General features: G+C 42.8%; 5 protein-coding genes across 8 annotated transcripts in view; all 5 read left to right on the top strand.

Moving 5' to 3' along the window:
* The window catches only part of swap70b (switching B cell complex subunit SWAP70b), a 41486-nt gene extending 26516 nt beyond the window's left edge, over window positions 1-14970 (top strand). For both annotated transcript variants that reach the window (XM_020457122.2, XM_031801676.1), the window contains 5 exons: window positions 9607-9714; window positions 10558-10724; window positions 11175-11373; window positions 11747-11843; window positions 12031-14970. In XM_020457122.2, the coding sequence (XP_020312711.1) occupies window positions 9607-9714; window positions 10558-10724; window positions 11175-11373; window positions 11747-11843; window positions 12031-12149 (690 nt within the window). In that variant the 3' untranslated portion in view covers window positions 12150-14970. The remainder of the gene's footprint in view (window positions 1-9606; window positions 9715-10557; window positions 10725-11174; window positions 11374-11746; window positions 11844-12030) is intronic.
* A 34202-nt stretch (window positions 14971-49172) lies between these two features.
* LOC116356333 (ADM-like) lies at window positions 49173-50405 on the top strand. Its single transcript, XM_031801682.1, has 3 exons — window positions 49173-49282; window positions 49430-49552; window positions 49721-50405. Exons 1-3 carry the CDS (start codon window positions 49179-49181, stop codon window positions 50088-50090), a joined length of 597 nt encoding a protein of 198 aa, XP_031657542.1. The 5' UTR covers window positions 49173-49178; the 3' UTR covers window positions 50091-50405.
* Window positions 50406-56562: 6157 nt separating this feature from the next.
* Window positions 56563-64631, top strand: LOC109867818 (palmitoyltransferase ZDHHC7). Of its 3 annotated transcripts, none has more exons than XM_020457133.2 (8): window positions 56563-56843; window positions 57698-57807; window positions 57957-58262; window positions 58578-58702; window positions 58957-59053; window positions 59558-59639; window positions 61771-61901; window positions 62588-64631. In XM_020457133.2, the coding sequence occupies exons 3-8, from the start codon at window positions 57963-57965 to the stop codon at window positions 62765-62767; spliced, it is 915 nt and encodes a 304-aa protein (XP_020312722.1). In that variant the 5' UTR covers window positions 56563-56843; window positions 57698-57807; window positions 57957-57962; the 3' UTR covers window positions 62768-64631. The 3 variants fall into 3 exon arrangements, 2 of the variants coding, with proteins under 2 accessions (XP_020312722.1, XP_020312723.1); XM_020457134.2 differs by having other exon boundaries at window positions 56567-56843; window positions 57702-57807; XR_004204838.1 differs by having other exon boundaries at window positions 56630-56843; window positions 61771-62145; window positions 62588-62698.
* A 469-nt stretch (window positions 64632-65100) lies between these two features.
* On the top strand, window positions 65101-68114 carry LOC109867822 (transmembrane emp24 domain-containing protein 6). Its single transcript, XM_020457141.2, has 4 exons — window positions 65101-65459; window positions 65724-65850; window positions 65955-66121; window positions 67448-68114. Exons 1-4 carry the CDS (start codon window positions 65265-65267, stop codon window positions 67682-67684), a joined length of 726 nt encoding a protein of 241 aa, XP_020312730.1. The 5' UTR covers window positions 65101-65264; the 3' UTR covers window positions 67685-68114.
* Window positions 68115-68407: 293 nt separating this feature from the next.
* On the top strand, window positions 68408-71072 carry LOC109867648 (transmembrane emp24 domain-containing protein 6). Its single transcript, XM_020456903.2, has 4 exons — window positions 68408-68676; window positions 69415-69541; window positions 69615-69769; window positions 70077-71072. The coding sequence occupies exons 1-4, from the start codon at window positions 68455-68457 to the stop codon at window positions 70296-70298; spliced, it is 726 nt and encodes a 241-aa protein (XP_020312492.2). The 5' UTR covers window positions 68408-68454; the 3' UTR covers window positions 70299-71072.
* Window positions 71073-71388: the final 316 nt, after the last annotated feature.

The following is a 71388-nucleotide window of genomic DNA, read 5'->3' as shown; positions in this document are numbered from 1 at the left end:
CGTTACAGTATGTATGTATGTATATATATGTATGTGTGTGTGTGTGTGTGTGTATATATATATATATATATATATATATATATATATATATATATATATATATATATATATATATATATACATACATACATACATACATACATACATACATACATACATACATACATACATACATACATACATACATACATACATACATACATACATACATACATACATACATACATACATACATACATACATACATACATACATATATGTGTATATATATATATGTGTGTGTGTGTGTATATATATATATATATATATATGTATGTGTGTATGTATATATATATATATATCATCAGCAACAGCATTGGGGTAGGTGCATGTCTGATATCATTGTGTGAGCAATTACAATGATAATTTTACAGGGTCTATATACAGTGGGGCAAAAAAGTATTTAGTCAGCCCCCAAATGTGCAAGTTCTCCCTTAAAAAGATGAGAGGCCTGTAATTTTCATCATAGGTACACTTAAACTATGACAGACAAAATTAGAAAAAAAAATCCAGAAAATCACATTTTTAATGAATTTATTTGCAAATTATGGTGGAAAATAACAAAAGTTTATCTCAATACTTTGTTATATACCCTTTGTTGGCAATGACAGAGGTCAAACGTTTTCTGTAAGTCTTCACAAGGTTTTCACACACTGTTGCTGGTATTTTGACCCATTCCTCCATGCAGATCTCCTCTAGAGCAGTGATGTTTTGGGGCTGTTGCTGGGCAACACGGACTTTCAACTCCCTCCAAAGATTTTCTATGGGGTTGAGATCTGGAGACTGGCTAGGCCACTCCAGGACCTTGAAATGCTTCTTATGAAGCCACTCCTTCGTTGCCCGGGCGGTGTGTTTGGGATCATTGTCATGCTGAAAGACCCAGCCACGTTTCGTCTTCAATGCCCTTGCTGATGGAAGGAGGTTTTCACTCAAAATCTCACGATACATGGCCCCATTCATTCTTTCCTTTACACGAATCAGTCGTCCTGGTCCCTTTGCAGAAAAACAGCCCCAAAGCATGATGTTTCCACCCCCATGCTTCACAGTAGGTATTGTGTTCTTTGGATGCAACTCAGCATTCTTTGTCCTCCAAGAGTTTTTACCAAAAAGTTATATTTGGGTTTCATCTGACCATATGACATTCTCCCAATCTTCTTCTGGATCATCCAAATGCTCTCTAGCAAACTTCAGACAGGCCTGGAGATGTACTGGCTTAAGCAGGGGGACACGTCTGGCACTGGTGTAGTGTGTAGTGTAGCGGTGTAGTGTGTTACTGATGGTAGGCTTTGTTACTTTGGTCCCAGCTCTCTGCAGGTCATCCACTAGGTCCCCCCGTGTGGTTCTGGGATTTTTGCTCACCGTTCTTGTGATCATTTTGACCCCACGCGGTGAGTTCTTGCGTGGAACCCCAGATTGAGGGAGTTTATCAGTGGTCTTGTATGTCTTCCATTTCCTAATAATTGCTCCCACAGTTGATTTCTTCAAACCAAGCTGCCTGGTGCAGGTCTACAATTGTGTTTCTGGTATCATTTGACAGCTCTTTGGTCTTGGCCATAGTAGAGTTTGGAGTGTGACTGTTTGAGGTTGTGGACAGGTCTTTTATACTGATAACAAGTTCAAACAGGTGCCATTAATACAGGTAACGAGTGGAGGACAGAGGAACCTCTTAAAAAAGAAGTTACAGGTCTGTGAGAGCCAGAAATCTTGCTTGTTTGTAGGTGACCAAATACTGATTTTCCACCATAATTTGCAAATAAATTCATGAAAAATCCTACAATGTGATTTTCTGGATTTTTTTTGTTCTCATTTTGTCTGTCATAGTTGAAGTGTACCTATGATGAAAATTACAGGCCTCTCATCTTTTTAAGTGGGAGAACTTGCACAATTGGTGGCTGACTAAATACTTTTTTCCCCCACTGTATATATCATGAAGACTGGGATGAATGCAGGAGCAGATTTCAGGAGCAAGACAAGACGGATGACTGATAAGCCTATCACGTACATGCCCTTACTATCTGGCTTATATGGTCATAATGCTTCATGATGGTATCATAAAGTGTATATCTCTACAAGTTATTTAAAATATGAATAAAGATTTTTTTTTTTTTTTTTTTTAATGAAAAAGGATTTTAGAAACCAACTTTCAAACAAAAGGATACTTCTTGGTTAGGATTTTTATGGGGGGAATAAATGTGAGTTTTGACACTCTTGTGTAGGTGTCATAACCAGCCATAAAATAACACATCACAACTGGTGTAAATATATGGGCAATGACAGTGTTGTGACCATATCATGACAGGTTGTCATATTATGACATGGTTATGGGTGTCAAGTAAAGTGTTACCAAATGTAGTCATTAGAATCCGTTTCCACCTACTATCTCCACTGTTCTTAGTCTAGCCTGGAAGTCACGAGGGTAGTTGCTGGAACACGTTTAAAACAGTCGGGGGGAAAGTGGTTCATCACCGTCATCGCCTAAATGAAGAGAAGACCTCTGAAAGTGGAAAGACAGTGCTACTTCGGGATGTAGGTCACCTGATAGACTGTAACTTTACATGTGTGAAGTTCCTCCCACAGAAACCGTTGGTGGTAGATTCGTTGCCACATGTGCTTCTGAATGTTAACAATAGAATAGCCCCACTTTCTGGTTTCCTCAATGGTTTCGCAATGTGAGAGTGTGGATTGTGCTGTTCAGGGGAATGAAGTGTGTGTGTGTGTGTGTGTGTGTGTGTGTGTGTGCTTAGCTTTTTGTCACTTTCACTTTTCCCAGTCAACTCTCTTAATCCTGATTTGAAAGTTATTTTAGTCTGGCCTTTTGAGGCCGTTTATTCACAGTTGAAGCCCAATTATCACTGCTCAGTTGGGTCTTTTAATTACAGATGAAATGTCACTTAAATGAGATGTTTCCTCATTTCACTCACCAGCAGAAAACAACATGGACAGTTAAAATCAAATACACGATGGCAATATTCTCCTATACATGAAGAGGTGGAATGCAGGCCAATATTCTCCTATACATGAAGAGGTGGAATGCAGGCCAATATTCTCCTATACATGAAGAGGTGGAATGCAGGCCAATATTCTCCTATACATGAAGAGGTGGAATGCAGGCCAATATTCTCCTATACATGAAGAGGTGGAATGCAGGCCAATATTCTCCTATACATGCGGTGAAGAGGTTAATGGAATGCAGGCCATTGGTGACCATTCAAAAAATCGGATCTAAGAAAGTGGATATTCGTCATAATTTGTGTTCTAACAGGCCCACAATGTAGTTGTTTTCGCTGCATAATATTTAGAAGTTGTTCTTTTCGGGTTCAGACAAAATGTCTGCAAGATGCTAACTCCCATTCGTATAAGCTGGTTGCATAGCTAGCCATATAGAAATTGGCATTTGAAGACGTTTTTAAAAAATATAATTGATTTGCGACGACATCCATACTAGTATTATACTTTTTACATTATGTGAAATACACCGGGACTATTGTTTAAATTGTAGGCTGATTTTGATGCGCGGCAATGAGGAGATTCTCAATGTTTCCCCCTCGTGGCGTTTCCATTGTTTTGGTTGAATTCCATGGATCTCTTTAACACACATATTGAGCTGATTTTTATATTCACAAAGCAGTTCGGGTTATGAGTTTTTTCTGGAGCGATTGGTAAGGAAGAGGGCGCTCTAAGTTCCAGTACATACCAGTGCTTCTCTTCAATACCCATTGTAGCAGAGCTCTTATAGATGAGACACATGACTAGTCATCTGGACAAGCTCAAATGAGCCATACGACAATACCATAAAACATTATTGTCCATTGTAACACATGCAGTGTAGCTGTGGACAATCATTGGATTTATTGGGGTAACAATGTCCCTGTGTCTGAACGTTCATTGTGCCCCTAGTACTCAATGCATAATGAATGAACAACAATCTCCCATTGAGGTGCAACAAGTTCCCGTCTCTCATACTCGACAGGACAGGTCTGTGGTACACACAGGACTGGAGGGTGAGGGGTCGGCGCCCTTTATTAACCCTGGGTTCACTTGTACACGGTAGCCATTCTGTGATCGGTTGGTCACTTCACACTAACCTGCGGTAGGTAGTAACGAACGAGTTAGGTCAATTGACAAGTCACGGCTCCACGGAAAGAGTCAAATTAGGATTCATCGCCAGTTTTGAAGATGCCACCGTCGTGGATAGCAGCTGATTTACAGGGTCCTGAACAATTCTGCTGCTGTTATGTTGATTTCAACTTATTTTGTACGTCATGTCTCCGCCATTCATTTCCTATGCCCGGAAACGGCTTCTGGAGGTCAGAACAGCGATCACTAATCACTTCCATGAGATCAAAATGAACGCTTGAACCATGTTTTGAGGCTACACAGTGTTGGTTTACATGTTCATTGTTTACAAACCAGGTTGTGTTTTGGGTACCTGATTGGGTATGACAGTTGAACTAAGCGCATGAGGCATTTTATAAGTAAAGTGCCATCAGAAAGTATTCATACCCCTTGATTTGTTGCAGCCTGAATTAAAAATGGCTTCAATAGATGTTTTCTCTCACCCCATCTACACACAACACCTCATGACAAAGTGATGGGAATGTTTGCAAATTAATTTGAAAATGAAATGGAGAAATATCTAATTTACATAAAGGTTTAGACACACCTACTCAATCCAGGGATTTTCTAAAAATAAAATGTACTATTTTCTACATTGTAGAATAATAGTGAAGACATCAAAACTATGAAATAACACATATGGAATCATGTAGTAACCAAAAAAAGTGTTAAACAAATCAATCTATTTTATATTTGAGATTCTTCAAAGTAGCCACCCTTTGACTTGATGACAGCTTTGCACACTCTTGACATTCTCTCAACCAGCTTCATGAGGAGTTCCGATACATGGCCCCATTGAAGGAGTTATATGGCTGCTGATCCTTCACTCTGCAGTCCAACTCATCCCAAACATCTCAATTGGGTTGAGGTCGGGTGATTGTGGAGGCCAGGTCATGCAGCACTCATCACTCTCCTTCTTGGTCAAATAGACCTTACACAGCATAGAGGTGTGTTGGGTCATTGTCCTGCTGAAAAGCAAATGATAGTCCCACTAAACCCAAACCAGATGGGATGGCGTACTGCTGCAGAATGCTGTGGTAGCCATGCTGGTTAAGTGTGCCTTGAATTCAAAATAAATCCCAGACAGTGTCACCAGTGGGAATCACACATGCGGAGATCATCCATTCACCTACTCTGCGTCTCACAAAGACACGGCGCTTGGAACCAAGTCTCAAATTTGGACTCATCTGACCAAAGGACAGATTTCCACCGGTCTAATGTCCATTGCTCATGTTTCTTGGCCCAAGCAAGTCTCCTCTTCTTATTGGTGTCCTTAAGTAATGGTTTCTTTGCAGCAATTTGACCATGAATGCCTGACTCATGCAGTCTCCACTGAACAGTTGATATTGACGTGTCTGTTACTTAAATTATGTGAAGCATTTATTTGGTCTGCAATCTGAGGCTGGTAACTCTGATTAACTTATCCTCTGCAGCAGAGGTAACTCTGGGTCTTCCTTTCCTGTGGTGGTCCTCATGAGAGCCAGTTTCATCACAACGCTTGATGGTTTTTGTGGCTGCACTTGAAGAAACATTCAAAGTTCTTGACATTTTCCAGATTGACTGACCTTCATGTCTTATGATCAAATCAAATCAAATTTATTTGTCACATACACATGGTTAGCAGATGTTAATGCGAGTGTAGCGAAATGCTTGTGCTTCTAGTTCCGACAATGCAGTAATAACGAACAAGTAATCTAACTAACAATTCCAAAAAACTACTGTCTTATACACAGTGTAAGGGGATAAAGAATATGTACATAAGGATATATGAATGAGTGATGGTACAGAGCAGCATAGGCAAGATACAGTAGATGATATCGAGTACAGTATATACATATGAGATGAGTATGTAAACAAAGTGGCATAGTTAAAGTGGCTAGTGATACATGTATTACATAAGGATGCAGTCGATGATATAGAGTACAGTATATACGTATGCATATGAGATGAATAATGTAGGGTAAGTAACATTATATAAGGTAGCATTGTTTAAAGTGGCTAGTGATATATTTACATAATTTCCCATCAATTCCCATTATTAAAGTGGCTGGAGTTGAGTCAGTGTCATTGACAGTGTGTTGGCAGCAGCCACTCAATGTTAGTGGTGGCTGTTTAACAGACTGATGGCCTTGAGATAGAAGCTGTTTTTCAGTCTCTCGGTCCCAGCTTTGATGCACCTGTACTGACCTCGCCTTCTGGATGATAGCGGGGTAAACAGGCAGTGGCTCGGGTGGTTGATGTCCTTGATGATCTTTATGGCCTTCCTGTAGCATCGGGTGGTGTAGGTGTCCTGGAGGGCAGGTAGTTTGCCCCCTGGTGATACGTTGTGCAGACCTCACTACCCTCTGGAGAGCCTTACGGTTGAGGGCGGTGCAGTTGCCATACCAGGCGGTGATACAGCCCACCAGGATGCTCTCGATTGTGCATCTGTAGAAGTTTGTGAGTGCTTTTGGTGACAAGCCGAATTTCTTCAGCCTCCTGAGGTTGAAGAGGCGCTGCTGCGCCTTCTTCACGATGCTGTCTGTGTGAGTGGACCAATTCAGTTTGTCTGTGATGTGTATGCCGAGGAACTTAACTTGCTACCCTCTCCACTACTGTTCCATCGATGTGGATAGGGGGGTGTTCCCTCTGCTGTTTCCTGAAGTCCACAATCATCTCCTTAGTTTTGTTGACGTTGAGTGTGAGGTTATTTTCTTGACACCACACTCCGAGGGCCCTCACCTCCTCCCTGTAGGCCGTCTCGTCGTTGTTGGTAATCAAGCCTACCACTGTTGTGTCGTCCGCAAACTTGATGATTGAGTTGGAGGCGTGCGTGGCCACGCAGTCGTGGGTGAACAGGGAGTACAGGAGAGGGCTCAGAACGCACCCTTGTGGGGCCCCAGTGTTGAGGATCAGCGGGGAGGAGATGTTGTTGCCTACCCTCACCACCTGGGGTCGGCCCGACAGGAAGTCCAGTACCCAGTTGCACAGGGCGGGGTCGAGACCCAGGGTCTCGAGCTTGATGACGAGCTTGGAGGGTACTATGGTGTTGAATGCCGAGCTGTAGTCGATGAACAGCATTCTCACATAGGTATTCCTCTTGTCCAGATGGGTTAGGGCAGTGTGCAGTGTGGTTGAGATTGCATCGTCTGTGGACCTATTTGGGCGGTAAGCAAATTGGAGTGGGTCTAGGGTGTCAGGTAGGGTGGAGGTGATATGGTCCTTGACTAGTCTCTCAAAGCACTTCATGATGACGGATGTGAGTGCTACGGGGCGGTAGTCGTTTAGCTCAGTTACCTTAGCTTTCTTGGGAACAGGAACAATGGTGGCCCTCTTGAAGCATGTGGGAACAGCAGACTGGTATAGGGATTGATTGAATATGTCCGTAAACACACCGGCCAGCTGGTCTGCGCATGCTCTGAGGGCGCGGCTGGGGATGCCGTCTGGGCCTGCAGCCTTGCGAGGGTTAACACGTTTAAATGTCTTACTCACCTCGGCTGCAGTGAAGGAGAGACCGCATGTTTTCGTTGCAGGCCGTGTCAGTGGCACTGTATTGTCCTCAAAGCGGGCAAAAAAGTTATTTAGTCTGCCTGGGAGCAAGACATCCTGGTCCGTGACTGGGCTGGATTTCTTCCTGTAGTCCGTGATTGACTGTAGACCCTGCCACATGCCTCTTGTGTCTGAGCTGTTGAATTGAGATTCTACTTTGTCTCTGTACTGGCGCTTAGCTTGTTTGATAGCCTTGCGGAGGGAATAGCTGCACTGTTTGTATTCGGTCATGTTACCAGACACCTTGCCCTGATTAAAAGCAGTGGTTCGCGCTTTCAGTTTCACACGAATGCAGCCATCAATCCACGGTTTCTGGTTAGGGAATGTTTTAATCGTTGCTATGGGAACGACATCTTCAACGCACGTTCTAATGATCTCGCACACCGAATCAGCGTATTCGTCAATGTTGTTATCTGACGCAATACGAAACATCTCCCAGTCCACGTGATGGAAGCAGTCTTGGAGTGTGGAGTCAGCTTGGTCGGACCAGCGTTGGACAGACCTCAGCGTGGGAGCCTCTTGTTTTAGTTTCTGTCTGTAGGCAGGAATCAACAAAATGGAGTCGTGGTCAGCTTTTCCGAAAGGGGGGCGGGGCAGGGCCTTATATGCGTCGCGGAAGTTAGAGTAACAATGATCCAAGGTCTTTCCACCCCTGGTTGCGCAATCGATATGCTGATAAAATGTAGGGAGTCTTGTTTTCAGATTAGCCTTGTTAAAATCCCCAGCTACAATGAATGCAGCCTCCGGATAAATCGTTTCCAGTTTGCAGAGAGTTAAATAAAGTTCGTTCAGAGCCATCGATGTGTCTGCTTGGGGGGGGGGTATATACGGCTGTGATTATAATCGAAGAGAATTCTCTTGGTAGATAATGCGGTCTACATTTGATTGTGAGGAATTCTAAATCTGGTGAACAGAAGGATTTGAGTTCTTGTATGTTTCTTTCATCACACCATGTCACGTTGGCCATGAGGCATACGCCCCCGCCCCTCTTCTTACCAGAAAGATGTTTGTTTCTGTCGGCGCGATGCGTAGAGAAACCCGTTGGCTGCACCGCCTCGGATAGCGTCTCTCCAGTGAGCCATGTTTCCGTGAAGCAAAGGACGTTACAGTCTCTGATGTCCCTCTGGAATGCTACCCTTGCTCGGATTTCATCAACCTTGTTGTCAAGAGACTGGACATTGGCAAGAAGAATGCTAGGGAGTGGTGCACGGTGTGCCCGTCTCCGGAGTCTGACCAGAAGACCGCCTCGTTTCCCTCTCTTTCGGAGTCGTTTTTTTTTGGGGTCGCTGCATAGGATCCACTCCGTTGTCCTGTTTGTAAGGCAGAACACAGGATCCGCGTCGCGAAAAACATATTCTTGGTCGTACTGATGGTGAGTTGACGCTGATCTTATATTCAGTAGTTCTTCTCGACTGTATGTAATGAAACCTAAGATGACCTGGGGTACTAATGTAAGAAATAACACGTAAAAAAACAAAAAACTGCATAGTTTCCTAGGAATGCGAAGCGAGGCGGCCATCTCTGTCGGCGCCGGAAGTAGAATGAATAAGATGGACTGTCGTTTCTCTTTACTTATTTGAGCTGTTCTTGCCGTAACCCTATTTGGTAAATATTATCTTCTGAATACCACCCCAACCTGTCACAACACAACTGATTGGCTCAAACGCATTAAAAAGGAAAGAAATTCTACAAATGAACTTTTAAGAAGGCACACCTGTTAATTGAAATGCATTCCAGGTGACTACCTCATGAAGCTGGTTGAGAGAATGCCAAGCGTGTGCAAAGCTGTCGTCAAGGCAAAGGGTGGCTACTATATGCTATGTTTTACATATTGAAACCATAAAAAAAATGTTTTACCTTTATTTAACTAGAACAAATTCAGTCGTCAATTATGTAATGACTGTTCCCTCCGCTATTGGTCAGAAACTGGAGGAGGCGGCGGCCAACGCGGCAGAGGAGGAGAGGAGACTCTTGCAGACGCAGACTGAACAACAGGATCGCTACAGGGTGGACCTTGAGAGGGAGAAAATGGTACCTACCTATACACAATTTAGTGACCAAAAGAGATTGTTTAGACTGTAAGCTACACCAACAGCTGACTACTAACCCCTATGTGGCCAGCTAATTAATTGACGTCAACCAATTGGGCCGCACCCCTTTAGTTGGCTATTTCATTACGCTGGCTTTTCAGTGACCCACTGCACCCTGTGAGACTTCAAGGGGTAGGTACAAGTTGTCCCTAACCAGTGATACAGCTTTATCAGCTGATTCTCTTCATTTATTCACTCAATTCTTGGGTCCATGAAAAAGGATTTAAACTTTCTAGTTATTTTATCCCCCTGTTTATGCTCTTAAGCTCATAACCTTTGACATTTAGTCCAAACATCCTACTGGCAGACTTTATAAATGACATTTGTTTATAGGACCATCTATCAATGAGGTTTTCCATTTATTTTATTCTCTCAAGTCTATGTCTGCTCTGTTACAGGATGTACCCACAAGCGTTGCGTCCTTTTTCTTTCTTCCTGTTATTAAAAAAAAGAAAATGAACGTCATTTTTACAGATTGGCATTCGCAATGGCAAGTGTTTCCAATCATTAACTGCCTGAATGGTAGGGCTGAATGATAGGAAGTTAGTGGGCTTAAGATAGAAAAGGAAGCGAGTGGTACACAATGGGTTAAATGAGTGATTTTAAAGGGATAGTTCACCCAAAGTAGAGTTTTTAATACATTTTCAGTAAGTTAAATGAGTGCTACAGCCTACTAAGCGCTGACTCCTAGTGAATGGGTCGTCCGGTCCAAGAGCACCACTAGATTTAGTCTTGGATACCTGTAGTGCTCTTTTTTTACAATTGTCTTCTCACCGGTCCTCAGGTGCGACAGGAGATGGAGGAGCAGGTGGCTCAGAAGTCCACTGAGCTGGAGCAGTACCTGCAGCGCGTCCGTGAGCTGGAGGACATGTACCACCGCCTGGAGGACGCCCTGGAGGAGGAGAGAAGCGCCAGGCAGGACGAGGAGATGGTTCGCAGGCTCCAGGCCCGGTCAGTGCTCCACACACAGAAAAGCAGGCATATACGCATGCACTCTTAAGATGAATGTACGGTGATGGACTTCATTGTCTCTCTGGCTGAGTCACTGTAATTGTCTGACAAGTGGAGTTTGTCAGTGAGGAAGAGGGAAACGCGTGCACACACACACACACACACAAAGCCCCCATCAATGGATTCACGTGGGGGCTACATACACGCGGGCAACAGTCCCTCCAGTACAGAAACACTTCCTTCCTTCCTCTCTGCTGACACTTGTGCTTCTCTGGGCTCCAGCAATTTCTCCCATTGTGTTCTGAGTAGGGAATTTGTGCGGGTGCGCGTGTATACACTACGGGTGGATTTATGTTTGCAGCGTAATTGTGTTTTTCTTCTTCCCTTGTTTTGAATGTGACACACGCACTATCTGTTCCCTGGACTTTTCTGTCCGCGTCCTCTCTCCAGGTTACTGGAGGAGGAGGCGACCAAGAGGGCTGAGCTGGAGCAGATCCACCTCCACCAGCAGAGGGCCATCTCTGAGACGGAGGCGGAGAAGCAGGAGCTGGAGAAGGAGGGAACGGCCAAGGAGAATGCCCTGCAGGCCGCCATGCTGCAGCTGGAGCAGCTAGAGAGTGAGAGGCAGGGGGCACTGGAGCAATACCAGGTGAGGCATGCATTAGGGGTCGGTTTCCGGGATTGAAGATTCACGGCCTGCTTCTGGACTAAAATGTACTTTCAACAGAGGTTTTTCATTGAGCCTGCTTTTCAGTTCAGGAGTAGGGACTAAATTTGGGTCTGTTATAACTAGGGTGCTTGAGTTGTGGTGCTAGAACGATGCCTAATTAGATGTTTAGGGGGTGCTAGAGCGGTATCTTGGCAACTACTACCAGACGGCAATTGTAGGGGTCACTAGAGTTCTACAGGTGAGCCGTGGGTTGTCCTGTTTCAGTATTAAAAACCAACTTCCACTTAATTTGAAAATGGGATGACTTACTTGTACAAATCGACTGAGATCGTCTCTTCTTTGTTTGTCACAGGACGTAATGCAGAAACTGGAGGACGCAGCGAACAACACCAGGACCTGGAAACATAAAGTGGCCCACCATGAGGGATTGGTCCGCCTCATTCAACCAGGTAACACAACACTATATATTTCTGTACACTTTCCCACTCTCCTCCTTTTTTATCCATACTCTCTTCATTTAGTTATCTTCCCTCTCTGTCTGTTCTGGGCACATCTCAATAATCTAAAGTGGCTTCCTCATTTCCTTTCCTTTGTCTACAGTGATGTGAAAGACCTTTATGATTTTTGTTTTCTCAGGTTCAAAGGGGCCTCAGAAGATCACTAACTGGGGCCCAGCAGCCTTCACTGATGCAGAATTAAGCCTGAGGAAGAAAGATTGGCAGGAGAGGAAGAACCGACCCGCCCAGACCCAGTAGAGCCCCCATTCAACACACTCATGGTTGCTGAATCATTGATGGAACATTGATGCAACTTTTCCCTCAGTGTGCAATGTTGCGTCTTCAGCATTCATTAACTCAAAAGGGAACAGGGAAGGCAGGCTCACTTTTACAGATACCAGGGTTGTGTTCATTAGGCACCAAATGGAAGTCAACAAACTGAAACAGAGAAAGCCTACCTAGGCTTTTTGTCCAATAGGAAAGGCAAATTTTATTTTTCCGTTGCAAATCGATTTGAAACGTTTTCTGTTTCGTGCCCTAATGAACTCGACCCAGGTGCTGCACAGATCTTGATACTACCTGCATCGCCTGAGAGTAAAATGAACAGCCAGATTCAAATTGCTTTCATATGATGGACTGAAGGAGCTGCGCACTTGACACTAGTAATTCAATGTCTGAAGAAGGTGGAGTGTGGTCCTTTTATCAAAACGTTTTGGACCGTGTTTTGATGATACAGTTTTCACAATTGTTTGTGTCTTTTGTAAATGTAAAACTACAGCTTGCATAATTTTTATCAGTTTGTGGGTTACCGTTTTTGGTTCCATTGCCAAAGTGATAGCACTTAATAACCCAGTTTTGTATGAACAAAACTAACATCATCAAATTTCATTACTTATGAAAATAATAATAAAATAACTAGCCATCATAGTGTACTACTCCCATTTTATTAAATGTCATTTTTGCGTACACATACTGTGAGAAATGGGACATTTGCGGTGTTACACTTGAAACATTGCTGCTACACTGTAATGGAAAACTGTACAGCAATCGGAGGCATTATCAACATTCAAATAAACGATTTACGGCAACATACTGTACATTATGGCGCATTGTGGGAAAATGTTATGGGCTAGGAAAGAATTGCTGTATTTCAAATGTTACTGTAATTTCACCACATAGAATACAGTACCCTACCATATCTTTGGCACACCAAAACCCATTTATTTTTGCATTTTAAAAAAACCTTTAACTAGGCAAGTCAGTTAAGAACAAATTCTTATTTACCATGATGGCCTACTCCGGCCAAGCCTGACCCGGATGATGCTGGGCCAATTGTGCGTCGCCCTATGGGACTCCCAATCACGACCGGTTGTGATACAGCCTGGAATTGAACCAGGGTCTGTAGTGACGCCTCTAGCACTGACCTTCAGTGCCTTAGCCCACTGTGCCACTCGGCAGCCCTCGGCCACTAGTGGATGCATGGTATCGTTGTTTCTGGCTCATTCAAATATTTTGAGGAACGCCTTGTAAAGGCTGTATTTGTTGCACCTGGTGAGTAAGAGTGCCCTATCACTTTAACTCCTACGTGGTTATAGTTCCCCATCAATAGAACTCCCCATGTTGTAGTCCTAAAAACTGAAAATGATTTACTGCCATCCCTATGGGGGAAATGAATGGGGTTTTGGGATAAGGTCTGACGTTAACACAGGCTTCGGAGATCTTATGTTTTAATCTATGAGATATCAGTCAGGTACCATAACCTATGTGTTTTCATGCTTGTTTTGATTACAGAAATGCTTCAAAATCCACAGCGATGTTTCCCGATGAAGAATATCTCATAGAACAAAACGTGTAAGGTCGTAAACCTGTGTTTTGAAAATAAAAGAGAGCCGCACACTAAAAGCTCAGATGCAAAAATGTAATACCAACATTTCGACAGCCAAGCTGTCTTCAACCTGTGTTTACCACAGACTTTATTTTCAGCGTTTATCCAAAACCCCTACAAAAACCTGATTTCATTTCCAGAAAGACTTTGGCCAACGAGCCATGGCGGAGTTGGCGCCTACTAAAAGACACCATTACTATTGCTCTCTATTTAAATTCTATAGGGGACAGATTGGAGTGGCACAAAAATGGTTAAGCGTTGTATCTTCATGTGCTTTTGGTCTGTTTTGCCCTGTAGTTCCGGCCAGTTTAAAAGCCTTTGTTGGCCCCTAGACGTATGCGTGATAGAAGACACCCAAAAATTCATTAATATGCTGTAATGTGTAAACTTCACCTAGCAACCACCCACTTGCACCAATCCTTTGTAAATACCGTTAAGTAAATAGAAACCCCTCCCTTCAATCATCCATTCATTCCGATTACAGTAGCATTTATAGTACATTTTAAGGTATTGTACTCTGTCATTACACAGTACTTGATACCGTATTTATATTACTGTAGGTGTACTGGAAAATGAAATGCAGAATTTCTTTACCTGCCACTGAGCTGCCTGTAACTGTCAAATTCACAGTAACCCCTTTACAGTGTAGCAAATTACAGGGCTTTGTAGCACGGTGCCAGAACCACGCTCATGGTGGGGGATGGAGTTGTATACTGACAATTTCACAAATGACAACTTTTTGTGTTTTGTAGTCGTTGATGTGTTTAAATAGCTGAAGACTGTTGTCATGTTTTATTACAGGGTTCAATCTTAAACAATAAACAATAATTAAACAATAATATGCAGTTGTTGCAAGGATGCACACGTAAGTAGAGAACTGATTGTTGATATGTCATGTAATAATATTCACTATAGACACAAGACCCCAGTCTCTAATTGATATGATGCTGCCATTGAAACAAGAGGAATGGTATGGTACTTTCAAATTATGTACTCCAGGGGGCACTATAGTTTTAGAAAACGCAGGTTATCCTTCATTTGGTCATCTCCTAAACATAATTTACTTATGTCATGGATAATACAACATGTTATGCTGTTAACAGTGTGTGTTTGGGGTCCCTATTTCCATTACTTCACTGCATAAACCCTCCCCTTTCTAAAATAAAATATAATCTACAGTGAGATGTAAACCAAGATTATCTGCATTGTTTTGTATTTATCTGCCTAACAACTTTAACTTTCGTTCATATTGAAATAAATCGTTTTTATTGCTTTTTTGGCCAAATCCAGTGGTGAAAAGTACGTAAGTAAAAATACTTTAAAGTACTAAAGTATAAATACTTTAAAGTACTAAAGTATAAATACTTTAAAGTACTAAAGTATAAATACTTTAAAGTATGTAAGTAAAAATACTTTAAAGTACTAAAGTATAAATACTTTAAAGTACTAAAGTATAAATACTTTAAAGTACTAAAGTATAAATACTTTAAAGTACTAAAGTATAAATACTTTAAAGTACTAAAGTATTTTTTTGTGTATCTGTACTCTACTTATTATATTTTTGACAACTTGTACTTTTACTTATCTACATTCCTAAAGAAAATAATGTTATTTTTACCCAAAAGTACTCGTTACATTTTGAGTGCTTAGCAGGACAGGAAAATGGTTTAATTCATGCACTTATCAAGAGAACAAACCTGATCATGCCAACTGTTTTTGATCTGGCGGACTCACTTAACACATGGTTCCTTTATAATTAATGTCGGTATCCTCTGGCTTGCTTAATATAAGGAATTTCAATTCATTTATACTTTTGCCTTTGATACTTAAGTATAGTTTAACAATGACATTTACTTTCGGTACTTGAGTATATTTTAAACCAAATACTTTTAGACTTTTACTCAAGTAGTATTTTCCTGGGTGATTTCACTTTTACTCGGGTCATTTCTATTAAGTTGTCTTACTTATACTCAAATATGACAATTGGGTACTTTTTCCACCACAAGCCAAATCTCTGAACTAGAAGTTGATCTTTTCTAGTCCGTAGCTAGGTTTCCATCCAATTGGCAACATATTTTCATGGCAATATCAACAAGTCCGAATTAAAAACAATATTCGCTTTGTCCCACCAGCGACATGTTTATCAAATTGACCTGTTGTGGATAAAATGCTGTGCCGTTGTGATGTAGTGCACGTAAAAATATATTTTGCAGTTAAATTCCCATGTGCTAAATTTAAAAAAAAGCAAGTTAAATGGGTTTCCATCACATTTTAAACTCTACTGATGATGTGTTATACAGCGAGAGTTCCCACCCTAGTATTGGCACATGCGATCTAGCCAACAGATCGCAGATATGACCTGAGATTATTATGGACAAAAGAGCGGCAGCCAAGCATCGATAAAGTCACCAGAATAAGACCCTCGATATTTGTTTGGAAAGGTACATCAAGCTCATCCCTTTGAACTTTCACCACTGAGATTCATCGTAGCCTAATAAACTGCACGCTTTCCCCACGAGCCATGGTGAGAGGACCACACGTGATTGCGTGACTAGAACTTTACTTCGATATGATGGTTATCAGTGGTGGAAAAAGTACCCAATTGTCACATTTGAGTAAAAGTAAAGACACCTTAATTAACAGAAAAAGAAACTCCCAGGTATTGCAAATACCTGCAAATGTAAAAACGAAGGAATTTCAGGTATTTGCTGTGAAGGGGTACTCCAAGTTAAGGAGCCTTAAGTGTCTCTGGACATGCTGTTTGTTTTGAGTTTATAATACTCAACTAAAGGGGCTACGCCATAGTGTCCTTGGAGACAATGAACCTCTCAGGCATTGTTGGTTTAGTAAAAGTTGAGTGACCTTAACCAAGCATCTGGCGAGACACACAGTTTATCAGAGTATCTGTACATCATTAGTCTCGAAGGTAGGTATAGGTTAAAAGGTCTGCAGAGAATTTTTGTTCAGGTCAATGATTCATATGTCCTCATAAACGGAGATGAGTATCAATACAGCAAAATGTATCTTGGTACAAAATGTAAAATACCCTAAATGTACCAAAATATACTAAATGCAGTGCGTTACTGTTATCGTATTACGGTCATTGTAATGAAGGAATTAATAAATGACATTCATTGAGGGGAGATGGGGTTTGTATTTGACCATAAATCCATGGGATTGGTGCAAGCAGGTAGACTGCTAGGTGTTTATATGTTACAGCATATTATTAACACTTTGTTTTGGTTACTACATGATTTCATATGTGTTGTTTCATAGTTTTGATGTCTTCATTATTATTCTACAATGTAGAACATAGTAAAAAAAGAAAGAAAGAAAACCCTTGAATGAGTAGATGTGTCCAAACCTTTGTCTGGTAATACACAGTATTACACTGGTATTGTACTGGAGATGGGAAATGAGGTTGAAAAGTGGTGGAATTGTACTTTAAGGGTAATGAGTAGGTGTGTCCAAACCTTTGACTGGTGCTGTACATACACAGTATTACACTGGTATTGTGCTGGAGAATGGGAAATGAGGTTGAAAAGTGGTGGAATTGTACTTTAAGGGTAATGAGTAGGTGTGTCCAACCTTTTGACTGGTAATACACAGTATTACACTGGTATTGTGCTGGAGAATGGGAAATGAGGTTGAAAAGTGGTGGAATTGTACTTTAAGGGTAATGAGTAGGTGTGTCCAAACCTTTGACTGGTAATACACAGTATTACACTGGTATTGTGCTGGAGATGGGAAATGAGGTTGAAAAGTGGTGGAATTGTACTTTAAGGGTAATGAGTAGGTGTGTCCAAACCTTTGACTGGTAATACACAGTATTAAACTGGTATTGTGCTGGAGATGGGAAATGAGGTTGAAAAGTGGTGGAATTGTACTTTAAGGGTAATGAGTAGGTGTGTCCAAACCTTTGACTGGTAATACACAGTATTACACTGGTATTGTGCTGGAGATGGGAAATGAGGTTGAAAAGTGGTGGAATTGTACTTTAAGGGTAAAAAATGCGCCATGTCAGAGGACACCTGGATCATCTATTGAGATGAGCCTTTTCAAGTTTATTTGTCACATGTGCCAAATTACAACAGGTTTAGGTAGACCTTACAGTGAAATGCTTACTTACAGACCCGAACCAACAGTGCAATTTTAAGTAAAAAATAGGTATTAGGTGAACAATAGATGAGTAAGGAAATAAAAAACAACAGTAAAAAGACAGTGAATAATAACAGTAGCGAGGCTATATACAGTAGAGGCTATATACAGTAGAGAGGCTATATACAGTAGAGAGGCTATATACAGTAGCGAGGCTATATACAGTAGCAAGGCTATATACAGTAGAGGCTATATACAGTAGAGAGGCTATATACAGTAGAGAGGCTATATACAGTAGCGAGGCTATATACAGTAGAGAGGCTATATACAGTAGAGAGGCTATATACAGTAGCGAGGCTATAACAGTAGAGAGGCTATATACAGTAGAGAGGCTATATACAGTAGAGAGGCTATATACAGTAGCGAGGCTATATACAGTAGAGAGGCTATATACAGTAGAGAGGCTATATACAGTAGAGAGGCTATAACAGTAGAGAGGCTATATACAGTAGAGAGGCTATATACAGTAGCGAGGCTATATACAGTAGCGAGGCTATATACAGTAGAGAGGCTATATACAGTAGAGAGGCTATATACAGTAGCGAGGCTATATACAGTAGCGAGGCTATAACAGTAGCGAGGCTATAACAGTAGCGAGGCTATATACAGTAGCAAGGCTATATACAGTAGCGAGGCTATATACAGTAGCGAGGCTATATACAGTAGAGAGGCTATATACAGTAGAGAGGCTATATACAGTAGCGAGGCTATATACAGTAGCGAGGCTATATACAGTAGCGAGGCTATAACAGTAGCGAGGCTATAACAGTAGCGAGGCTATATACAGTAGCGAGGCTATATACAGTAGCGAGGCTATATACAGTAGAGAGGCTACATACGGTAGCGAGGCTATAACAGTAGCGAGGCTATATACAGTAGCGAGGCTATATACAGTAGCGAGGCTATATACAGTAGGGAGGCTATATACAGTAGTGAGGCTATAACAGTAGCGAGGCTATATACAGTAGCGAGGCTATATACAGTAGCGAGGCTATATACAGTAGTGAGGCTATAACAGTAGCGAGGCTATAACAGTAGCGAGGCTATATACAGTAGCGAGGCTATATACAGTAGCGAGGCTATAACAGTAGCGAGGCTATATACAGTAGCAAGGCTATATACAGTAGCGAGGCTATATACAGTAGCGAGGCTATATACAGTAGAGAGGCTACATACGGTAGAGAGGCTATATACAGTAGCGAGGCTATAACAGTAGCGAGGCTATATACAGACACCGGTTAGTCGGGCTGATTTGAGGTAGTATGTACATGTAGGTATGGTTAAAGTGACTATGCATATATGATAAACCGAGAGTAGAAGTAGCCTAAAAGAGGGGTTGGCGGGTGGCAAGACACAATGCAGATAGTCCGGGTAGCCACTGTGCGGGGGCACCGGTTAGTCGGGCTAATTGAGGTAGTATGTGCATGAATGTGTAGTTAAAGTGACTATGCATATTTGGTAGACAGAGAGTAGCAGCAGTGTAAAGAGTGGTTGGGGGAGGCACACAATGCAAATAGTCCGGGTAGCCATTTGATTACCTGATGACGGGCCTCCCGGGTGGAGTCTTATGTCCTGGGGGTAAACGCTTGAGAAGTCTTATGTCCTGGGGGTAAACGCTTGAGAAGCCTTTTGGTCCCGCTTGCCATGCGGTAGTAGAGAGAACAGTCTATGACTGGGGTGAGTGGGGTCTTTGACGATTGTTAGGGCCTTCCTCTGACACCGCCTGGTGTAGAGGTCCTGGATGGCAGGCATTGATGTACTGGGCCATACGCACTACCCTCTGTCGTGCCTTGCGGTCGGACGCCGTACAGTTACCGTACCAGGCAGTGATGCAACCAGTCAGGATGCTCTCAATGTTGCAGCTGTAGAACCTTCTGAGGATCTGAGGCCAACTCTTTTTTTTTTAAGGAATAGGCTTTGTCGCGCCCTCTAAGACTGTCTTGGTGTGTTTGGACCATTCTAGTCTGTTGTTGATGTGGACACCAAGGAACTTGAAGCTCTCGACCTGCTCCACTGCAGCCCCGTCGATGAGAATGGGGGCGTGCTCGGTCCTCCTTTTACTGTAGTCCACAATCATCTCCTTATTCTTGGTTACATTGAGGGAGAGGTTGTTATTCTGGCACCACCCGACCAGGACTCTGACCTCCTCCCTACAGGCTGTCTCGTCGTTGTCAGGCTGTTGCTGTTGTGTCATCTGCAAACTTTTTATTTTATTTTAATTTTTACCCCTTTTTTCCCCAATTTCGTGGTATCCAATTGTTTTAGTAGCTACTATCTTGTCTCATCGCTACAACTCCCGTACGGGCTCGGGAGAGACGAAGGTTGAAAGTCATGCGTCCTCCGATACACAACCCAACCAAGCCGCACTGCTTCTTAACACAGCGCGCATCCAACCCGGAAGCCAGCCGCACCAATGTGTCGGAGGAAACACTGTGCACCTGGCAACCTTGGTTAGCGTGCACTGTGCCCGGCCCGCCACAGAAGTCGCTGGTGCGCGATGAGACAAGGATATACCTACCGGCCAAGCCCTCCCTAACCCGGATGACGCTATGCCAATTTTGTGCGTCGTCCCACGGATCTCCTGGGCGCGAACCCAGGGTCTCTGATGGCACAGCTGGCGCTGCAGTAAGCTGCAAACTTAATGATGGTGTTGGAGTCGTACCTGGCCACGCAGTCGTGGGTGAACAGGGAGTACAGGAGGGTACTGAGCACGCACCCCTGAGGGGCTACTGTGTTGAAGATCAATGTGGCAGATGTGTTGCTACCTACCCTCACCACCTGGGGGCGGCTCGTCAAGAAGTCCAGGATCCAGTTGCAGAGGGAGGTGTTTAGTCCCAGGGTCTTTAGCTTAGTGATGAGCTTTGAGGGTACTGTGGTGTTGAACGCTGAGCTGTAGTCAATGAATAGCATTCTCACATAGGTGTTCCTTTTGTCCAAGTGGGAGAGGGCAGTGTGGAGTGCAATCGAGATTGCATCATCTGTGGATCTGTTTGAGCGGTATGCAAATTGGAGTGGGACTAGGGTTTCTGGAATAATGGTGTAATGTGAGCCATTACCAGCCTTTCGAAGCACTTCATGCTACGGGTCTGTAGTTATTTAGGCAGGTTGCCTTAGTGTTCTTGGGCGCAGGGACTGTGGTAAATGAGCTGAAAAGGAGACTAGAGTAGGACTTTAAAATACGTATTTCAAAGACGTGAACAGAAATACGGCCCCTCAAACCATGAAATAGAGATCATACAGAACTACGGGTCATGTAGACACTACTATCATCACCAGTTATCATGATCATATATTTCACTTGGTCAGTCTATGTCATGGAAAGAGCAGGTGTTGTTAATGTTTTGTATACTCGGTGTATGTGTTCAGTTATCATCAGCTTTAGGTAATAAGGGGAATACTACAAGGTTATAGCATTGTGTTTGATTCTGTGAAGAGGCAAAGATTCAGAATAAGGGAATACGAACACAAGGTTATAGCATTCTCAAATGATTGCCTCGCCTGGTTCACCAACTACTTCTCTGATAGAGTTCAGTGTGTCAAATCGGAGGGTCTATTGTCCGGACCTCTGGCAGTCACTATGGGGGTGCCAAAGGGTTCAATTCTCGGGCCGACTCTTTTCTCTGTTATACATCAATGCATCCAGCATCACTACTCTGGACGGTTCTGACTTAGAATATGTGGACAACTACAAATACCTAGTTGTCTGGTTAGACTGTAAACTCCTTCCAGACTCACATTAAGCATCTCCAATCCAAAATTAAATCTAGAATCTGCTTCCTATTTCGCAACAAAGCATCCTTCACTCATGCTGCCGAACATACCCTCGTAAAACTGACTATCCTACTGATCCTCGACTTCGGCGATGTCATTTACAAAATAACCCCCTACACTCTACTCAACAAATTGGATGCAGTCTATCACAGTGCCACCCGTTCTGTCACCAAAGCCCCATATACTACCCACCACTGTGACCTGTACTCTCTCGTTGGCTGGCCCTCGCTTCAAACTCGTCGCCAAACCCACTGGTTCCAGGTAATTTTTTTATTTTTTATTATTATTTATTTTTTTACCTTTATTTAACCAGGCAAGTCAGTTAAGAACACATTCTTATTTTCAATGACGGCCTGGGAACAGTGGGTTAACTGCCTGTTCAGGGGCAGAACGACAGATTTGTACCTTGTCAGCTCGGGGGTTTGAACTCTCAAACCTTCCGGTTACTAGTCCAATGCTCTAACCACTAGGCTACGCTGCCACCCCCTAGTCTCTGCTAGGTAAATCCCCGCCTTATCTCAGCTCACTGGTCACCATAGCAGCACCCACCCGTAGCACGCGCTCCAGCAGGTATATCTCACATTCGTTTCCTAGCACATATGTATTGTGCCCTGTGGGAGTAGTGTGTCATACAGGTAGAGCAGCAGTTGCTACGAATTAAGACAACATTGACTGCTTTGTTCTTGTGCCAGAGAAGGGAATTACACATAACCTTGACCGCAATGTCCCCCGATTCCCCCTTCTATCCACGGACTCGGGCCCAGTGTTTAACAATGTCAAATTAACAGGATTTATCTGTTACTGCTCTGTCATTCCTTAATTGCCTGTGCAACAAATCGAAAAATGGTGCCGGGACAGAAGGCAGATGTTTAACGTGCCCCCAACCAATTTGTGTTTTTTTTTGTTCGTTTATCTGCGTTGTTTGTAACTTATTTTGTACATAATGTTGCCGCTACCGTCTCTTATGACCAAAAATAACTTCTAGACATCAGGACTTCGATTACTCACCACGGACTAGCAGAATCCTTTTTCTTCTTTTACGACTCTGACGAGCCCGAGGTGGAGGATATATGGCTCTCTAGGGAACAGGCCACGACCGCAGTGATCTGCGTGATGGTGAGGCGGAGAAAGAGAGACCAGAGGGCAGGCTGCCTTCTGAGGAGTAGGATGCGGTCGGAAAAAAAAAACACTCCCCTCAATTCAGCTCGCAAACATGCAATATTTGGACAATAAAATAGTCAAGTTATTGGGAAGATTAAACTACCAACGGGACATTCAAAACTAACATCTTATGCTTCACGGAGTCATGGCTGAACGACGACAATATCAACATACAGCTGGCTGGTTATACGATGTACCGGCAGGATAGAACAGCTGCGTCTGGTAAGAGAAGTGGCGGCAGTCTATGTATTTTGTAAACAACAGCTGGTGCACCATATCTAAGGAATTCTTGAGCCATTGCTCGCCTGAGGTAGAGTTTCTCATGATAAGCTGCAGACCACATTACCTACAGAGAGAGTTTTTGTCTATATTCTTTGTAGCTGTTTACATACCACCACAGTCAGAGGCTGGCAACAAGATAACATTGAATGAACTGTATTCCGCTACAAGCAAATAAGAAAACTCTCACCCAGAGGCAGTGCTCCTAGTAGGTGGGGACTTTAATGCAGGGAAACTTAAATCCATTTTACCAAATTTCTATAAACATGTTAAATGTACAACCAGAGGGAAAATAACTCTGGTCCACCTATACTCCACACACAGAGATGCATACAAAGCTCTCCCTCGCCCTCCATTTGGCAAATCTAACCATTATTCTATCCTCCTGATTCCTGCTTACAAGCAAAAATTAAAGCAGGAAGCACCAGTGACTAAATCAATCACAAAGTGGTTAGATTAAGCAGATGCTAAGCTACAGGACTGTTTTGCAGCACAGACAGGAATATGTTCCGGGATTCCTCCAATGGCATTGAGGAGTACACCACATCTGTCATTGGCTTCATCAATAAGTGCATCAATGATGTCATCCCCACAGTGACCGTACATACTGTACATACCCCAACCAGAAACCATAGATTACAGTCAGCATCCGCATTGAGCTAAAGGCTAGAGCTGCCTCTTTCAAGGAGCGGGACTCTAACCCGGAAGCTTATAAGAAATCCACTATGCCCTCCGACGAACCATCAAACAGGCAAAGCATCAATACAGGACTAAGATTGAGTCGTACTACATCAGCTCTGACGCTCGTCAGATGTGGCAGGGCCTGCAAACCATTATATAATACAAAGGGAAGCACAGCCGAGAGCTGCCCTGTGACACGAGCCTACCGGACGAGCTAAACTACTATGCTCGCTTCGAGGCAAATAACACTGAAACATGCATGAGAGCACCAGCTGTACCGGAAGACTGTGTGATCACTTTCTCCACAGCCGATGTGAGTAAGACCTTTAGACAGGTCAACATTCACAAGGCTGCGGGGCGAGACGGATTACCAGGATGTGTACTGCAAGCATGCGCTGACCAACTAGCAAGTGTCTTCACTTATTTTCCACCTCTCCCTGTCTGAGTTTGTAATACCTACATGTTTTAAGCAGACCACCATAGTGCCTGTGCCCAAGAACACTAAGGTAACCTGCCTAAATGACTACAGACCCGTAGCACTCACATCCGTAGCCATGAAGTGCTTTGAAAGGCTGGTAATGGCTCACTTCAACACCATTATCCCAGAAACCCTGGACCCACTCCAATTTGCATACCACCCCAACAGATCCACAGACGATGCAGTCTCTGTTGCACTCCACACTGCCCTCTCCCACTTGAACACCTATGTGAGAATGCTATTTATTGACTACAGCTCAGCGTTCAACACCATAGTACCCTCAAAGCTCATCACTAAGCTAAGGACCCTGGGACTAAACTCTTCCCTCTGCAACTGGATCCTGGACTTCCTGACGAGCTGCCCCCAGGTGGTAAGGGTAGGTAACAACACATCCGCCACGCTGATCCTCAATACAGGGGCCCCTCAGGGCCGTGTGCTCAGCCCATTCCTGGCTTAAATAGCCCAACTAAAACCTAAACAAGAAACAGGTGTAAACAATAAGACAAAACCAACAGAAAAGGGATCGGTGGAAGCTAGTAGACGGGTGACGACGAGCGCCGAGCTCCGCCCGAACAGGAAGAGGAGCCACCTTCGGTGGCAGCTAGTAGACAGGTGACGACGAGCGCCGAGCTCCGCCCGAACAGGAAGAGGAGCCACCTTCGGTGGGAGTCGTGACAGTACTTTAAATGGGAGATTTGTTTTTTTGGCTTTCCTTTAACTCACACATGTTGACAACCCTCAGGCACTCCAACAAATGCTAGGTTAAAAACAACCCAGCACTGGGTAAATAGTGGACAGAACACACGTTGGGTTATTTTGACCCAGCCAGTTGGTCACATAGTTTATTTGTATTTTTAAGACTGGTGGCATGACTTAGTAGGGGTGTGGCTTTCAGATAGTTCCTTTTGGCCAACCGTGAGAGTAAATGTCATTCAGTTTCATCTGTTGTATTGTTATCACATGTCAAGTTTTAGCACTGACTAGGGCTGTTGTGGTGACCGTATTACTGCCACAACGGCAGTGATGAGTCATGGTCGCAGTAAAATTACAGCTGACTGGTGTCACAGTAATCTCCTTTTAGGCACTATGGACAGGCTCTGGTAGTACCCAACTTGCTAACTATCATCAGATCCTAATGGCCTGGTATTCAGGTTGCTGTTCTAACCACTGACTTCAATGCAATTGAAAATCACATCAAACACTTACCATCAAAACAGTAGGCCTATCATACTTTTTTTTACCTCACTGTGATAATCAATTTGAAGAAAGAAGTTCAACCGCAGGGTTAAAACATGGTTGTTGTGGATGTTTTTTCAAAGCCTTCACGAAATGGACAGCGCTATCTAAGGTGATGATTCATTCTAAACATCCAAATTCATATTAGAGCTGATGCATAAAGTTATGAGCCCAAGCCCCGGGGGAAAAACCTTGAATTAAAATGATGATTGTGCTGTTATACAATACATAGCCTACCGCACGTTATGCATTGCAGAAAAACATCAAACTGATTTAAGATATTTGTGGTGCATAATTGGTCTAGCCTATAACTCCAAATGGTAAACAAATTTGACTAATCGCCTTTGAATGTAGACTGCATTATTATGCATACTGGATGGACTGGTTACCTTATGCTACACTTCAAAATGTACATTCAAGAGTGGGAGAGAATGTATAACCCTAGGCAAGGCTGTTGACTCATTGGTTTGTGCAGAGCAGGTTACAGTTAGAGTTCTTGATCGCGCAGACGGGCTGTCAACAGTTTAGTGCACTATAACTTGTTGCCAAAACATGTTACTGTTGATGTTCCCGAACAGATTTCACTTGGTTTCCCAAATGAAGCACTGGGTAGCTGCAGGAACAAGGTTTGAGAGCCCATGGTATACAGAGTTTGGGTGGAATATCCAACAGATGACAATCATTTTTCCCCCTGCCCATGTTCCTGCCCGTTTTGATAATGGGTCATTCTAAATGCTAAATACAAGATCAATTGAGAACAGTCTGATGGGTGAAAATATGATCAGCTGTGCAGCCTGCAGCCTGAGGCAAGGAACTCAAGCTTTTTTTTACTACTCAAATCATCAAATCATCGATAGCCTATAGTCGCACCATGCAACTAAAGGTGCCAAATAACTCTGAATCTAGCCTATAGGACCTTTTGCAAATAATCACTTTTACGCTCCACATAGCCACTTCATATGCACACTTGATGTGTTAACTCTCGCAAGGCTGCCGGCCCAGACGGCATCCCTAGCCGTGTCCTCAGAGCGTACGCAGACCAGCTGGCTGGTGTGTTAACGGACATATTCAATCTCTCCTATCCCAGTCTGCTGTCCTCACATGCTTCAAGATGGCCACCATCGTTCCTGTACCCAAGAATACAAAGGTAACTGAACTAAATGACTATCGCCCCATAGGACTCACCTCTGTCATCATGAAGTGCTTTGAGAGACTAGTCAAGGATCAAATCACCTCCCCCTCCACCTTACCTGTCACACTAGACCCACTTCAATTTGCTTACAGCCTTCTCTTATTGGGCAGGTACATTTGGAAAAGGTGAATATATTACCAAAATTCTTGTACCTTCTTCAAATCTTGCCCTTTCATATTCCCTTTTCAAACAACTTAATAGGAAGGTCTCACTTCATTTCTATGGAAAGGAAAACCCCCCAGTGTGAAACTCACAACTTTATACAAACCATACTCATAAGGAGGGCTTACTCTACCTGACTTCCAGGTGTATTACTGGGCATCTCAGTTAAAGGATGTGTGAGTATGGCAAAATACAACGAGTTCACCCTCTTGGAGACAGACAGAGGAAGAGTGTCATTCCCCTGTTTCATTAGCATCTATACCTTGTATTAGCCCACCTAAAGCTTTGCTAGGTCTCACAAACAACCCTTTCATTAAAAACACTCAAAATATATTGATTAAAATCTTTAAACAAACAGAAGGGCATAGATCTATATATAAACAAACACTTTTCTATAATAACCCCATCTTACCCAAAGCCCTGAGAGTGTATTACATTTTATTTTCTCAGTTCAACAAAGGAATGAAAACATTTGGTAATCTCTATAGAGAAGGTGAACAACTATCCTTTCAACAACTGGCATCTCATTTTCAGTTACCTCAATTGCTTCAAGTACCAACAGGTTAGGCATTATATTGCCACTCAACAGGGAGGTAGGATTCAGCCCACGAGTAAATCTACAACTGATTAACTGTGGCTGGAGAGGAAAGAGGTAAAAGGTTTAATTTCTTCCATGTATTCTAGTCTTCAAGCTCTGAAGGCTTGCTTGAAGTGGCATGATGACCGTGGTCTCCTTTTTGAGGATGAGAATGGCGAAGCTCTTTTTAGATGGTCAGCGTCTTTCATTTAACACAAGGCACAAGTTGATGCAATTCAATATTTTTTTTTTTACATAGGGTCTACTTTACACCAGAGAGACTGTATAAGACCAATTCTAAATATTTAAAATCTTGCCCAAGGCGTGAAACCGGCGTGGGCACACTTATGCATTTGCTTTTGTCCTGCCCTGAACTAGGCAATTTTTGGGAAGACCTTATTCAGATCTTATCACAGGTCACGAATATGACTTTACCACTAGATCCATCATTTTCTTGAAGATAACTCCGTTCTACCAGTTAATATTGGTTGTAGCCAATAAATGCACAGCTTTTATATGGAAGAGTGACACACTCAATTTACGTAATAAACCCTTTGAGTTTACTGATGTCTGGGGTGACTTTCAACAGTTTCTAGAGTTACCTTAGTTACCTTAGTTACCTTAGTTACCTGATGATTATGTTCTTCATTAATGTATTTGTTTTTGTTTTTGCGTTGAATAATTAATAATCATTTATTTTCTAGCTTTGAATGTGAAGGTCATTCTGTTTAATTTGTTTGTTGTTAATCATTGAAGCTAATACTGGGTGAGGGGAGGGAGGGGGGTGTTCATGGGTTGGGGAGGGTTTTGCACGATGTGCTCCCATGTAGCCTGCTGTTTTTGTGTAGGTAACGTGGCATTACCTGTGTCATATTTTTCTGATGATTGTTAAATTGTAAAAAATGCAAATAAATATATTGTAATAACAAAGTATGACTTCATCAACTGCTTATGCATAGTCCAATGTTGGGGTAGTTACCACTTTGCTAGATTATTTAAATAACAATGTTATTAGTTTTATATAAAAATATGTCATGTGTAAAAACATTGACGGAAAAATTACATTTGCAATGCACAAACTTAACATGATGAACAGGAATTACATTGACTCTCACAGGAGGTGGAGAGGAAGTGAAAGGCACTTGCATGTTTAAGTTACAGCTGCCAGAAACAAACACAGAGCAGACGAAGCCAACAAGCTTGTTAACTGCCAGCAGTATTACCACCCTGCATCCCACTGCTGGCCTGCTTCTGAAACTAAGCAGGTTTGGTCCTGGTCAGTCCCTGGACCAGATGCTGCTGGAAGTGGTGTTGGAGGGCCAGTAGGAGGTGTCCAGTAGGAGGCACCCATTCCTCTGGTCTAAAACAATATCCCAGGGCTGTGATTGGGGACATTGCCGTGTGTAGGGTGCTGTCTTTTGGATGGGAAGTTAAAAGGGTGTCCTGAATCTCTGTGGTCACTAAAGATCCCATGACACTTATCGTAAGAGTAGGGGTGTTAAAACCATTGTCCTGGCTTAATTCCCAATCTGGCCTTCATGGTCACCTAATCATCTCTAGTTTACAATTGGCTCATACATCCCCCTCCTCTCCCCTGTAACTATTCCCCAGGTTGTTGCTGTAAATGAGAATGTGTTCTCAGTCAACTTACCTGGTAAAATAAGGGTAAAAAAAAAAACTTATTTGCAAATAAACTGTCCTTGTAGCAGGGACAACAGAAACAAACATCATTCTTGGTTCTTGGATCTGAATCAACTCGACCCCAAAAGAGAAAAAGAAGCGAGAAAAAGACTGCTCATGATCAAACCATCGGAATTCATTTTTTAAAGAGTGACACTGAAATGGCCACTGTTCTTATGGACAGGTAGGTAAGTGTTGGATTGCGTTTTTAGCCTGCTAGCTACGTAAGCTGCTAATTTTAGTGTGTTCAGTGTTCACGCTAGTTAACCCGGTTACTTAGCTAGCTAGCTACCATCTGTATTCTGACTGTTTTGAAATGGAATCTAATGATAGCATCATGTGCTACACTATATAAACCCCACAAGATACCCAATGCCTTTATTTCAACTAGCTAATGTTAGCTAGCTAGCTAAAGCTAGATATTCAGATTGTTGACATGGACAACATTAGTGTGTTTGGTTTGTAGATGACACTGCTTGCTAGCTTGGTGGTCAACAGCATTTTTGGCCCAGGACCATCACAAAAAATGCATCTAGCTATAGAATTCAGGACAGTAACATCACACAAACATGTATTTCTCAGGGAGATACCGGTGGAGACCGTCTGATTTCGAGGGAACATGAGGCTGTACAAGTTGTGGTTGTGCAAACCCCAACACTGAAAGAGAGGTAAGTAATCCTGTATGCATTTTTTGTTATCCTTTGTGATTCAATAATTATTTTGTTGGTAATCAACCAAAATGCACTGAACAAAAATAGAAACGCAACATGAAAGTGTTGGTCCCATGTTTCATGAGCTAAAATAAAAGATCCCCGAAATTTTTCATACACTATTTTTTTTTCTTCTCTCAATTATTGTCACGCCCTGGTCTTAGTATTTTGTGTTTTCTTTCTTTATTTGGTCAGGCCAGGGTGTGACATGGGTTTATTTTGTGGTGTGTTTGTGTATTGGGGTTTTTCGTAGGTTTTGGGATTGTGGCTTAGTGGGGTGTTCTAGCAAAGTCTATGGTTGCCTGAGGTGGTTCTCAATCAGAGGCAGGTGATTCTCGTTGTCTCTGATTGGGAACCATATTTAGGCAGCCATATTCTTTGAGTGTTTCGTGGGTGATTGTTCCTGTCTCTGTGTTAGTTGTCACCAGATAGGCTGTATAGGTTTTTACATTCCGTTTCTTGTTTTTGTATATTTGTGTTTATTAAACATGTATCTAACTTACCACGCTGCATTTTGGTCCGACTCTCCTTCGACGGAAGCAAACCGTAACAATTATGCACAAATTTGTTAACCAAAATACACTGTTAGTGAGCATTTCTCCTTTGCCAAGATAATCCATCAACCTTACAGGTGTGGCATATCAAGTAGATGATTCAACTCCATGATAATTACACAGATGCACCTTGTGTTGGGGATAATAAATGGCCACTCTAAAATGTGCAGTTTTGTCACACAACACCACAGATGTCAAAAATGTTGAGGGAGCATGCAACTGGCAAGCTGACTGCAGGAATGTCCACCAGAGCTGTTGCCTAATAATTGAATGTTAATTTCTCTACCATAAACCGCCTCCAACTTCGTTTTAGAGATTTTGGCAGTACGTCCAACCTGGCCTCACAACCGCAGACCACGTGTAACCATGCCAGCTCAGACTGCAATTGTGTTCGTTGTCCGTAGCTTATGCCTGCCCATACCATAACTCCACCGCCACCATGGGGCAGTCTGTTCAGAACGTTGACATCGGAGAACCGCTCACCCACACAACGCCATGAAACCGAGATTCATCCGTGAAGAGCACCCTTCTCTAGTGTGCCAGTGGCAATTGAAGGTGAGCATTTGCCCACTGAAGTCAGATACAGCATTGAATTCTACCTAGTGTGAACTACCCACCAGCACGACTGAGTGAATATCCAGCGTGGTCAGTAAAGTAAACAATGGCTCATCTGCATGTCATATTGGTTGACTATGGGCCATCAAGTAATAGGATGGTTACATTAGTATGACACATTACACTGGTTACAACATAACACCACATTCTATTTATGCAGTGGCGATTTTACCATGTAAATCTTGGTGGGGCAAACATTTATTTTTTATTTTTTTAGATGCATGCCTGCAAAGCCACAACACAACACTAAACCATACATGAATTGCACTATAACGGTCACAAACTGTGCCCACAAACTGTTAGGGCCTCCATAAAGCTGTTCCTACAGCAGAGCTTTCTTTTCAGCACCATGGGAGTGAATCCTTACCACCGCTACACCTGGCTATCAACATAAAGCTGTCCCAACAGCAGAGTCCCTACAACAGTCCCAACACCTTACCACTGCTACACCTGGCTATCAGCGGATGGCTATCAGCGGAGCCTTGATGAAACTGAAGATCTTGTACAATGCTGTGTGCTACTCCCTTCACAGAACAAGGATAAAGAGTAGCACAGAGCTTGTACGAGATCTTCAGTTTCTTGGCAATTTCTCGCATGGAATAGCCTTCATTTCTCAGAACAAGAATAAACTGACGAGTTTCAGAGAGAATGGTCTTTGTTTCTGGACATTTTGAGCCTGTAATCGAACCCATAAATGCTGATGCTCCATATGTATTTCATGATATTTAGGCAAGTTAGCTAGCTAATTCCTTGATCATGCTTTGTAGTGTACCCCTCAGAGTCAAGTCCTAAATATCTGGGAAATGTGATACGCATTTGTGCCGCTTATTGCCTTAGTGACAAATATTGTACCCAAATGGTGTTGTGATGGATTCCTCCATGATCCAATAGTTGGAAGATCATTTAAAAACATGTTTTTTAATAAAAAAGTTGATTTGATTGATCTGTGGCTTCAAAGTTGACCATTTGCAATGTGGCTGTCACTTCAATTCACATGAGATCCACGAGCCAGATGTAGTCCTCGAGCCACGAGTTTCAGACAACTGAGTAGCAGTATCTCAAAAGAAATGGATTTGCTACTCAAAATGTTATAGATATGCTATCCCAAGGCTGATGTTAATCTGTGCCATTGGGTCAGAGTCAGGAAAAATGTGCTCAGTGAAACCTACACAGAACTAGTATAAGAACCTTTCTATTTTCTTCTTCACATGCTTTCCAAGCTCTCAGTGAAACCTTTCCAGAAGACCACTGGAGAGCGTTTGGCTCCATCCATTAATCAACATAAGATGGCATGGAAACCCATTTCATGAAGCTCCCATCGAACAGTTCTTGTGCTGACGTTGCTTCCAGAGGCAGTTTGGAACTCGGTAGTTCGCGTTGCAACCCGAGGACAGACGCTTCCGCACTCTGCGGTGCTGTTCTGTGAGCTTGTGGACAGACGCTTCCGCACTCTGCGGTGCCGTTCTGTGAGCTTGTGGACAGACGCTTCCGCACTCTGCGGTGCTGTTCTGTGAGCTTGTGGACAGACGCTTCCGCACTCTGCGGTGCCGTTCTGTGAGCTTGTGGACAGACGCTTCCGCACTCTGCGGTGCTGTTCTGTGAGCTTGTGGACAGACGCTTCCGCACTCTGCGGTGCTGTTCTGTGAGCTTGTGTGGCCTTCCACTTCCCGGCTGAGCCGCTGTTGCTCCGAGACATTTCCACTTCACAATAACAGAACTTACAATTGACCCAGGCAGCTCTAGTAGGGCAGCAATTTGATGAACTGACCTGTTGAAAATCATTGAGCTCTTCCGTAAGGCCATTCTACTGACAATGTTTTGTCTATGGAGATTGCTTGGCTGTGTGCTCAATTGTATACACCTGTCAGCACCGGGTTTGGCTGAAATAGCCCAATCCACTCATTTGAAGGGGTGTCCCACATGCTTTTGTATATATAGTGTATGTTACTGTTCTAAAAAACAAATGTAATTCTGACCGACCAGTGTGTTGTAGATCGAAACCACCCATACAGAAATAAATCCACTATTTAGTTTTATTCCATTGGTCCTACTTACAGAGTCATAAACAGGATTATCCAGAAGCGAACCGTGTCCCCCAAAAGTTCAGATCTGTATTTTTCCACGGAGCACAGCCGACCCAGTGAATTTCCATTGTTTGGAGTGTATCCAAGTGGAATGTTGGGCCTTGACATTATATGTTTTGAGAAGGGAACAAGAAAGTATCACCTAAATCAGTTGGCCGTTGATGTGCGGTTCCTTAATATAGTGTATGGGCTGAGGTTTAATTGGCCCTTTTACCATGATACATCCCAAGGTAGGTTTCCGGGGGATCTGATTCAACACAAGACCCACGCATGCCTGGCCAATGCGGTCAGTCATGTAGAATCACATTATCCACTATGTCATTGTTGTTTTAAAAATCCAAAAACTCAATGTCACAGCCAAGAGTGTGAAGAGAACATCAACAGAAGGTGAATGAGAGAGGGGATTTACCTTTATTTAACTAGGCAAGTCAGTTAAGAACAAATTCTTATTTACAATGACAGCCTAGGAACAGTGGGTTAACTGCCTTGTTCAGGGGCAGAACAACAGATTTTTTTACCTTGTCAGCTCAGGGACTTGATCTAGCAACCTTTTGGTTACTAGCCCAACACTCTAACCACTAGGCTACCTGCCACCCCAGGGATGAATGGACCAAGAGGAAAGGAACACAGATTACATCGGCAGTATTGATTAAGAATTTTTTTTTTTGAATCAAGACACTGCACAGTCATGTTTGAACACACATCATTGAATCATGGTTTGGCTACTCCAAAGAACACATTTTTTTTTTTACCATGACAGCATAGTGTGCCTACGTTTTGGCATGTGTCCTATTAATCACCCACGGCCTTGTCTCTGCATAGATTCTAGAGGACTTGACTTACTGTCAGGTCGTTCAAAATGCTATCAAAACACACTTGACATTTGTAACATTACCTAATTCCGCCTTAAGCTCCTGTGTCAACAATGCACACGCCACACCTTCCCTGACAATTAATAATGATGATACTCTTGTAGATAAGCAGAGAGCAGACTCTACCACCCACAAAATTGTTTCCGTTTTCATCAAGTCAATGCTGGTTATAAAACAATGGAAATTATCCCTTGCATATTAAATAATGTTCAAACTTTAACCTTTAACCTTTATACCGTATCTTGACATACTGCACAGCAAATTCTATCTATTCTATTCAATGCTTAGTGCCTTATTCAAATATTTCCCAGTGCCTTGCCTTTCAAGTAAATTGAAGAGTTACCAGCAATGATGTACACCATACAGTTGATGTCGGAATATACATACACCTTAGCCAAATACGTTTAAACTCAGTTTTTCACAATTCCTGACATTTAATCCTTGTAAAAATTCCCTGTCTTAGGTCAGTTAGGATCACCACTTTATTTTAAGAATGTGAAATGTCAGAATAATAGTAGAGAGAATGATTTATTTCAGCTTTTATTTCTTTCATTACATTCCCAGTGGGTCAGAAGTTTACATGTACTCAATTAGTATTTGGTAGCATTGCCTTTAAATTATTTAACTTGGGTCAAACGTTTCAGGTAGCCTTCCACAAGCTTCCCACAATAAATTGGGTGATTTTTGGCCCATTCCCCCTGACAGAGCTGGTGTAACTGAGTCAGGTTTGTAGGCCACCTTTCTCACACACGCTTTTTAAGCCCACAAATGTTCTATAGGATTGAGGTCAGGGCTTTGTGATGGCCACTCCAATACCTTGACTTTGTTGTCCTTTTTTGCCACAACTTTGCCACAACTTTGGAAGTATGCTTGGGGTCATTGTCCATTTGGAAGACCCATTTGCAACCAAGCTTCAACTTCTTGACTGATGTCTTGAGATGTTGCTTCAAAATATCCACATAATTTTCCTCCCTCATGATGCCATCTATTCACATCTGGTGAAGTGCACCAGTGTCTCCTGCTGCAAAGCACCCCCACAACATGATGCTGCCACCCCCGTGCTTCATGGTTGGGATGGTGTTTTTCGGCTTGCAAGCCTCCCCCTTTTTCCTCCAAACATAACAATGGTCATTATGACCAAACTGGTCTATTTTTGTTTCATCAAACCAGAGGACATTTCTCCAAAAAGTATAATCTTTGTCTCCATGTGCAGTTGCAAACACAGTTTGTCTTTTTTGTGGTGGTTTTGGAGCAGTGGCTTCTTCCTTGCTGAGCGGCCTTTTTATATCGAGTACAGTATAACATATGAGATGAGTATGTAAACAAAGTGGCATAGTTAAAGTGGCTAGTGATACATGTATTACATAAGGATACAGTCGATGATATAGAGTACAGTATATACGTATGCATATGAGATGAATAATGTAGGGTAAGTAACGTTATATAAGGTAGCATTGTTTAAAGTGGCTAGTGATATATGTACATCATTTCCCATCAATTCCCATTATTAAAGTGGCTGGAGTTGAGTCAGTGTCAGTGTGTTGGCAGCAGCCACTCAATGTTAGTGGTGACTGTTTAACAGTCTGATGGCCTTGAGATAGAAGCTGTTTTTCAGTCTCTCGGTCCCAGCTTTGATGCACCTGTACTGACCTCGCCTTCTGGATGACAGCGGGGTGAACAGGCAGTGGCTCGGGTGGTTGATGTCCTTGATGATCTTTATGGCCTTCCTGTAACATTGGGTGGTGTAGGTGTCCTGGAGGGCAGGTAGTTTGCCCCCGGTGATGCGTTGTGCAGACCTCACTACCCTCTGGAGAGCCTTACGGTTGAGGGCGGAGCAGTTGCCGTACCAGGCGGTGATACAGCCCGCCAGGATGCTCTCGATTGTGCATCTGTAGAAGTTTGTGCTTTTGGTGACAAGATGAATTTCTTCAGCCTCCTGAGGTTGAAGAGGCGCTGCTGCGCCTACTTCACGATGCTGTCTGTGTGAGTGGACCAATTCAGTTTGTCTGTGATGTGTATGCCGAGGAACTTAAAACTTGCTACCCTCTCCACTACTGTTCCATCGATGTGGATAGGGGGGTGTTCCCTCTGCTGTTTCCTGAAGTCCACAATCATCTCCTTAGTTTTGTTGACGTTGAGTGTGAGGTTATTTTCCTGACACCACACTCCGAGGGCCCTCACCTCCTCCCTGTAGGCAATCTCGTCGTTGTTGGTATGTCGATATAGGACTCGTTTTTACTGTGGATATAGATACTTTAGTACCTGTTTCCTCCAGCATCTTCACAAAGGTCCTTTGCTGTGGTTCTGTGATTGATTTGCACTTTTCGCACCAAAGTACGTTCATCTCTAGGAGACAGAACGTATCTCCTTCCTGAGCGTATGACGGCTGCATGGTCCCATGGTGTTTATACTATTGTGTGTACAGATGAACGTGGTACCTTCAGGCATTTGGAAATCGCTCCCATGGATAAACCAGACTTGTTGAGGTCTACAATTCACTTTATGAGGTCTTGACTGATTTTTTAAAATGTTCACATTTTCACATAAAATTTTCAAATTTTCACAGAATGCCAAGAGTGTGCAAAGCTGGCATCAAGGCAAAGGGTGGCTAATTTGAGGAATCTCAAACATAAAATATATTTTGATTTGTTTAACACTTTTTTGGTTACTACATGATTCCATATGTGTTATTTCATAGTTTTGGTGTCTTCACTATTATTCTACAATGTAGAAAATAGTAGAAATAAAGAAATAAAACTTGTAATAGTAGGTTTGTCCAAACTGATATTGATACAATCACACTGTTGCTGACAGGTATATAAAATCGAGCACACCGCCATGCAATCTCCATAGACAAACATTGGCAGTAGAATGGGCTAACTGAAGAGCTCAGTGACATTCAACGTGGCACCGTCATAGGATGCCATCTTTCCAACAAGTCAGTTCGTCAAATGTCTACCCTGCTAGAGCTGCCCCGGTCAACTGTAAGTGTTGTTATTGTGAAGTGGAAACATACAAAATAGTAGGCCACACAAGCTCACAGAACTGGAGCGCTGAGTGTTGAAGCACATAGTGGGTAAAAATTGTCTGTTCTCGGTTGCAACACTCATTACCAAGTTCCAAACTGCCTCTGGAAGCAACGTCAGCACTATTTATCTGGAGCTTCATGAAATGGGTTTCCATGGCACACAAGCCTAAGGTCACCATGTGCAATGCCAAGCGTTGGCTGGAGTGGTGTAAAGCTCGCCCACATTGGACTCTGGAGCAGTGGAAACACGTTCACTGGAGTGATTGAATGGCGCTTCCCCATCTGGCAGTCCGACGGACGGTTCTGTGTTTGGAAGATGCCAGGAGAACGCTACCTGCCCGAATGCATAGTGCATGTAAAGTGTAAAGTTTGATGGAGGAGGAATAATGATCTTGGGCTGTTTTTCATGGTTCGGGCTAGGCTTCTTCCAGTGAAGGGAAATCTTAACGCTACAGCATACAATGACATTCTAGACGATTCTGTGCTTCCAACATTGTGGCAACAGTTTGGGGAAGCCCCTTTCCTGTTTCAGCATGACAACACCCATGTGATATCCAAAGTGAGGTCCATACAGAAATGGTTTGTTGAGATCCATGTGGAAGAACTTGAATGCCTGCACAGAGCCCTGACATCAACCCCATCGAACACCTTGGGAATGAAAGGAAACGCCGACCGTAAGCCAGGCCTAATCGCCCAACATCAGTGCCCGACCTCACTAATGCTCTTGAGGCTGAAGCAAGTCCCCGAAGCAATGTTTCAACCTCTAGTGGAAAGCCTTCCCAGAAGAGTAGAGGCTGTTATAGCAGCAAAAGGGGGACTAACTCCATATTAATGTCTATCATTTTGGAATGAGATGTTCGACGAGCAGGTGTCCACATACTTTTGGTCATGAAGTGTATACATGTGTGCTGATGCTATGTATTGGCCAATGAGAGGCTTTGAAGCCACAGGTCAGCCATATTGGCACTCCCCAGAAGGAGTCGTCCTCCATAGACGTTTCAAGGGAGTCCTCCATAGATGTTTGAGTCCCCCATTAAATCTTTCAAGGCCAAAATTACATGTATTTTAGTATTTTGTAGCTGTAGTGGGGACCATGACATTAGTACATTCTAAAAATGATACTTTAAGGAAGATGTTTGTATATATTTGTTTATTATTCATCTGTTTCAATAACAGAATACAATTTCAAAGTATGCATTAAAGTGTCTGAAATAGAGTACACGTTGCAAAAACAAATGTAGACATAAAACATTTCTATAGTTTCTAAAATAGTTTTACATTTGGGGACTGCGGAAGCATGGTGGCTTCAAAACTGCGCCCCCTGTCAGTCATCTAGTGTATATATAAATAATTGGTTACTACCCATGACTGTATTAGTTAGTGACAGAGACATGGTTGTTGCACTCATCCATTTTCGGTGCTAAGAGAATATGTTATCAAAAATTATTTAAATGTTTTATCACAATGCTATATGTATTTCTTAGTTTTACCCTAATGCAGGGGCCTGACACTTTTTCACTTTTAACTAAAAACATTATCAGATTTCCCAGCATGCTGTATTGCAGGTAGATTTTTTTATTGTTTATTTTAATATCTATGTTTGTGCAATTGATTGATTGATTAATCTTATAATTACGCGAAGAGAAATAACACATTTTTCAGTAACGCTTTACTTGACATAACAATGTCATAAAATGTCATGACAGCTGACAGAACTGGTCATAACACTGTCATATTTACACCTGTTGTGACATATACAGTGCCTTCTGAAAGTATTCAGACCTCTTGACATTTTCAACATTTTGTGACGTCACAGCCTTATTCTAAAATGGAGCAGGAGTGGCTTCGGGACAAGTCTCTGAATGTCCTTGAGTGGCCCAGCCAGAGCCCAACTTGAACCCGATCGAACATCTCTGGAGAGACCTGAAAATAGCTGTGCAGCAACACTCCCCATCCAACCTGACAGAGCTTGAGATGATCTGCAGAAAAGAATGTGAGTAACTCCCCAAATACAGGTGTGCCCAGCTTGTAGCGTCATACCCAGGAAGACTCGATTCTGTAATCGCTGCCAAAGGTGCTTCAAGAATGAGCAAACATTTCTAAAAACCTGTGGAAAGTATTCCCTTTTACCACATTTTGTTACTTTACAGCCTTATTCTAAAATGGATTAAATAAACTAAATTCTTAATTAACCTACACACAATACCCCATATTGACAAGTGAAAGCAGGTTTGTAGAAACTTTTGCTAATTTATATAACATAGAAAACAGAAATACCTTATTTACATACCGTGTGGCAAAAAAGTATTTAGTCAGCCACCAATTGTGCAAGTTCTCCCACTTAAAAAGATGAGAAAGGCCTGTAATTTTCATCAGAAGTACACTTCAACTATGTCAGACAAAATGAGAAAAAAAATCCAGAAAATCACATTGTAGGATTTTTAATTCATTTATTTGCAAATTATGGTGTTTGAATTTTGCATAGGGTCAATTAAACATGACAAGAAAGGGAGATATCAGACTTATTTTTAAAGAAGTGCAAACAGGCAGATCAGGAGGCATTGCATCACCACTGGACCCCAGAGCAGCTCCCTACCTGAGGCTAGTCAGAGTCAGTGTGGTCAGGATCCAGTCTACCACCACCAGGTCAGAGCAGCTCCCTACCTGAGGCTAGTCAGAGTCAGTGTGGTCAGACTTCACAAGGACCCAGTCTACCACCACCGGACCCCAGAGCAGCTCCCTACCTGAGGCTAGTCAGAGTGAGTGTGGTCAGGATCCAGTCTACCACCACCAGGTCAGAGCAGCTCCCTACCTGAGGCTAGTCAGAGTCAGTGTGGTCAGGATCCAGTCTACCACCACCAGGTCAGAGCAGCTCCCTACCTGAGGCTAGTCAGAGTCAGTGTGGTCAGACTTCACAAGGACCCAGTCTACCACCACCGGACCCCAGAGCAGCTCCCTACCTGAGGCTAGTCAGAGTCAGTGTGGTCAGACTTCACAAGGACCCAGTCTACCACCACCGGACCCCAGAGCAGCTCCCTACCTGAGGCTAGTCAGAGTCAGTGTGGTCAGACTTCACAAGGACCCAGTCTACCACCACCGGACCCCAGAGCAGCTCCCTACCTGAGGCTAGTCAGAGTCAGTGTGGTCAGACTTCACAAGGACCCAGTCTACCACCACCAGGTCAGAGCATCTACCAGGCAGTCAGTCACATGCCAGTTCAGAATTTAAGTTTAGCTTCAGCTTGTAATAGATGATTTTGTCAAATTAAGACTCACTTTAAAAAGTTGGTTGTTGATTCATGTGTGTTCTTGTTTTGATGGCTGTGGAATTTTTATTTTGTTTATACACTAATGGTTCTTGTGTGATTTTAACGTAGTAGATGTATCAGGGGATGACACTGGGGAACTGTGTCATCGAGCCCCTCCCAACTGCACCAAGCACCAGATATGCTGTTCCAGAAGGACCCAATGGTAGGCCAGGCCTATACTTTACCACACATTTTACTTAGCAGCTGTTAGTATCTAATATTGTGGAACCCCTAATTATACATTTCCATGGAGATATGACACATTATTTAACGTGCATTTCAGACATTTCAAGATCCAGAGGAGGGGGGTCCCGTACAGCCGTGTTTAAAAACACTTCCCAGAACTCAGCATGGTACTACTAGGAAAAGGGCTTTCAACAGCTCCTGGTATAAGGACAATTCATGGCTTTACCATTCTGTAACTCAAGATTCGACTTATTGTTTCGCCTGTAGGCATTTTCCCCTGCCCAATTCACCTGAATCTGCCTTCGCATCACAGTCAGTTCTTTGTAACTGGAAAAAGAAGCTGTTTAAAGATTCTGGGTTTAAGCTCCACTCGGAGGCAGAGCATCATATCAATGCTATGTGTGCTTGGAATCAGCAAGTAAGGGCTATTGACAGCAACTCATCAATGTTAGATGTCATAAATGAGGTGCGGAAAAAGAAAGTGGAGGAAACTGTACTGACATTAAAACAATTGCAGATGTGCTCCCATTAACTGCCACTCAAAATATAGCCCAGACAGGTCACCGAGAGTCTGATGACTCTCACAACAAGGGTACGTTTTTGACAATCTTAGAAGAAATAGCAAATCATGACCCTCTCGTAGAGAAAAGGATGGATGCATGTGGCAATGCTAAGTACACAAGCCACCAAATCCAGAAGGAAGTTCTTGAGGGCGGAGCTGAGATGGTACAAAGTCAAATAATAAGAGAAGTAAAAGAAAGTGATGTTTTTAGTGTAGTTGCAGATGAAACCAAAGATTTAGTTGGTTGTGAGGTACTATTACAAAGGGGCCATCCACGAAAGCTTTTTTCACCTTCAGTCAGCTGAAAGCTTAGATGCAGCAGGTCTTACAAAAATGGTAATTGATTGCCTTGAAAAACATGGTCTGGACTACAGAAATAATCTTGTGGGGCATCCGTCATGAGCGGAAAGCATTCTGGTGTGTCTGCACGGATTAAAAACAGTGCAAGACTTTCATTTTATGTGCACTGTAATAATGAACATTGTTTGAATTTGGTTCTTGTCGATGCTGTAAAATCAGAGCCTGAGGCAGGTTAACTTTTTTTGCTCTCCTGCAGAAGCTTCATAACTTTGTATCTGGCTCGTACGTTCATCTCAAGTGGCTTGCAGTTCAGAAAGAGCTGTATCCACAGCAGCAGCCCAGGGAATGACAGAGACTTACGTAAGGTGGGCATGCAGATACATGGCATGCCGTGATCTGAGGGACAGGCTTCCAGCAGTTCTGAGAGTGCTACAGAAAATCACACTTGAGAATAGTGGTGATAGATCAGTGGAGGCAAGGGGCCTTCTTTCTCAGATACATTTTAATTTCATAGAGCTATTCGTTACCTTTTGTAAAGTGCTTGGTGATGCCAAATGTCTTTTTGACTTGCTCCAATCAAGCTCTCTTGATCTAGCAAGGGCTGTGGATCTAGTAGGTGTCCTTAGACACATTACAGGAAGGGCTGTGGATCTAGTAGGTGCCCTTACAGACACATTACAGGAAGGGCTGTGGATCTAGTAGGTGCCCTTACAGACACATTACAGGAAGGGCTGTGGATCTAGTAGGTGCCCTTACAGACACATTACAGGAAGGGCTGTGGATCTAGTAGGTGCCCTTACAGACACATTACAGGAAGGGCTGTGGATCTAGTAGGTGCCCTTACAGACACATTACAGGAAGGGCTGTGGGTCTAGTAGGTGTCCTTAGACACATTACAGGAAGGACTGTGGATCTACTAGGTGTCCTTAGACACATTACAGGAAGGGCTGTGTATCTAGTAGGTGCCCTTACAGACACATTACAGGAAGGGCTGTGGATCTAATAGGTGCCCTTACAGACACACTACAGGAAGGGCTGTGGATCTAGTAGGTGCCCTTACAGACACATTACAGGAAGGGCTGTGGATCTAGTAGGTGCCCTTACAGACACATTACAGGAAGGGCTGTGGATCTAGTAGGTGCCCTTACAGACACATTACAGGAAGGGCTGTGGATCTAGTAGGTGCCCTTACAGACACACTACAGGAAGGGCTGTGGATCTAGTAGGTGCCCTTACAGACATATTACAGGAAGGGCTGTGGATATAGTAGGTGCCCTTACAGACACATTACAGGAAGGGCTGTGGATCTAGTAGGTGCCCTTACAGACACATTACAGGAAGGGCTGTGGATCTAGTAGGTGCCCTTACAGACACATTACAGGAAGGGCTGTGGATCTAGTAGGTGCCGTTACAGACACATTACGGGAAAGGCTGTGGATCTAGTAGGTGTCCTTACAGACACATTACATGAAGGGCTGTGGATCTAGTAGGTGTCCTTAGACACATTACAGGAAGGGGTGTGGATCTAGTAGGTGCCCTTACAGACACATTACAGGAAGGGCTGTGGATCTAGTAGGTGTCCTTACAGACACATTACAGGAAGGGCTGTGGGTCTAGTAGGTGCCCTTACAGACACATTACAGGAAGGGCTGTGGATCTAGTAGGTGTCCTTACAGACACATTACAGGAAGGGCTGTGGATCTAGTAGGTGCCCTTACAGACACATAACAGGAAGGGCTGTGGATCTAGTAGGTGCCCTTACAGACACATTACAGGAAGGGCTGTGGATCTAGTAGGTGCCCTTACAGACACATTACAGGAAGGGCTGTGTATCTAGTAGGTGCCCTTACAGACACATTACAGGAAGGGCTGTGGATATAGTAGGTGTCCTTACAGACACACTACAGGAAGGGCTGTGGATCTAGTAGGTGCCCTTAGACACATTACAGGAAGGGCTGTGGATCTAGTAGGTGCCCTTACAGACACATTACAGGAAGGGTTGTGGATCTAGTAGGTGCCCTTACAGACACATTACAGGAAGGGCTGTGGATCTAGTAGGTGCCCTTACAGACACACTACAGGAAGGGCTGTGGATCTAGTAGGTGCCCTTACAGACACATTACAGGAAGGGCTGTGGATCTAGTAGGTGCCCTTAGACACATTACAGGAAGGGCTGTGGATCTAATAGGTGCCCTTACAGACACATTACAGGAAGGGCTGTGGATCTAGTAGGTGCCCTTACAGACACATTACAGGAAGGGCTGTGGATCTAATAGGTGCCCTTACAGACACATTACAGGAAGGGCTGTGGATCTAGTAGGTGCCCTTACAGACACATTACAGGAAGGGCTGTGGATCTAGTAGGTGCCCTTACAGACACATTACAGGAAGGGCTGTGGATCTAGTAGGTGCCCTTACAGACACATTACAGGAAGGGCTGTGGATATAGTAGGTGCCCTTACAGTCACACTACAGGAAGGGCTGTGGATCTAGTAGGTGCCCTTACAGACACACTACAGGAAGGGCTGTGGATCTAGTAGGTGTCCTTACAGACACATTACAGGAAGGGCTGTGGATCTAGTAGGTGCCCTTACAGACACACTACAGGAAGGGCTGTGGATCTAGTAGGTTCCCTTACAGACACATTACAGGAAGGGCTGTGGATCTAGTAGGTGCCCTTACAGACACATTACAGGAAGGGCTGTGGATCTAGTAGGTGCCCTTACAGACACATTACAGGAAGGGCTGTGGATCTAGTAGGTGCCCTTACAGACACATTACAGGAAGGGCTGTGGATCTAGTAGGTGCCCTTACAGACACATTACAGGAAGGGCTGTGGATCTAGTAGGTGCCCTTACAGACACACTACAGGAAGGGCTGTGGATCTAGTAGGTGCCCTTACAGACACATTACAGGAAGGGCTGTGGATCTAGTAGGTGCCCTTACAGACACATTACAGGAAGGGCTGTGGATATAGTAGGTGCCCTTACAGACACACTACAGGAAGGGCTGTGGATCTAGTAGGTGCCCTTAGACACACTACAGGAAGGGCTGTGGATCTAGTAGGTGCCCTTACAGACACATTACAGGAAGGGCTGTGGATCTAGTAGGTGCCCTTACAGACACATTACAGGAAGGGCTGTGGATCTAGTAGGTGCCCTTACAGACACACTACAGGAAGGGCTGTGGATCTAGTAGGTGCCCTTAGACACATTACAGGAAGGGCTGTGGATCTAGTAGGTGCCCTTACAGACACATTACAGGAAGGGCTGTGGATCTAGTAGGTGCCCTTACAGACACATTACAGGAAGGGCTGTGGATCTAGTAGGTGCCCTTACAGACACATTACAGGAAGGGCTGTGGATCTAGTAGGTGCCCTTACAGACACATTACAGGAAGGGCTGTGGATCTAGTAGGTGCCCTTACAGACACACTACAGGAAGGGCTGTGGATCTAGTAGGTGCCCTTACAGACACATTACAGGAAGGGCTGTGGATCTAGTAGGTGCCCTTACAGACACATTACAGGAAGGGCTGTGGATATAGTAGGTGCCCTTACAGACACACTACAGGAAGGGCTGTGGATCTAGTAGGTGCCCTTAGACACACTACAGGAAGGGCTGTGGATCTAGTAGGTGCCCTTACAGACACATTACAGGAAGGGCTGTGGATCTAGTAGGTGCCCTTACAGACACATTACAGGAAGGGCTGTGGATCTAGTAGGTGCCCTTACAGACACACTACAGGAAGGGCTGTGGATCTAGTAGGTGCCCTTAGACACATTACAGGAAGGGCTGTGGATCTAGTAGGTGCCCTTACAGACACATTACAGGAAGGGCTGTGGATCTAGTAGGTGCCCTTACAGACACATCACAGGAAGGGCTGTGGATCTAGTAGGTGTCCTTAGACACATTACAGCAAGGGCTGTGGATCTAGTAGATGCCCTTACAGACACATTACAGCAAGGACTGTGGATCTAGTAGGTGCCCTTACAGACACATTACAGGAAGGGCTGTGGATCTAGTAGGTGCCCTTACAGACACACTACAGGACTACAGAAGGTAGGGTTACTATGGAGAACTATGGAAAGAGGTTGAAGAGATTGCAGAGCACTGCAAAATAAGTGTACAAACAGTGTGTACAAGACAGCCTAAAACAAGCTTTCACGACTCATTGATGATAGAAAAATAGTGACCAAAGTGATGGTGAGAGCTTCCAAAGAGCTCTCTTTTATCAGGTGCTTGACAGTCTCACAGCTGAGCTGCAGAAGCGTTTTTCAAAGAAGAATTGCGAGATAATGCAAGGGGTCCTGTCTCTCAACAAAAAGTGTACAACATTCTTGAACGAAGAGCCTCTGTTTGCCTTTGCTCAGACCTTTAAGTCAGATTTAGAGGACCTCAAACATGAGGTTCATCAAACCAAGCAACTTCTTGATAGGAGAGAGGGAAGTGGAAGGAACAGACCGTATACTCTCCTTGACGCTGTTGTGTTTCCAGAACCTTATAAAGAGGTCTTCCATGAGCTATTTCGACTTTGTAAGGTTTCTGTTGTTACACCAGTCAGCAGTGCTTCTTGCGAGAGAAGCTTCTCAGCTTTAAAACTGATTAAAACCCACCTTAGGACAACAATGGTTGATGACAAGTTAAGAATTCTCAGTGTTGAGTCAAGGCTGGCACACTCCCTCAACATGATTGAGTTTTTGAAACATTTTGCCAGTTCTCACCAGAACCCGCATAATTATGCTGTTTTAAATCGACCTAGGATAATTTGGCACTTAGGCACTCCCTCTGGTCATGATTAAAACCTGCACTGTGTACTAACTGGTACACTGACATTCTAAAAATACTAATACAAAACGTGTCATGTCACACAGATTTAATTTGGTCTTGATTAGGCCAATTCCAAAACATAATATATATGAGCATAAATATAATTATGTTAGTTTGTAATATTGATGGGCACCCCAAAAATATTTTGGATGCCCAACACCAGATTATATATTCAAGAATACAGAGTGACCCGTGTGTGTGTGTGTGTGTATGTGTGTGTGTGTGTGTGTGTGTGTGTGTGTGTGTGTGTGTGTGTGTGTGTGTGTGTGTGTGTGTGTGTGTGTGTGTGTGTGTGTGTGTGTGTGAGAGAGAGAGCTGCAGTTCCGAGGTAGACACTGACTATTCATAGTATGTTAAAGAATTCTAGTGAACCCTTTTGGACCACACTGTCACATTGAATTCTAGTGAACCCTTTTGGACCACACTATCTGTCACATTGAAGAACTCCGGGTTAAGTGAATTATCACTTCTACCTCTAATCAGCAATCATAGGATTAATTCATGCTCCTCAGATGCCAGGTTAGGGTTACACACAAATGTTCTGTCATGGTCTATGGACCCCCTGAAGTAGCCTTGACCACCCCCTGGCCACCCCATGGAGAAAACTGTATACTGTATACAGTGCCTTCGGAAAGTATTCAGACCTCTTGACTTTTTCCACATTTTGTTACGTTACAACCTTATTCTAAAATGGATTAAATAGTTTTTCGCCCCTCATCAATCTACCCAAAATACCCCATCAAGACAAAGCAAAAACAGGTTCTTATAAATGTTTGATAATTTATAAAAATGTATGAAAATAAATCTGAAACATCACATTTACGTAAGTATTCAGACCCTTTACTCAGTACTTTGTTGAAGCACATTTGGCAGTGATTACAGCCTAGAGTCTTGGGTATGATGCTACAAGCTTGGCACAACTGTATTTGGGGAGTTTCTCCCATTCATCTCTGCTGATCCTCTCAAGCTCTGTCAGGTTGGATGAGGAGCGTTGCTGCACAGCTATATTCAATTCTCTCCAGAGATGTTCGATCGGGTTCAAGCAGGTTTTCATCAAGGATCTCTCTGTAATTTGCTCTGTTCATCTTTGCCTCCATCCTGACTAGTCTCCCAGTCCCTGCCACTGAAAAACATCCCCACAGCATGATGCAGCCACCACCATGCTTCACCGTAGGGATGATGCCAGGTTTCCTCCAGACGTGACGCTTGGCATTCAGGCCAAAGAGTTCAATCTTGGTTTCATCACATCATACAATCCTGAGAGTGTTTAGGTGCCTTTTGGCAAACTCCAAGCGGGCTGTCATGTGCCTTTTACTGAGGAGTGGCTTCCTCCTGGCCACTCTACCATAAAGGCCTGATTGGTGGAGTGCTGCATAGATGGTTTTCCTTCTGGAAGGTTCTCCCATCTCCACAGATTAACTTTAGAGCACTGTCAGAGTGACCATCGGGTTCTTGGTCGGGAGGGAGTCAGGGAGTCTGGAAGGGCATCAAGGAATCTTTGGGTCGTCCAACAATTTATAGCGCGGCTTTTGATCATCTTTGGTTGGAATCTAAGCAAATAATGTATTTTGCGATTGCAAATGTAATAAGATGGTGGTCCCATAGTCCAGGATTATAAGGGGACAAAACTACACTGAACAAAAATATAAACTCAACATGTAAAGTGTTCGTCCCATGTTTCATGAGCTGAAATAAAAAACATTGAAAAAAATATTCCATATGCACACAAATGGAGATTCAAAACTCAATACGGCACCGCAGCGTTGTGCAATGTGCACTGCAGAACAAAGAGGAGGAACGTTAGTTTGGTCAGGTTAGTTTGGTCAGGTTAGTTTGGTCAAGTAGGGTGGCAGTGGTGATAAAAAAAACGCTGGTTTGTATACCCTAGCCGGCAAGGTGAAAAGGCACTTAACCCTAATTTCCTCCAGGGATTTAACAAGTGTCATCAATAAGGGGTCATAGCTTTCACCTGGATTCACGGTCTGTCACGGAAAGAGCAGCTGTCCTTAATGTTTTGTGCACTCAGTGTATAGCTGTGCTACATTACATGGGCCTCACGAGCCTGACAATGGCTTATCCCGCTGTCTGCTGGAGAATGGGATGAGAGAACCTTTCACATACACAAGCCCCTCCCACACTGCCACTCGGGTATAAGTCCCTCCCATCCCCCCTATAAAGCCTCTCATTTGGCTGTGTACACTCAGACTAATAGGTACCTCTATAGCCTTGAAAAAGACACTGGATAGACTGGATAGATTGAATGTATGCAACTGGGAGCCATTGGGATACATACTACTCTTTTTCCTCACAACCTCCCGGTGAAGTAAAATTGTTTTGAGACTGAGGTAAGTCACCTCTGTCATTTGAACTTGTGAATGTATCTTTTGTTTCTGACTTGTATTAGGTAAAACACATATTTTTTGTTGTTGCTGAAGTCACGGCAGGAATGTATAGACAGGGGTGCTGTCTTTGTTGTCCAAGATAAGCAGTTTTGTGTGTGTGTGTGTGTGTGTGTGTGTGTGTGTGTGTGTGTGTGTGTGTGTGTGTGTACAGAGGTGCAGCTTTCTTACTATATTGTTCTTACTGAAGGAAATAACCCAGTTTCATCCATTTAGAATGTATGGTATTCCTGAACACAGAGGAATTCTATACATTCCATTTAGAATGTATGGTATTCCTGAACACAGAGGAATTCTATACATTCCATTTAGAATGTATGGTATTCCTGAACACAGAGGAATTCTAGCCAATACAGTTTTTGTCCAGCTATTACATTAGGCCAAATGTAACCCTGCAATAAAGGAATGACCAGGGGCTGGAGGGAACCTGCCTTTTGGACCCTCTTATGTAAGCATGGTATAATCCAGGTATACTTTTGGAGCCAGGAGATTGTCTCAACTACTTGTGGGGAAAGGTGAGAATTGTACTGTTCTGGAAATCATGCTAATTCATTTCATTGTTATTTACAGGTTCTAGCCAATATGAAAGTGGCTCTTCAAACCACCATCTGCTTGTGTGTTCTAGCCACAATTTTACCTCTGGTGAAAGGCACCAAAGTTGGCCTGAACTACAACTTGAAAAAGAGGTAAGCTGATTGACGAAAGACGAACAGTGGCCACCATCTAATTCAATAGAGTGTACAGGATTATTGGATAGGGTGTGTGCTCTGTCTTTGATATGTCTCGGGAGAACTGGGTTAGTTCTGCATTAACCAGGCCTTCTCGTTTGGTAGATTTAGAGGCTGGCTACCGAGTCGCTTGAGGGCAGCTCTCCACAGCAGCTCTGCCTTAGACTCAGGGATCCTCAGTGGACCAGGGCAGAGAGAGGAGACGGACTCCTCTGTATTTAATTCCAGGTAATCACATTATATTTAAATAATGGTCACTGTTTCTTGTTTTGGTTTTACTGCTATAAATGTCACATTCAACTGTTTTTTTTGGTCAAGCCCATTTACATTTCAGTCATCTTTAGAAATCTTCGTAAATCTCTGATTTCTTGTCTCATCTCCTTTGATCTCTTTCAGGTCCAGAAGATCCATTGTGACCTCAGTGAAAAGACCTGGCTGTTCTCTGGGAACATGCACCCTGCAAAACCTGGTCCATCGGCTGCACATCCTCAACAACAGGTTAAAGGTCAACAGAGCCCCGGAGGATAAGATCAGCTCGCAGGGTTATGGTCGCCGCCGCCGCAGGTCTCCCACAGCTCTATGCTTTGCTAACTCTCCATGCGGAGAGATTGAGATTGGGCTGGAGCAGCGAGAGGCGCTAAGGAATCCATCTACAGGCCACCCTGTTCAGACAAACTTGAGTCAGGCAGAGAAGAGGAGTGTCAATCTAGTGAATGCCAGGTGCTTTTTTTGGCTGGCTGAGATACTGCTGAGGTCCTATTCCTGACCATTCCCTTCCTGTGTGGGGGAAAGGATGGACATAGTCAATGGAGTAGGAAATGAATTTCATGCCACTGTGGATGAAAGAAAGCAGTGAAAGAGGGAAGCGAAAAGAAGTGTCTCGATTTTTTCAGTCCAACATTTCTGGTGTTAATTCAGGCCATAAATGAACACTCATTGGTGTAAAACACCAAGTGTTGGTTTTAATAGCCAGAGTTAAACCAAAACCACGCCCATTATTATCAGATTTCCTAGCATGCTCTATTGCAGGTTCATTTTTACTTGTTTCACCATGCTATGTTTTTGCATGTACATTAATTAATCTTATGCTTCTCAAATATAAATAACATTTTTTCTAATCCAATCTGTTACTTGATTTTATTGCACCTGTTACTGAAATGGTTGTTCCTTGTTTCATATGTTTATCTTTACATGGAACCCAAACTGGCTGCGTGCGTGCGCCATCGTGCATAAATGTATTTTGTCCCCCTACACAAAATGCGATCGCGACATGCAGGTTAAAATTTCAAAACAAACTCTGAACCAATTATATTCATTTGGGGACAGGTCGAAAAGCATTAAACATTTATGGCAAGCTAGCTAGCTTGCACTTGCTAGCTAATTTGTACTTTTTAGCTAGCTTGCTGTTGCTAGCTAATTTGTCCTGGGATATAAACATTGAGTTATTTTACCTGAAATGCACAAGGTCCTCTACTCCGCCAATTAATCCACACAAACGGTCAACTGAATCGTTTCTAGTCATCTCTCCTCCTTCCAGGCTTTTTCTTCTCTTGACTTTATTTTGCGATTGGCAACTTTCATAAATTAGGTGCATTACCACCACCGACTTTGTTTGTCTTTCAGTCACCCACGTAGGTATAACCAATGAGGAGATGGCACATGGGTACCTGCTTCTATAAACCAATGAAGAGATGGGAGAGGTAGGACTTGCAGCCCGATCTGCAACAGAAATAGAACTGACTTCTATTTTAGCCCTTGGCAACGCAGACGCTAGTTGGCACGCGCGAGCAGTGTGGGTACAATAATTGAATAACAGATTTCTAAATGTATTTTGCAGCACACGCGACGCGAGAGGTGTAGTCCGCCTGTTAATGTCAACTACTGTAAAAGAGTGGCCTCTCTTACCCTGGGATTTGGGCTGGGACTGGAGCCTAACAGGAAAAGAGGAACTATATAAATGCTATTGACTTATAAATTCAACATATACCACCAATATCAGTTCAAAACTAAATCAATGGTGGTGAGAGAAGCGTTGTACCAGAAATACTGTATTTGGGACTACAAAGATCTGCAATGTTTGGTTATCAAGGCCTTGGATTCTGTATTTTGTGCTCATTGATACAGTACTTGAACTTGAGTTTGTGTCCATATCGAGAGAAGTGCAATTTAAATACGAGTACACAGTGCATTCGGAAAGTATTCAGGCCCCTTAACTTTTTCCAAAATGTTTTAAGTTACAGCCTTATTCTAAAATTGTTTAAATTGTTTCCCCACAATCAATCTACACACAATACCCCATAACGACAAAGCAAAAACATGTTTTTAGAAATCTTTGCAAATGTAATTAAAAAAAATGGAAATATTACATTTACATAATTATTCAAACCCTTTACTTAGTTGAAGCACCTTTGGCAGCAATTACAGCCTTGTCTTCTTGGGTATAACGCTACAAGGTTGGCACAGCTATTTTCAGGTCTCTCCAGAGATGTTCGATTGGATTCAAGTCTGGGCTCTGGCTGGGCCACTCAAGGACGTTCAGAGTATTGTCCCGAAGCCATTCCGGAATTGTCTTGGCTTGTGCTTAGGGTCATTGTCTCCAGTCTGAGGTCCTCAGCACTCGAGAGCAGGTTTTCATCAAGGATCTCTCTGTACTTTGCTCCGTTCATCTTTCCCTCAAGCCTGACTAATCTCCCAGTCCCTGCCGCTGAAAAACATCCCCACAGCATGATGTTGCTGCCACCACCATGATTTACCGTAGAGATGGGGTCAGGTTTCCTTCAGACATGACGCTTGGCATACAGGTTAAGAGATCAATCTTGGTTTCATCAGGCCAGATAATATTGTTGCTCATGGTCGGAGTCCTTTAGGTGCGTTTTGGCAAACTCCAAGCGGGCTGTCATGTGCCTTTTACTAAGGAGTGGCTTCCGCCTGGCCACTCTAACTGATTGCTGCAGAGATGGTTGTCCTTCTGGAAGGTTCTCCTATCTCCACAGAGGAACTCTGGAGCTCTGTTAGAGTGACCATCAGGTTCTTGGTCACCTCCCTGACCAATGCCCTTCTTCCCCAATTGCTCAATTTGGCTAGGCGGCCAGCTCTAGGAAGAGTCTTATTGGATCCACAGAATTGTTTTGGTACCCTTATCCACAGGTGGACTCCAGCCAGTCAAGTTGTAGAAACATCTCAAGGATGATCAATGGAAACAGGATGCACCTGAGCTCAATTTTGAGTCTCATAGCAAAGGGTCTGAATACTTATGTCAATAAGGCATTTCTGTCAGGTTTTTTTTAAACCTGTTTTCACTTTGTCATTATGGGGTATCATGTGTCGATTGATGAGGAGGATTTTTGTTTTCGTACATTTTAGAATAAGGCTATAAAGTAAGAAAATGTGGAAAATGATAATGATGGGTGTGGTTTTGATGGGAAACTTTTACTCCCCACAGAATAAAACTGACAAAATCGCACTCTAACATTCAACTCTGTTTATTAACACCAACAGTGGGGTTCTTTTACACCAATGAAAAGTTAATTTAACACTTACAGAGATAATTTAACACCTGAATTAACACTAGAAATGTTCCACTGAAAAATCAACACTAGGTAACCCTGACCAATTTTCTGTGTATGATATGAAATACAGTATAACGGCTTTGTAACGTGTATGATTAGCAGTTGTGCAGTGTAGTACTGCAGTTTAATGTGTCAATAGCTACTTGGTCATGTATCATGTTTATGTGAAGCTAAGCAACATGGTCAAACATTAAAATATCCATACACCTAAAGTTATATTCATTTTTTCCCTTCGCTTCAGCGGTTTCATTCAGTGGCGTTATGAATATTTTAAGTCATGGTAAACAGACTGTGATGATTCTGCTCTTTGGAAAGTGGTGACATTTGTTTGGCTGACCAAATCTAAACATGGTTACTGAAAACGCAAGTGGAGAGAAGGGGTCCATTAGGCTGCGTTTACACAGGCAGCCTAATTCAGATTTTTTTTTCTCACTAATTGGAATTTTGACCAATCAGATCAGCTCTAAAAAAAAAGATCTGATGTGAGAAGATCTGAACCAATCAAATACCAGTTATTAGAATTGGGCTGCCTGTGTAAATGCAGCCTTTTTGTTTGGCAGTTCTCAGAAGATTTGGGTCATGAGCCAGTGGAATTGTGGTGCTACTTTGTTATGTAGCTATCTCACAGTAAAGCATGAGGGAAGGCAGCTTGCAAGGGAGATTTTGAGAAGTGTTCTACTGCCATCTATCTTCCTCTGTGACTACTTACAGTAATGTAACTGCGCTTCTTCAGCCATCCTCATGTTCCTGTGTGTTTTGTGAAAAAGACCTTGACCCCCATCAATCCACCATCCATCTTTGCTTTTAAAAAAACAACAAGCTCTTGGAGATGGCATGTATTTACTTAATCTGCATTGATTGATTATTAATATGGTTTAAAGGTCCCGCACAGTCATCCTGATTTCTATGTAAAATAGCCTTTTGAGTGACCAAAACATCCCCCGTAATATTTTTCCCAATACAAATTCTATGAATTTGAGAAAATGTACATTTTCTCTCATGTCTAACTATCAGGAAGTCTGAAAAGACAGGCTGAGTGGGAGGGGAGCTAATAGCTGAGTGGGCAGGGAGCTCACCTTGACTGACAGTTCTTTGAAACACCTATGTCAACAAGTGACATGGACACATTGAGGTCACCTCAAGCACATTGAAATTAGAATGCAAAATCCACATCACATCATGGTTTCACAAATTATTTGTGTTGGTTTTATGCAACTGTTTGGTTATTATAAAATAATCAATATAGACAAAAATGTTGGCTGTTTAATGTAGCTAGCTTGCCCAAATGGAAATGTCAGCCATGTTTAATCTGGGACTTTTTCAGTAAGAATTGGACAGGATGAGGTCTGGGTACTATATAGACTGCCAGACAATATTCATAAACAATAACTATCAATGATATCAAGAACTTTTCTACTTCTTCCATTTGGCTTCTCTTCATGTATTGACATAACTGTATCTGAGTTTTGAGCAACTCTTCCTTTGGTTCCACGCTGGCTGAAGACCTAGCTAACCAGTAACTCACCAGACAAAGGGGAGACCTATAAGTATCCTTGCCTTAAATGCCTTAAATTACAGAGAAATCTGTAATTCTAATTGCTGATATTCTGAAGTACATTTTTGGAACCAGTAGACTAGCTACCTAGCTATGTAAACTGGGCCCTCTGTGAACACAGTGTGGCAGGTAGCCTCGTGGTTCGAGCGTTGAGCCAGTAACTGAAAAGTTGCTGGATGGAATCCCCGAGCGGACAAGGTCAAAATCTGTCATCTTCCCCTGAGCAAGGCAGTTAACCCACTGTTCCCCGGGTGCTGAAGACATGGATGTAGCAGCCCCCCGCACCTCTTTGATTCAGAGGAGTTGGGTTAAATGCAGAAGACACATTTCAGTTGTACAACTGACTAGGTTTTACCCTACAACACACCTTCTGGTTACAAGATGGTACTTATTTAAATTATGTATGAGAATAAGACGTTACCATTTGTGAACTAAAATGAGAGGCTTTATGTGATGTTACATAAAGAAACTATAATCCCACCTCCTGAATTCATGTTTTTAACAGGGGAGGGGACCAGTAACTTTATGGTCAAACTTTATCAATGTACCAGCAATAGTCATTTTTCATACTTTGGTCATCCTACTTTGATCTGGTTTCATCCAAATATTATCCCATTTAAAGAAAAACATGATTTTGACTATGCAGGACTTTTACCAGTTTATTGGAATTTGGCTAAGTAGAACATTTTTTACTTTAAATCTTATTTTGGGACATTCAAATAGAGACCGATAGAGACTGTGATTTTAGTCAGTCAACATAGCTGGGCCTTTGACACAGAACAGCGTGGTCACCTTATGCCATTATGTTATGAAATGACTACCATTTTATCAGGATTTTAATATTACCCATTGACAGTTCAGTGGAGGCTGCTGAGGGGAGGACGGCTCATAATAACGGACGGAATGATGCAAATTGAATGTATTTGATACCATTCTACCCATTCCGCTCCAGCCATTACCATGAGCCCGTCCTCCCCAATTAAGGTGCCACCAACCTCCTGTGATTGACATACTCCCTTCTATTTATTTTTAACAGATCTGGGTTGAAATATGTTCAATACAAATGTTCTAATACTTTAAGCGATTGCCTAACTAAGCCTGCCTGGAGTCCCAGATGGGAAGACTATTCTATTGGATCCATTGCACCAGGCAAGCTCAAACTATCCCAGCTAAATTATTTGAAATGATTTCAAATAGTATTTGAACCCAGGTCTGATTTTTTCAAACCAAGTTAGCACATTAGTTGAGAAGGATGTAATTACAGACTGCCATTTGGGGCATTTTCTGATATCGGCATTTCTTAATATAAAGTTACACCCATTGATGCTGGCCATTGGTCCGTGGTCATTGCTTTCGCATCGGGGACAACTGTATCGTTGTAGCTAAGCCTAACCCTTTTCCTAACCTTAACCTCATTCTCCTAACCCGCCATCCTAATTCACCTAACCTGCAACATTAATTATCCTAACCTGCCACATTAATTATCCTAACCTGCCACATTAATTATCCTAACCTGCGATGTACAAAAATCATCAGTGTTGAGAAACCATCACCCTCAAAACACCGGAACTGACCAATGGCAGGCACCAATGGGTGTTTCCTAATACCAAGGGACGACCACATCAAGTAATTGCCTGAATTGCGGTCTGTAATTACACCATATTGCATTAGTTTGGGATGACACTAATTTGGGAAAACAATAATTAGCACATTTCAGACAGGAAATGCCACATATTTGTTTAACAATTTATAAGAAAATTAGGCTACAATACATGCAGTACATAGGTCTTGTCGTTAGGACATTAATATTGTCCTTCGAGCTAGCTCACTGCCAGAGCACACATCATGTAAGATAATAATTACAGGCAGTGAAAAATGTATGCTATACCAATGCCCCTGACCGAACAAAAGCAGATCCCAAGCAGGTTTCGACACACAATCAGATTCAGTGACAACGGATCTACTGACTAGAAAAATACATACACAGAGTCAAGGTATTGGCCTAAAACTGAAGTTTCCACACAATATCATCACTTCATGTTTTTAGAACTAGTACTGCCTGCAGAAACATAGGTAACATAAATATGGGAGGGGCCCAGTGGCTAAACCCTACAGTACACAGGTAGGTTTATGTTTGCCTGTTGCACAAAAACTTCTGATTTAATAAAGTAAATAAGTAAATAAGTAGCTAAATGATTAAAACATTTAAAAACATATAGAAATCTGATCATAACAAAATTGGACAGTTCTCAAAATATTCTACCATACCGGAAATGCACCTTCCCAAACATTGTTGTGTAGCTAGCGTTAGCCTAGCTACTTGCCTTGAGTGGGGCTGTCATGAATGAAGTCGAAGCCTTATTCCATCAGAAGGAAACTTGTAAACTGTCTGAGGGTAAGAATTTAGTTACTTAATATTTAACGTTAATAATGCTAGCGCAAATACCTACAGCTCCTCACTAATGTTAGGCAGGTGTAAATGTTAGCACTTCTAGCCAGCCTGTCGGCTAACGTTATCTAGCGAACGTTTATCAGTCAAAGAGAAGTTTGACGACACCACTAGCTTACTACTGTCGGATGTCAATCGTTTGTTTAGTAAGTAGTTGAGTGAACTTTGCTACTGCACAACCTATTAACGTCAACCACCACGGAGGGCTAGACATGCTAATAGCTAGCTGTCTTTATATGTGTTTACGACGTCGTTAGCTAGCAAGCTGCACAATGCCATATTCTCAAAGGTCTTTGTTTAAAAGGGATGTGCAAATGGTATTCCATCTGCTGTGCACACAACATTTGTTACTGGATCAGATGTTGACCTCCGATTTATAGATATGGATTGTAGAACTGTCACCGTAATCATTACACAAAACAGTTGCCAATCGAACCAAAATGTCCGTTTTTATTGGACGGGTTCCGCAAACAGGCTGGTACCTACCCGAATCTGTCTAATAGAAACGCTAGTTTTGCAATTGTTTGGAGAAATGATTACAAATGGAAACGCAATCGATAGTTAATATTGGACAAATTCAGGGTTGTATCCATTCCGCTTAAACAGAAGCAACCGAAACTGGGCGGGACCAACCTGAATGTGTCCAATAGAAACTCTATTTTTGCTGTTTGTTTCCGTATGGTTCTTAAACGGTCAACAGTTTCTGTAATGAATACACCCCAGGTAGGGCACTCGCCCTTTTGATCCATTTTCTCTGTTTGTTACCTTTTTGATTCTTAATGAATACACCCCTGTTACAGCAAGGCTGTTTCACTTTCAACTATGTGGCCTGAGAAGTCAGGCCCTGGATGCTCTCATCAGTAGTGCTGAAGATTGGACACAATGGCACTCTAAAGGATACTAACAAAAAGTGAGTACAAAGCACGCCTAATTAGTCAATGGGCACGAAGTAGGGCTTAATAGCCTATGTCCACAATTAGACCAAAGTGTTTCATTTGAACAAATACAAACATTTTCTTTCTGTGCTTTCATATTCCCGTTTTCTGTCTCTCCCTGCAGGGCAGCATGTCTTCAGGTCATCGGCTGCGAGATGTAGAGCAACAGCACCCCCTGCTGGACAGGGAGGAGTCTGCAGCGGGTTCCGCAGTAGGGGAGGCGGAACGGGTGTGGTTCATCCAGGACGGCTGTGGCATTGTCTGTGCCTTCATCACCTGGTTCCTGGTGCTCTACGCCGACTTTGTGGTCACCTTTGTCATGCTGCTGCCCTCCAAGAGCTTCTGGTACGCTGTGGTCAACGGCGTGGTCTTCAACTGCCTGGCCGTGCTGGCACTCAGCTCGCACCTGCGCACCATGCTCACCGACCCGGTGAGTGAACTGACCACTGCAGGGCCGTGCTCATTAGGGCCCACCGTAACAAAGAAGCGAGGATGCATTGTAATGTTGGGTGACTTGAAAAACGGAGTGCCTTTGAATGGAGGGCAAGGCGGACCATGCAAGCAGTCAGAAAGAATGTCATATGAGAGCACTCTGATGCCCATGGGCACATTATAGGAACCGTGCGTGTTGTCCTATTAGCATGAGAGAACTGACTTACGAGGAGTTTCCTTGAGGTTTTGAATGAGTCTGTCCAAACATGTCAGTCTGCCTGTGTCCATTCTGTCCATCCTTGTCTGTTTTTAGGGAGCTGTGCCCAAAGGCAACGCCACCAAGAAATACATGGAGAGCCTGAAGCTGAAACCAGGAGAAGTCATCTATAAGTGTCCCAAATGCTGCAGCATCAAACCTGAGAGAGCCCACCACTGCAGGTGAGAAAGAAATGCGTTGTGTGCTTTGTGTATTATGCTTTATGACATCTAGGGCCAGGCTCTTTTCCTGGTCGAGTAACTAGTAACCAATATGATGGGCCCTGTTCATTAGTCCACACCGTAGTAAAACTTTTGCAATGGAAAACAAAAAGGAACATTTCATATTGGAGCAGTCCAAGTAGTCCCTGTCAGTTTCAGTCAATTTTCTTCCGTTTGGTGCTTAATGACCATGGTTTTGTTTCCTTCTCCTGTAGTATTTGCAAGCGCTGCATCCGTAAGATGGATCACCACTGTCCATGGGTAAACAACTGTGTCGGAGAGAACAACCAGCGCTTCTTTGTCCTCTTCACTGTGAGTTCCATCTCAGATCCACATTGTTTAAGTCCAGGTGCACAATGGAAATGGCGAAATGCATTTCTAGTACATCAGTCCAATTAATCAACTAATAGGGCAAAATTATGAATCTTTTTTTTTTCGCGACTGACATCCCTATTTTATGCTATTGTATAGTTTTGCATGGAAACAATGGGTTTGATAAAACGAGTAGGCTAACTGTCATCTTTATTTGTGGCATCTTCTCACCGTGCTTATCATAAAAGCCCGTAAACCAAACAGTCCCTGTTAACTGATTGCTACAAGCAAACATTGGTGCTGCTGTGCTTTTTAACTCTCGCCAGATAGGAGAAATCCAATTTATTATAAGGATAGGCTGTGATCATGTAGGCTGTGGTCGTCAGGTGGCTTTTTGTTGTATCGTTATGCCTATGGGCATTGTCAATGCACAATGAATTGAAATGAATGTTTTACCATCAATACTAGAGTTAAGTCATAATTCCTTCTCTTTTTTTCCCCCAGATGTATATAGCGATGATCTCCACCCACGCTCTCACTCTGAGTGGGTACCAGTTCGTAACCTGTGTCAAAGTCCAGTGGAGTGGTGAGTGTCATTAGATGAGTCGTTGTCTAAATATACTGTTCCTTTTTTAAATACAGCTACATTGATTGTTGCATTGACTCACTCTGTTATAATAATAGGGTTTAACGTGATTTTTGAATGACTACCTCATCTCTGTATACCACACACACAATTATATGTAAGGTCCCTCAGTCGAGTAGTGAATTTCAAACACAGATTCAACCACAAAGAACAGGGAGCCTTTCCAATGCTTCGCAAAGAAGGACAAAATAAAAAGCACACACTGAATATCCCTTTGAACATGAAGATACTCATTGGGCTTTGGATGTTGTATCAACACACCGAGTCACTACAAAGATACAGGCGTCCTTCCTAACTGAGTTGCCGGAGAGGAAGGAAATTTCACTGTCACCTAATGGGATTTTAAAACCCCTTAATGGCTGTGATAGGAGAAAACTGAGGATGGATCAACCACCAGTATAAACACCATGGGACCACGCAGCTGTTATACCGCTCAGGAAGGAGACGCATTCTGCCTCCTAGAGATGAACGTACTTTGGTGCGAAAAGTGCAAATCAATCGCAGAACAACAGCAAAAGACCTTGTGAAGATGCTGGAGGAAACAGGTACTAAAGTATCTATATCCACAGTTAAAAACGAGTCCTATATCGATATACCCCGAAAGGCCGCTCAGCAAGGAAGAAGCCACTGTTCCAAAACCACCATAAAAAAAGCCGAACTATGGTTTGCAACTGCACAAGGGGGCAAAGATCGTACTTTTTTGGAGAAATGTCCTCTGGTCTGATGAAACAAAAATAGAACCGTTTGGCCATAATGACCATCGTTATGTTTGGAGGAAAAAGGGGGTGACTTGCAAGCCGAAGAACACCATCCCAACCATGAAGCACGGGGGTGGCAGCATCATGTTGTGGGGGTGCTTTGCTGCAGGAGGGACTGGGTCACTTCACAAAATAGATGGCATCATGAGGCTGGAAAATTATGTGGATATATTGAAGCAACATCTCAAGACATCAGTCAGGAAGTTAAAGCTTGGTCACAAATGGGTCTTCAAATGAACAATGACCCCAAGCATACTTCCAAAGTTGTGGCAAGATGGCTAAAGGACAAAGTCAAGGTATTGGAGTGGCCATCATAAAGCCCTGACCTCAATCCTATAGAACATTTGTTGGCAGAACTGAACAAGTGTGTGTGAGCAAGGATGCTTACAAACCTGACTCAGTTACATTAGCTCTGTCAGGAGGAATGGGCCAAAATGCACATTTTCTTTATGGGAAGCTTGTGGAAGGCTACCTGAAACATTTGACCCAAGTTAAACAATTTAAAGGCAATGCTACCAAATACTAATTGAGTGTATGTAAACTTCTGACCCACTGGGAATGTGATGAGAGAGAAACTATTATTCTGACATTTCACATTCTTAAAATAAAGTGGTGATCCTAACTGACCTAAAACAGGAAATTTTTACTAGGATTAAATGTCAAGAATTGTGAAAAACGTTGTTTAAATGTATTTGGCTAAAGGTGTATGTAAACTTCCGACCTCAACTGTACATAAAATAAAATAAAAAGTAATATATATACATAGTATTTTGTGTAGATCGTTGACAAAAAAATTGCAATTACATCCATTTTAATCCCACTTTAACAGAATAAAATGTGAAGAAATCCAAGTGGTGACTATTTATGATAAGCATTGTAAGATTGCTATTTATGATAAGCATTGTAAGATTGCTATTTATGATAAGCATTGTAAGATTGCTATTTATGATAAGCATTGTAAGATTGCTATTTATGATAAGCATTGTAAGATTGCTATTTATGATAAGCATTGTAAGATTGCTATTTATGATAAGCATTGTAAGATTGCTTGTAAACAAAGTCTTTGTTCAGAAAATGTTACAGCTTCAAAATGACCATTTTAATTTTGTGGACAATCATTCTTTGCATCCATAGCTCCATCTATGAATTTGATAGGGCTTATTTTTCTTTTGCCCCATCCCTCAGCTTTTTAGCAAACCAAGTGGCGGGGCAGCCGTTTTTTGGTTTTCAAATTCAGGATTGCAGCTTCAAATATAACTACATTGAGGTCAGTGTTGATGTCATTATGCTGGATGATGTTTCTGCCCCTCCAGAGTGCAGTGACTTTTCCCCTCCGGTGACGGTGATGCTGATGATCTTCCTCTGCCTTGAGGGCCTCCTCTTCCTCAGCTTCACAGCTATCATGTTTGGCACTCAGGTCCACTCCATCTGCAATGATGAGACAGTGAGGAGATTATCAGTATATGCCACTTAGCAGACATTTTTTTTAAATCTTTTTTTTTTTAATCCTAAGTAAGTTTCTGCATGGTGATTGCCTACATTTTCAATTTGTGTTATGTGATTCTTGTGGGAATTGAACCCACAACCTCAGATATACAATGTAGATTAGATGGAGTCTTGTGCATGATTAAGAATTGTTTCCATGTTATACATTACATTCTCAGGTCCACTTCATCTGCAACAAGATGGTGAGGAGCCAAACCACATAGACAAACCATAGATAGACATGCAGTGCTTATTCAGTAGGGCAAAGGCATTACAGAACGCCATTCTACATTGACCATTTCTATCAACAATAAGATTCTCTATTCTGCATGATTGGGATTTGTTTCCAAGTGTCCTGCCCCTCTGAACAAGCACATGGTCATGGTAGTGAAGTTCCATTTGTCAATAGAATCAGGAGGGAAATGGGGCCTATTTACAAATGAGACATCAGCCTCCTTCAGAAAACTGTTAGTAATGTAAGAATGTAGAAACTTAGTGGTGGTGATGTTGAGACCCGTGACCTATGGCAGGCTTTTTTACCATTGTGGTTATTTGACCATTAGCTCATCTTTTATTGAATTCTCACCCTGCATTGCCGTTTACCCCTCTCTCTCTGTGCGTGTGTGTGTGTGTGTGTGTTACTAGGAGATTGAGCGTCTGAAGAATGAGAAGCCCACTTGGGAGAGGCAAGTTCGCTGGGAGGGCATGAGGAGCGTGTTTGGTGGCCAGCCGTCACTGCTGTGGATCAACCCGTTTGCCGGTCTCCGACTGCGCCGGCTACTCACCACTAGCTCCAGGAAAGCCGGCGCCGAGTTCTCAGTCTGACCTCTCACATTATGAGCAGCTTCGTACAGGAACTGTCTGGAACGATCTTTGGAACCGGTCTCTGACACCAGGGTCCTGTTCATTTAGGCATCAAACAGAAGAAAACGGATTGAAACAGGAAAGGGACTATGCGGACTTGTCCAATAAGAAACGTACATTCTTGTTTTATTTTTGCTAAATATTTTCCATTGCGTGCCCTAATGAACACAAGCCCGGCTACCAGGAAGACTCAAGTTCTGTACAACCGCATGGACAATGGTGCTTCTGAACATCACGTCTCCCCGTAGCTGACATGGAGCAGGAATCAAAAGATCAAGAGACCCATCGAAAACTGTTGAAAGATCAAATGAAAGTGCGCTGTCGTCCTAAAACGGACTGAAACACAACATACTACACAGTAAACATTTCCTAAATTTCCGCCTAAAGGGAGGATCCACTGTATCTCAGAGGACTGTTCTGTTGTTTAGTTATTGACTTCCTTTTAAAGACACTAGTTGTTTTCTGCTCTTCCTCACTCTGGGGGGGGGGGGGGGTGTGTGTGAGTAAAGCCTAATTTATACCTCACGATACATACGCAACGCAAGAGCTCAACTAGCTACTCAAAATGACAATCTTGTACTTGTATCGAGTTACAAATTGCTGGACTGCACACGTCTGTATTTTGGCTACGGAACTATGTAGGGTCACCGTTTTACGTAGCTAATTGGAGATCTTGCATCCTGTATGTAGGGTATAAATTAGGCTTAAGTGTCCTTCCCTGGCCATCGTTAGCTGCACCTCTGGAAAAACAATGCGCTGGAATTAGTGTTAACCACTACTATAACCATATCATACTTTTTTTTAAATGAAAACAGTATATTGCTGGATATATTTCTGGCGAATGCTGTTGTTTTTGCATACCAAAAAAAAGTGTGTTTACCATTTGTAGGAGTTCAATGAGTTGGGGTGGGGAATGAGGCATATGAATAATTAATGCCAGCAAGATGGTAGAGAACTACTATAATCAGCAGTTTGGATTCTGCATGAGGCAATCACATCAACTTTTACTAATGTGTCTGACAAATTTGCTGTGAAGTTGACCATTTTTAAAGGCATAGGAACTGGATTCATTAGCCAAAAGTTAGCATTATGGTTCTTTTTAATAGGTGGTAAGAATGCTATGATCATTTAACTGTACTCTAATTTAAAGGTAAACTCAGTGTTGCACGACGTTACCAGCAATATTGGGCCACTTTCCGCAACAACTAAGAGCGTTGAAGCGCTTGGCTAAACTTTTCTGCTGTTGTGGTGCCGTCGTAGCTACTACTTTAGCAGCGTGAAGCACACCCGTGCCTATTGGCAGATACTCTGTTTGTCTCTGAGAGCCAAGTCTTTCATCTCAGTGTCTTCGGTGCTGGTCGTGGCAACGTCATAACGCTGAGTCTACCTTTTTTTTTTAAATGGTAATTTGTGTGTAATGGACTATGACTCCAGCAGAGTCGATGATTATCTCAAACAGTCAAATGCTTACATGGCACTGTATGGTATTTACTTTATCAAGTCGAAATACAGTACTGTACACAACCTTATGAGCTTTCACACAAAACTATGTGCATGTGCTTCCCTCAAGTACTCCATGTTATACACTCCTATGTTATACTCTCCTATGTACACAGAGGAAGTTCCTATCATACTGATCTTAAAATAATTCTGATGAATTTGACATTTGATGGACTGGATAAAGTAATGTAGGAGGACTCGGCTGTTTTTTAAAATGCTCTTGTTAAGAGATTATACAGTATGTTATGTACTTCTGTTTTGAACTCTTTCATGCTAACTTTTTCCCGGGCTCCTGTTTAAATGAACTTAATTTCTACCTCTCAAATCCTGATTTCTTTGTCAATATTACTGACTGTATAGAAGATAGCAGCACTTCAAAAAGCCCACTTGGAACTGGTGAATGATTTGCTGTACTCAGAAAGCCGTATGTGAAGCACTGGTCCCAATTCGCTCCCTTCCTGTAGCCTTTTGATGTCGACAGATCTCTAAGGTGGAAGCAATATAATGGAAGCTTCACCTTTTACACTGCTTATACCTGTCCAGGCCCTTCAGATCTGCAAACGCTAAAGGGTTATGGCTGAGGGGAAAGGCTAGGGAGGGAACTGGGACCAGCTTAGTCAACGCCATATGTGAAGGGACCTGTATTTTCCCATACCACACAAATCCACCCATCATAGGGAGTAGGATGAAGTTGTCACTAGACACTGACCTTGGGCCAGTTTTGCACTTCCCCCACAATTGGTTAAGTGTATAAAGGGGGGGGGGGGGGGGGGGGGTCTGATCCTAGATCTATACCTTGGGGAAACTTCACCCCGTAGCCCCACCTTTTTAGTGAAGCAGACATATGGGTTGTAGTTAATCATTTCTTGTCCCACAAGCCACGACACATCCACACTGGCAGACAGTAGCAACCTGCACCTCATTGCTATAAGAACATATCCATTCAGGAGGACCAGCCATGTTATGTGGGGTATCCTTCATTGTGCTCCTGGCTCTATTGGGTTTGGTGGACCCCCGTGCAGACCTACCAGCGGACAAGGACTTGTTCTGGGGAGCGGACCAGTATGACTTTGCTGTCGTGCTGCGTGCCTCCGGACTGGAGTGCTTCTGGCACTTTGCGCACCAAGGGGAGCGCTTCTACTTGACTTTTATGGTAAGACGTTGTTCTAGCTTAGTAGTACAATAACAGGATATGTTTTTATTGTGCAACATATTTATCTTGGAAAGTTATGCCTACTAATTATTGCCTGGCTTGGCCTGAACATTTTATTAAAAGGCTTAAAATGTATAATATTCAGATAAAAAGTCAATCTGTTCAGGGCTTACTCCATTGTCATTTACTGAGGCCCCAACATATGGTTTGCAGCACATGGTCGTCCCATATGACAGTGAACGAGAGCCATCTGTCTGCGTTTAGGTCCAGTGGGTGACGGGTGTCGGCAACGACAGACACTTATCCGTCACTGTCAACTCTCCTAAAGGCTTGCTGTTGTCCAAAATTGACGAAGCTACGGGTCAAATCAACTTTGTAGCTGAGGAGACCGGTACATTGTTCCTCCTTTTGAACGCACACACACACCAAAAAAAAAACAGTACACCCGTTGAAATGTGGTGGAGGTATGGAACTTATTTTTATTTTGAATTCTAGGTTTCTATCAGATGTGCTTCAGCAACTTCCACAACCGATTTGGCAGCATGCAGGTCTTCCTCAACTTTGGGGTGTACTACGACGGTTCTGATGACCAACGGAAACAGAAGGAGGAGGAGGAGAAGAAAGTCCAAAAAGACCTGAACGACACTCTGTCCACCATAGAGGTAAATGCTCTATTTGGGGTTTGACTGAATGTACGATCCAATATGTTACGATAACTTTTTTTGTTCTTGCAACTGGGGTGGGGGCAGAAATAAATAAGGTAATGGGTCAGGCCATAGGTTAGATTTAAATTAGAAAGTCAATCTCAATGTGACATGGATTTAAAAGGAATAGTGCCAAGCCTGGTTAGTGCAACAAAAATATGGAGGAAAACTCACCCATGTTGACACCAAACGGATGCTTTTTAACTTTAGTAGTACAGGTATGAAGAATCAAGTTGGTTACCTAGACAAATTTCCCCCACTAGTTATTGATTGACAAGCCATCTCCTTAATCCTTGCCATATCCTGGCCACAATTACCCGGCAGATTAACTCCCCCAAAAGCTTAAAATCCAAGCTTTTGGGGTTACTACATTTATTTGGTAAATTTTATTTCAGTTTAGTAAATAGTTTCCATGATTTGTTGTAGCTTACCATAATAACTTGCCCATAGAGCCCCTGTTTATGCTCGGAGTGGTTGCAAAGGGAACAGGGAGCAACCAATTCCACCATCCTGAGGCCTCAACAACCTGTAGGGCGACAACATGCAGCAGACTACCCAGGGGTTATACAGTACATGGCCAGCACAGTTTAATGTTATGCCACTCATTGAGAATGTGACACCCTGGCCAAGAGGGCTGTGACAACTCAGTTCAGTACCATAGATCCGCCTACACCACAAGGCAGGTAACAGTTCACTCCCCCTCTGAGTTTCGGCTTCCATAAACCAAGATAACTTTAGGTTTGCAAACAAAATGGAGGGAGGATATAACACAAACCAAATCAAACAAAAACCTGTTTCAGTGCAGGGAAAGCATAACACAACTTTAGTCATCATTCCATCAACATAATACTAATTTTAGAAAACCCAACACCACCTCAGCCACTAAGCCCTGCACCTGGGCGACCACACCTCCAACGACGGAAACAAGGCTTCTAAAGAGAGACAATCACAGAGAACCAGTCACATTGCTCTCAATTAAGCGCATATGGGCATGGACAGTAATAAGGGCATTCGTCACACCTGTGACAATATCATACACTACTAAAATATGAACATGCCCAAACAAACGACAACATACTGTTAAAATACTTGAGTAGGTGTAACTACTTGCTAAAATGTATTTAAAAAAATAAATATTTACACTATTTTTCGACTTAGTCAATGACGGTAATATGTCTAAATATATTACTCAATTAATGTGTTTGGCCTATCCCAGCATTAACCATGTCAGTTGGTGTTAAATAATAATAATGTTTTAACACCACTCTCCAAACCACTTTTTAGGAGACTTCCCATCGCGTGGAGGGCTACGTCTTCCACATGTTTCGACATTACAACTTTGGCCGCATGCGGAAAGGCGCCGACTACTACCTCCTCCTCTCCAACTCTAAATACATCACCTGGTGGTCTGCGGTCCAGAGTGTGGTCATCGTCATGGCGGGCTACCTGCAACTCTTCTTCCTCAAGAGGCTCTTCAACACCAAGCCCACTACAGAAGCACCAGAGAGAACTCGCTGCTGAGTCCCTGGGTGCTTTTACTATTCAGTGCCCTCTTGTGCCCTGGTTGGGATGAATTCCATTTGAATTCAGTCAACCAGTAGCGACGCCGTCAACAATTTAAGGCCGGGATTCAATCCGATCGCCCCTTTTCGGCTATGCACCTTTTAAAGGCAATATTCTTGCATTTGTGGAGACTGCATTCACGGTAAATGCTGCATATGTTGGCTCAATCTCCAATGACCTTTAAATTCCACGTGCGCTGTTACACGGATCTACCACTGATCGGATACAATCGCAGCCTTAAATTCCATTACATTGATTGAATTAAAATCAAATTGACCCCGACCCTGTTGTTAATGTAAGTGTTACTAATGGGATCTGCTCCCTACTTGTCTATGTTGGAATTGATTAAAGTCGCAAACCTTTTGACAAATGTTGTCATTCCAGTGCATATATTTGGTGTGGATTTGAGTTTCTGTGTTCTGACTCAGTGATGGTTAGCAGCACGTTACCGTTGAGCACCTTTTTATTTTACGCAATTAGGGCGTGTTCGTTATGGGACAAGCTTAACATTACACAATGGAAGATGAAAATAAGCCATTCTTATTTGGACTGGTCCAGGTAGTTCCTCCCTGTTTTACTCAGATGAAAACTGTTTTGTGCCTAATGGACACAACTGTGGTTAATCATTCACCTGGGCATGATACAGTATTGTATAATTGGCTCAAACAAAAAAAGTAGCTACCTCTAGTCTACCACTCCCAAACAGTATGAGTTTTGTGAGTGTATGAATGCAGACCATGCATGTTGAGGTGTGGTACTCCGTTCTCGTCATACTCCTTATGGGGCATGGGGGCGGCGGACAAAAGACAGAGCCCCGCTTAGGCCTGAAGGACCACAACCTGTTCCGAGGGTCCGATCGATATGCCTTTGCCATCGTGGTGCCAGCCTCGGGGCTAGAGTGCTTTTGGCACTTTGCACACCAGAGTGGGAACTTCTACCTAACCTACATGGTAAGCACATTTTACCATGTTTTTATTTAACATGTATTTAACTAGGCAAGTCAGTTAAGAACAAATAATTTTTTACAATGCCGGCCAAACCCGGACGGCGCTGGGACAATTGTGCGCCACCCTATGGGACTCCCAATTATGGCCGGTTGTGATACAGCCAGGAATCGAACCAGGGTCTGTAGTGACTAAGATTCAGTGCCTTAGACCGCTGCGCCACTCGGGAGCCCAAAGGTACATACTGTCTTAACCCAACATCTAGCGACCTCATCAAGAGGTTGGGGGAACAGCTGGTGTTGGGTTGACAATTACAAGGTCCCAAGTTCAAACCCCTTTTTCGGGACTACTCCCTGCCTTTGCTAAATGATCTGCGCAGTGTAGTGCCAATAAAATGTGCTACAATAATATTGTTTGAAGATAACTTTTAGTTGAGGAAGAGTATAGGAACAAGCTTTCATATAATAATACCCCAGTAACGTTACGGAACCTGGCTTGTAATTGCATGACCTTGGACTTATCAGCTAGCTAGACATTTTAACTCCTTATCTTCTTATCTTTGCTCAGCTTCAACGTAGAACTAAGATAACTGAATGGAAGACTAAAAATACATTTTGTGATAAAATGGTAGCTGTGTGTGTTTTTAACAGTCGCTTTACCAAGTAGTGCATGAATAACACATTTTATCAAAGGACATCAGGTAATTATGGCTGTGCAATGTTCCATGTGTGTGTGTGTGTGCAGGTCCAGTGGGTGACAGGACTAGCCAGTGACAACCATCTTTACGTGACCGTCATTTCCCCAGAAGGGGCCCTCATGGCCTCAACAGACGACACCATTGGAGAAATCAACTTCCAAACTGAAGTGACCGGTAAAGTCCACAGACATCTGCTCTTTCATTTGAATTATGTTCATAAGTTGAATCAACCATTTGCTATCTCTAGGTTTTTATCAGCTGTGCTTGGGGAACTATAAGAACCACTTTGGTGGCGTCCGAGTCTTTCTCAACTTTGGTGTGTACTATGAGGGTGCTGAGGAGATGCAGCGAGAGACAAAGGAAGGAGAACAAGTCCTCAACAATACTCTGTCCAACATTGAGGTACATGATGTCCCTGCACTAGAGTGTTCTGGACTTTCACAATTCATCTGAAGGATATTTCTGATGAGTTTGCCTGCACAACAAAACATTTACACTCCTCGTGTGGTGTCTCCACAGTGCTTGTGTAGACATTTTGTTGTGCAGACAATTCCTGAAAAACGTAACGCATCACAACCATTGTATCCAATGCATTTGACATCGGTTGTACAACCAGAGCATCCACGGAGCCTTTTATGGCTTATAGTTGATCATGTCAGTTTGAACAGATTAGAAAACATCATCAATTATGCCTAACCTTTTTTTCTAGGAGAGTACCAACAAGATACAAGGTCACATTTTACACATGTGGCGGCACTACAACTACGCTCGCATGAGGAGAGGTGCTGACCATTACCTTCTCCTCTTCAACCACAACTACGTCACCTGGTGGTCTGCGGTACAGAGTGTGGTCATCATCATGGTGGGCTACCTGCAGCTCTTCTTCCTCAAGAGGCTTTTCCACACAGACACCCATAGACCCCGCTGTTGATGAAGGATGGCTCGTAAAATGTCACTCACTGCTTGTGTTGCTTTGTGGATCGTGTTTGTTCAACGTTAAAGGGATAGTTCATCCAAATGACAAAACTTACATATTTTTTAAGCAGGCTTTGGTAAGCAGGCTTTGGACAAGGAGAGATTGCAAGCTATGCGTTGGTTTTGTTGATCTGGCTTTTCTGTCCCCAAAAAATCCCATGCAAGTCATTATCACCCAAGTTAGCATGTTTTACATTTCCTGCACAAATCCCCCCCCCCCCCCAAAAAAAAATCCAATGAGCTATGATTTCAAACACTATGGGGTGATGAATAGCCATAATATACCTGTGCAAAGGCCATGTTCACAACCTCTCTTTTCAAGATGGCAGCAGGAGCAATTTAGTATCCAAGGCGCATATATAAAAAATGCACACTTGGAAAGACAACTATTCAAGGTCCGTTGTCTTTCCAATTGTGTAGTTTTTCATAGGTCTTGGAGCCAGTCGTGTCAAGACAGGGACCTCTAAACTGATTAGAGGTGTTTTAGGAACTCCAGCATGCACTATTCCTATTCCACATTCTCAATTGAATATGTAGCAAAGTCAAGTTACACTTAAAGTATACTTTAATCTCCATGTGTAACTTGACTTTCCCTGGGCTACATATTCAGTCCAGCAATGTGTGTTTGACTAGACTTATGAAACTTCTATAGAATTGTTGTCATTTCTAGCAGGACAACAATTGTTGGGGGGGGGCACCAATCAAATAAATGTCATATTTGCTTGTTGAATTGACGTCTTTAGTTTATTATTTATCGTTAATGGCTTCTTTGGTGTGATATCTCGTACTGCTAGTGAAGTTGCTGGCTAGCAAGTTAGCGTAAACTAGCGCAACATGTCTCAATCAAAATTGTACAGAAAAGAGTGGGAGTCTGTCCCTGAACAAATGTCAAATCATATTTTTTGCCGAGCTGGCCAGTCAATTTGAGTAACGTTATTGTGTGTTCTACGTTATCACGCAATGACATCAGAACATAATTTAGCAACAAATCAACCTGCCTCTTACCCTGAAAATTAGTTGGCAACACTGAATGCATGACCAGCATA

The sequence above is a fragment of the Oncorhynchus kisutch genome, linkage group LG22 (assembly GCF_002021735.2).
Source record: "Oncorhynchus kisutch isolate 150728-3 linkage group LG22, Okis_V2, whole genome shotgun sequence".
NCBI classification, from domain to species: domain Eukaryota; kingdom Metazoa; phylum Chordata; class Actinopteri; order Salmoniformes; family Salmonidae; genus Oncorhynchus; species Oncorhynchus kisutch.
Note: the sequence above shows the minus strand (reverse complement) of the source record. Positions and strands in the feature narration are given on the sequence as shown.

Coding starts and splice junctions, on each gene's coding strand:
- LOC116356333 (XM_031801682.1), top strand. CDS start 49,179: ATGAAAGTGGCTCTTCAAACCACCATCTGCTTGTGTGTTCTAGCCACA. Junction 49,283..49,429: donor AACTACAACTTGAAAAAGAG/GTAAGCTGATTG, acceptor CTCGTTTGGTAG/ATTTAGAGGCTGGCTACCGA. Junction 49,553..49,720: donor TCCTCTGTATTTAATTCCAG/GTAATCACATTA, acceptor GATCTCTTTCAG/GTCCAGAAGATCCATTGTGA.
- LOC109867818 (XM_020457133.2), top strand. CDS start 57,963: ATGTCTTCAGGTCATCGGCTGCGAGATGTAGAGCAACAGCACCCCCTG. Junction 59,054..59,557: donor GCTTCTTTGTCCTCTTCACT/GTGAGTTCCATC, acceptor TTTTTCCCCCAG/ATGTATATAGCGATGATCTC. Junction 59,640..61,770: donor TGTCAAAGTCCAGTGGAGTG/GTGAGTGTCATT, acceptor CTGCCCCTCCAG/AGTGCAGTGACTTTTCCCCT.
- LOC109867822 (XM_020457141.2), top strand. CDS start 65,265: ATGTTATGTGGGGTATCCTTCATTGTGCTCCTGGCTCTATTGGGTTTG. Junction 65,460..65,723: donor GCTTCTACTTGACTTTTATG/GTAAGACGTTGT, acceptor GTCTGCGTTTAG/GTCCAGTGGGTGACGGGTGT. Junction 65,851..65,954: donor CTTTGTAGCTGAGGAGACCG/GTACATTGTTCC, acceptor TTTGAATTCTAG/GTTTCTATCAGATGTGCTTC.
- LOC109867648 (XM_020456903.2), top strand. CDS start 68,455: ATGCAGACCATGCATGTTGAGGTGTGGTACTCCGTTCTCGTCATACTC. Junction 68,677..69,414: donor ACTTCTACCTAACCTACATG/GTAAGCACATTT, acceptor GTGTGTGTGCAG/GTCCAGTGGGTGACAGGACT. Junction 69,770..70,076: donor ATACTCTGTCCAACATTGAG/GTACATGATGTC, acceptor CTTTTTTTCTAG/GAGAGTACCAACAAGATACA.